We start from the raw sequence: 72089 nt of genomic DNA, 5'->3' as shown, positions 1-72089 counted from the left end.
CAGTTTCCAGGCTCTCAGCCTCACATAGAAAGGTGCTGGCTCAGGTAGTAAATGGCCATCAACTGTGATTGGATGGCCATCAGCTGTGGCTAGTTGGCCGTCAGCTGTAACCAGTGAGCCATTGGCCACTAATATAACTGCCGTGGCTACACTAGCAGCAAATGGGGCTAGCAAGAAGATGGTGGCTGGCAAGCGAAGGAGTTGGTCAGTTGGCAGAAAAGCGGACAGCAGGTCGCACGTCATGTGAACCCAGCCTCCAGTGAGACCATAGTGGTATGACTCCCCTACCTATGGCTCCGTGGGTGTTCCTTTTCGGTCTTACCACATCCTGCGTTCTTATATGGGGAGCGGGACCAGAGACTCCGCATGCCGCCCTGCATGACACTTGCCCTAGTTTTCCTCCCTCTTTCCATTTTTCTGTATTGATTCTATTTCTTGGTGTTGCTTTTCTTTGTTTTGTTTCTTTAGTTTTTTGGGGTATTTTTGATATTTTTGTTTGTGTTGAGTGTTGGTTATTGGTTGTTTTACATGTGAGTGTATTTGTTTTTTTCTTTCTTGTTGTTGTTGTTGTTGTTGTTGTACTGGTTGATTTGTTTTGTTCTGAAATCCCCTGACACCAGGGCCCAGACCAAGAGGCACAACATTCCACACACCCAGCAGTCAACTCCAGACCAAACCAGAGTATTACTGGGTTTAACCTACAAGTGACACACCCAGAGGGAATTCTCTACAGGCACAAGAGCCCATAGGGGCCAAGCCTTATCTGAGGGGTCAAATTCCGCACAGCAGCTCATCCACTGTGGGCATAGCCAACTCTCACAACTAATCAGCTGAGGAGTCGATCCCACCTACAGACAAGCCAAAAGCAATTAAAGCTCAACTTTAACAGGTGGATACACACAACACAAGGGTCACCTCTGGGGAACATGCAGAGGAGATAGGGAAGCAGTGTAATTCAAATATGAAGGACACATACTACATATGTCCACCCAGCAAAGACTGAGAACCCTAGGGGATTCGAAGCAAACACAGAGAGTCAGCCAGAATGGGGAAACAAAGAAACATGTCCCAAATAAAAGAACAGAAGAAACCTTCAGAATTAGAACTAAATGAAATAGAGGTGACCAACCTATCAGAGACAGAGTTTAGAACACTGATGATAAGAATGTTTAAGGAGCTTAGTGATGACATAAAGAAGGATAAAGAAATCATTAAAAAAACAACCAGTTAGAACTAAAGAATACAATAACTGAAATAAAAAACACACTTGAAGGAATTACCAGCAGGTTAGATGAGGCAGAGGATCGAATTAGTGATTTAGAAGCCAAATTAGCAGAGAATACCCAAGCAGAACAACAAAAAGAAAAAAGACTAAAAAAAAAAGAAAATAGTTTAAGAAACCTGTGGGACAACAAGCCCAACAACATTCACATCATAGGAATACCAGAAGGAGAAGAGAAGGAACAAGGGATTGAGAACATTTTTGAAGTAATAATGACTGAAAATTTCCCCACCCTGGTGAAGGAAAATGACATACAAGCCCAGGAAGTGCAGAAAGTTCCAAAAATGATGAACCCAAACAGGCCCAAACCAAGACACATTATAGTTAAAATGGCAAAGGTCAAAAACAAAGAGAGAATCCTAAAAGCAGCAAGAGAAAAACAGCAGGTTACATACAAGGGAACTCCTGTAAGACTATCAAATGACTTTTCTACAGAAACTTTGCAGGCCAGGAGGGAGTGGCAGGAGGTATTCAAAGTGATGAAAAACAAAGGCCTACAACCTAGATTGCTTTATCCAGCAAGGCTGTCATTTAAAATTGGAGGAGAGATAAAGAGCTTTCCAGAAAAGAATAAGCTAAAAGAATTAATTACCACCAAGCAAGAAATGCAGGAAATGTTACAAGGGCTTCTGTAAGCAGAAAAAAGATGAAAACAATCTAACTAATGAAGAACAGAAATACAAATAACAAAATGGCAATAGCTATGTATCTATCAATAGTCACTTTCAATGTAAATGGATTAAAAGCTCCAATCAAAAGACATAGGATGGCTGAGTGGATAACAAAGCAAGACCCTTGTATATGCTGTATACAAGAGACTCACCTCAGATCAAAAGACACACACAGGCTGAAAGTGAAGGGTTGAAGTAAGATGTTTCATGCAAATGGAAATGAGTAAAATGGAAAAGAAAATGACAAAATACAATTTAAAATGAAGAATATATTAAAAGCCAAAGATGGGCATTACATAATAATAAAGGGATTTATCCAACAAGAGGACATAACCCTAGTAAACATCTATGCACCCAACATAGGAGAACCTAAATATATAAAACAGATATTGACTGACGGAAAGACAGAGATCAATAGTAATACTCTCATAGTAAGGGACTTCAACACATCACTGACAGCAAGAGACAGGTCCTCCAGATGGAAAATCTATATGGAAACAGCAGCCTTAAATGACACATTAGACCAATTGGATTTAATTGATATTTTTAGAGTATTTCACCCCAAAGCTGCAGAATACAGTTTCTTCTCAAGTGCACATGGAGCATGTTCCAAGATAGATCACATGTTAGTTCACAAAACAAGTCTCAGTAAATTTAAGAAAATTGAAATCACATCAAGTGTCTTCTCTGATCACAGTGCTATGAAATTAGAAATCCATTACAAGAAAAAAACTGGAAGACACACAAATACATGGAGGCTGAATAACATGTTCCTAAATTATGAATGTGTCAACAATGAGATCAAGGAAGAAATAAAAAGATATCTCAAGACAAACAAAAATGAAAATACAACAACCAAAAATTTATGGGATGCTGTGAAAGGAGTCCTAAGAGGGAAATACTTCAAGGCATACTTCAAGATACAAGAAAAATCTCAAATCAACAGTTTATCTTTACACTTAAGGGATCTGGAAAAAAAAAACAGCAAAATGAGCCCAAAGGAGGTACAAGGAAGGAGATAATAAAGTTCACAGCAGAAATAAATGAAATAAAGACCAAAAAAAGACAATACAAAAGATCAATGAAACTAAGAGTGTTTTTTTGTGAAGATAAACAAAATCGACAAACTTTTAGTCATACCAAAGAAAAGAGAGGACCAAATTAATAAAATCAGAAATGAAAGAAGATAAGTGACAACAGACACCACAGAAATACAAACAATTTTAAGAAATTACTATGAGAAACTATATGCCAACAAATTAGACAATCCAGAAGAAATGGATAATTCTCCAGAAGCATACAAATTTCCAAGGCTAACTCAAGAAGAAACAGAAAACCTGAATAGACTGATTACTACCAGGGAAATTGACTCAGTAATCAACAAGCTCCCAACAAACAAAAGCCCTGGACCAGATAGCTTCACAGGAGAATTTTACAAAACATTCAAAAAACAAAAATTATTACGTATTCTCCTCAAACTATTCCAAAAAATCCAGAAGAAGGGAAGGCTCCCAAATTCATTTTTATGAGGCCACTATCACCCTGATCCCCAAATCAGACAAGGACATTACAAAAAGAGAAAACTCCAAGCCGATATCTCTAATGAACTTAGTCCAAAAGTCCTCCACAAAATATTATCAAACTGAATACAGCAATACCTTAAAAAGATCACACACAATGATCAAGTGGGATTCACCCCTGGTATGCAAGGTTGGTTCAATATCCACAAACCAATTAAACTGATACAACATTAACAAAATGAAAAGTAAAAATCATATGATCATATCAATAGATGCAGAAAAAGCATTTGACAAAATCCAGCAGCTGTTTATGATAAAAACTCTTAAGAAAGTGGGAATAGAAGGACCATATCTCAACATAATAAAGGCCATATGTGATAAACCCACAGCTAACATCACATTCAATGGGGAAAAGCTAAAACCACTCCCCGTAAGATCAGGAACAAGGCAAGGTTGCCCACTTTCTCCAGTTTTATTCAACATCTTTCTGAAAGTTCTAGCAACAGCAATAAGACAAGAAAAAGAAATAAAAGTCATGCAAATTGGTAAGGAGGAAGTAAGATTGTCATTATATGTAGATGACATGATACTATACCTAGAGAACCCCAAATACTCAACCAAAAATCTATTAGAGCTGATAAATGAATTTAGTAAATTAGCAGGATACAAAATTAGTATTGAGAAATTGTTTGCATTTGTATACACCAATAATAAACTATCAGAAGGAGGATTTAAGAAAACAGTCCCATTTAGAATTGCTTCAAAAACTATAAAATACTTACGAATAAATTTAACCAAAGAAGTGAAAGACCTGTACTCAGAAAATTATAGGACACTGAAGAGAGAAAGAAGATACAAATAGATGGAAACACATATAATGCTCATGGATAGGAAGAATTAATATAGTTAACATGACCATACTCCCTAAGGCAATATGCAGATTCAATGCAATTCCTATCAAACTACCAAGTTCATTTTCCACAGAAATAGAACATATAATCCTAAAATTTATATGGAACTATAAAAGACACCAGAAAACCTTGGCAATCTTGAGAAATAAAAACGAAGTGGGAGGTATCATGATACCTGATATCAAATTATACTTCAAGGCTATAGTAATCAAAACTATAGTAATCAAAACAGCATGGTACTGGCATAAAAACATAGATCAATGGAACAGAATAGAAAGCATGCCTATATAGTCATTTAATCTATGACAGTGGAGGCAAGAATTTACATTGGGGTAAAGACAGTCTATTCAATAAATGGTGCTGGGAAACCTGAAAATCACATGCAAAAAAAAATGAAGCTGGACCATGTCCTTACACCCTACACAAGAATAAATTCAAAATGGATTAGAGACTTAAATGTAAGATCTGAAAACTCCTAGAAAAAAATATAGCAAGAAAGTTTGCAGACATTACCCTTAGTAACATTTTTACTGATATATCCCCTCAAGCAAGGGAAGTAAGAGAAAAAATAAACATGTGGGATTACATCAAACTAAAAAGTTTTTTTCACAGCAAAGGAAACCACCAATAAACAAAAAGGCAACCTACTGAATGGAAGAAGATATTTATCAATGATAAGTCGGATAAGGGGTTAATATCCAAAATTAATAAAAAAAACTAATTGAACTCAACTCCAAAAAACCAAACAACCCAATTAAAAAAATGGGGAGAGGACATGAAGAGACATTTTTCTAACGAGAACATACAGATGGCAAGCAGACATATGAAAAAATGCTCAAACTCACTAATTATTAGAGAAATGCAAATAAAAACCACAATGAGATACTACCTCACTCAGGTCAGAATTGCTATCATCAATAAATCAACAAACAACAATGGCTGACAAGGATTTGGGGAAAAGGGATCCTTCATGCACTGCTTGCGGGATTGCAGATTGGTGCAGCCACTATGGAAATCAGTATGGGGTATCTCAAAAAACTGGAAATGGAATTACCTTATGACCCTGCAATTCCACTCTTAGATATCTATCCAGAGAAATCCAAAACACTAATTCGAAAGAATTTATGGACCCCTATATTCATTGCAGCACTATTCACAATAGCTAAGACATGGAAACAATGGAAATGCCCATTGGTAGATGACTGGATCAAGAAACTGTGGTACATTTATACAATGGAGTATTACTCAGTCATAAAGAAGAATGAAATCTTACCATTTGCAATGATATGGATGGACCTAGAGAACATACTATGTGAAATAAGTCAGATGGAGAAAGACAAATATCATATAATTTCACTTATATGTGGAATCTAAATAATACAATAAATGAACCATCTAATCAGAAACAGTCTCAGAGATATAGAGGAAAAACTGAGGGTTGATAGATGGGGGTGGGAGATGGGGATGAGGGAGAAGGTGAGGGGATTAGAAAGCACAATTGGTAACCACAAGATTGCCATGGCAATACGAAAGACAGTTTGGGGAATATAATCAATAATATTGTAAAAATTTTGTAGGGTATCCGATGGACACTTGTCTCATTAGGGAGACCACTTCATGGATGGTGTAGGTGCCTGACCACTGCAGTGTGCACCTGAAGCTGTAGCTGAATAATAATAAGTGTCAATGATAACTACATATATATATATATATATATATATATATATATATATATATATATAGTCACAGGAAGTGGAGTACAGCATAAGGAATAGAGACAGTGGAAATGCAATGGCTGTGTGTGATGTCAGAGGGGTAGTAGATTGGGGGAGGGGTGTTGTCACTTTTTGAGGGGTATAAATATCTATTACATTGTTTTTTACACCTGAAACTAATAATAATAATAATAAAAGAATTAAAAAAAAGAAGAACCCAGAGTCAGTTCTCTTTCCATCACCATATATTAGACCCCATTTACCCTCTTCTAGAGTCCCCCTCCCCCGTACCCTCTGGTAACCCCCAAACCATTGTCTATGTCTATGAGTTTTTGTTCCTTCATTTTTTTTTAAATTTATTGGTGTGACAATTGTTAGTAAAATTACATAGATTTCAGGTGTACACTTCTGTATTACATCATCTATAAATCCCATTGTGTGTTCACCACCCAGAGTCAGTTCTCCTTCCATCACCATGTATTTGATCCACTTTACCCTCATCTCCCACCCCCCACCCCCCTTACCCTCTGGTACCCACTAAACTATTGTGTGTGTCTATGAATTTTTGTTTCCCATTTGTTTGTCTTGTTCTTTTTTTGTTTACTAACAATTGTCACCCCAATAAACTTAAAAAAATAATAATACAAAAAAGAAGAAGCGATCTTTTCCCAAAGAGATGTATTTATGTACCAAATGGTTAAAGTAAGAACCCAGAATGCTTCCTATTGCTTTTACAAGGAGACTCTCTCAGAAGGAGAGAAGAGATAGCCATCTCCATTACTCTGTTTAAGTTGGAAAAATTAATATTTCTGGGTCTATTGCCAACAGAGTGATGCCACCATTTGTATGGCTTAAAGCTTCCTTGGTAGATATGTGAGCTGTGTAAATTGTTGTACTTCAGATTTGCTTAAAGGCTTTTGGGGAAAATAACAGAACCTCAACCTTAGAAATTCTGATTGAGCCTGATTCTATGATGTTTACAAATTTTCACAGATGAGTCTGATTTGTCATCAGTATTTTGGGAACCACTGAAAAACACTGGAAGAAATACCTACGGTAGTATATTCTAACAAAAATGCTTCTCATTGGAAGATAAGATAAATCCTTAGAGAATGTTACCTCTGACAATAATGTAAAAAAGTTTACAGATGTTACCAGTTTATTGTCTCTAAAAAATATATCAATGCAAATCTTGAACATTATTAGCACCTGAAATTCTTCTCTGTTGACCTTGGAATATAGTATAATAGTATACATTATAGTATAATGTCTGAGAGCATGGCTCTTAAACCAAACCGCCTGGTTATATACTAGCTCTGCCCCTTATTAGCTGTGCAAGTAATTTGAGAAAGTGATCTAACCACCCTGGGTCTCATTTACTCATTTGTTTGTCATTTGTAAAATTCGAGCAATAGTAACTACTTCATGAGATTGCTGTAAGGACTAGTTAATACATGTGAGTTCTTAGTACAGCATCTGACCCTTAAGTGTTTAATAAATGATCATTTTCCCTCTTAAAAGAGTAGACCTTATATATGTCACGTTGAATTGTAGATACAGTTAAATCATTTGCAGTGTAGAAAATATATACTCATTATGAATAATCTTTTAAAATTTCTAGATGCAGTTGAAATATGTTATATTCTCTCTTTGATGATTGTAGACTGAATCCACAGAATGTTTTCATATGTTGAGAGGATACAAAGGTTTATACTATGAGCATTGTCTTTCACCATAGATGCTAGAGGGAAAACATTACAAGTGTGTGAAAAGAACAGACCCTTAATATAATACTTATTTTGATTGTTTAAATATTAAAAACCATATAAACATTCAGTACTGTCTTAAATACAATAAGCTCATATCACTAGCAAATAGCTAGTTCATTTTAAGGATTCACAATCCAACAGACTTTTATAGAATAAAAGTGCTATGACCTATCTCTTTGTGGTAGCAAAATATATTCCAGGAAAATGGAAAGTTATTGATTTTTATTCATACAGAACTGTGTTATCTATTAGTCTAAATTTAAGATATTCTTAGCAAAGATAATGAAATAATTGTGTCTTCATTTTTGCTTCCCACAATTTACATTCCTACAAAAAACTTCACAGAGAACTGTTATCTATTAGTCTAAATTTAAGATATTATTAAAAAAGATAATGAAATAATTGTCTTTATTGTTGCTTTCCACAATTTGCATCCCTATAAAAAACTTCATGGACAAAATGACTTTCACTTGCATATAAACTGTGTGTCTGTATCAAGTTTAAGAAATATAGTGATGTTTACTTTCCTTGATATAGTATACAAAATATTTTTTAAAAGGAAAGGAATACATACAAATTAAAACTTAATTTATGATAGTTATCTCCTATATGGAGATAAATATCACAAATGTGGCAGAACAAAAAAAGCAGATTTTAAAGTGCTTACAGAGAAAAACAGATAAAGAAAATGGACAAACATCCAACATGTGGATAATTGTACATAAATAAAGGACATAACAAATGGAAAAATATTAAAAGATATAATAGAATAAAATATTCTTTAAATAAAAGATGGAGTTGATATGCAAATCTGAAAGAATATACTGTGTACTACTAGGAAATATGGCTATGTGATTGACTATATATATATATATATATATATATAATGATAAAGTTATTAAACTTCAAGGATGAAGAAAGAATTATGCAGGCATTCAAGCACAAAAATTCATCTAAAAAGAAGAGAAAAATCAGGCTGATTTTAGATTTCTGTACAGCATCAAACCAATTTAGGAGTAAATTGATTACTATCTATAAAGTTCTAAGGAAAGAAAAGAGTGATCTGATGATATTTTTTCCTAGCAAAGTTCTTATTCAACTGTAAAGTGAAAGTACAGACATTCTCATATACACAAGTGTTTAAGAAACAGTACACAAACATGTTGTAAAAAACAATACTGCATAAATATCCTATCAAGACTTCAGTACAAACATTATGGAAACAAGTACAAAACAAAACAATAAAACTTTGGAGGTGGTTAGTAAATCTATGACTCCATACTAGATAAAGGTAGAAATAGGACTACAGTCTCTAATTTTTAACAATAATTGTTTTAAATTTATTTTTTTTAAATGTATTGGTGTGACAATTGTTAGTAAAATTACATACATTTCAGGTGAACACTTCTGTATTACATCATCTATAAATCCCATTGTGTGTTCAACACCCAGAGTCAGGTCTCCTTCCATCACCATATATTTGATCCCCCTTACCCTCATCTCCCACCACCCTCCCCCTTACACTCTGGTAAGCACTAAACTGTTGTCTGTATCTATGAGTTTCTGTTTCTCATTTGTTTGTCTTGTTCTTTTGTTGTTTTTGGTTTATATACCACATATCAGTGAAATCACATGGTTCTCTGCTTTTTCTGTCTGATTTATTTCGCTCAGCATTACACTCTCAAGATCCATCCATGTTGTCAAAAATATTCCTATATCATCTTTTCTTACCGCCGAATTATATTCCATTGTGTATATATACCAAAACTTCTTTATCCATTCATCTATCGAAGGACATTTTGTTTGTTTCCATGTCTTGGCCATTGTAAACAAAGTTGCAATGAACATTGGAGCACACATGTCTTTATGGATAAATGTTTTCAGATTTTTTGGGTAGATACCCAGGAGAGGGATTGCTGGGTCGTATGGTAATTCTATTCGTAATTTTTTGAGGAACCTCCACACTGCCTTCCATAGCGGCTGCACCAGTCTGCATTCCCACCGACAGTGTATGAGGGTTCCTTTCTCTCCACAGCCTCTCCAACACTTGTTACTATTTGTCTTGTTGATGATAGCCATTCTGACTGGGGTGAGGTGATATCTCATTGTGGTTTTGATTTGCATTTCTCTGATGATTAGTGATGTTGAGCATTTTTTCATATGTCTATTTGCCATTTGTATGTCCTCTTTGGAGAAATGTCTCTTCAGGTACTCTGCCCATTTTTCAATTGGGTTGTTTGTTTTTTGTTGTTGAGTTTCATGAGTTCCTTGTATATTTTGGATATTAGCCCCTTATCAGAGGCACTGTTTGCAAAACTCTTTTCCCATTCAGTTGGTTGCTTCTTTATTTTGTCGATGATTTCTTTTGCTGTGCAGAAGCTTTTAAGTTTCATATAGTCCCATTCGTTTATTTTAGCTTTACTTCCATTGTCTTTGGAGTCAAATTTATAAAATGCTCTTTGAACCCAAGTCCATAAGTTTAGTACCTATGTTTTCTTCTATGCAGTTTATTGTGTCAGGTCTTATGCTTAAGTCTTTGATCCATTTTTGAATTAATTTTGGTACATGGTGACAAATCGCAGTCCAGTTTCATTCTTTTGCACGTGGTTATCCAATTCTCCCAGCACCATTTATTGAAGAGGCTGTCTTTGCTCCATTGTATGTTTTCAGTTTCTTTGTCAAAAATTATCTGTCCATATTTATGTGGTTTTATTCTGGGTTCTCAATTCTATTCCATTGGTCTATGTGTCTGTTTTTCTGCCAATACCATGCTATTTTGATTATTGTAGCACTGAAATACAAGCTAAAGTCAGGGAGTGTGATACCTCCAGTATTGTTCTTTTTTCTTAAGATTGCTTTGGCTATTCATGGTCTTTTGTGGTTCCAAAGAAATCTGATGATTTTTTGTTCTATTTCTTGAAAAAATGCCATTGGGGTTTTGATGGGGATTGCATTAAATCTGTATATTGCTTTGGGTAATATGGCCATTTTAACTATGTTGATTCTTCCAATCCATGAACACAGAATGTCTTTCTATTTCTTTGTGTCTTTTTCAATTAAAAAAAAAATAGTCTTATAGTTTTCAGCATATAGGTTTTTCACATCCTTGGTTAAGTTTATTCCTAGGTATTTTATTCTTTTTGCTGCAATTGCAAAAGGAATTTTTTTTTCTTAGATTTCATTGTTAATATATAGGCATGCAATGGACTTTTGTACATTGATTTTGTAGCCAGCAACTTTAATGTATAATTCATTGTTTCTAATAGCTTTTTGGTGGAATCTTTAGGATTTTCTATATATAGCATCATGTCATCTGCAAAGAGTGATAATTTAACTTCTTCATTCCCAATTTGGATGCCTTTTATTTCTTTCTCTTGCCTGATTGCTCTGGCAAGGACTTCCAACACTATGTTGAAAAGCAGAGGTGATAGGGGACAGCCCTGTCGTGTTCCTGAACTTAGAGCAAAGGGCTTCAGTTTTTCACCATTAATTATGAGATTAGCTGAGGGCTTGTCATATATGGCCTTTATTATGTTAAGGTATTTTCCTTCTATACCTATTTTACTAAGTGTTTTAATCATAAATGGATGTTGTATCTTGTCAAATGCTTTTTCTGCATCAATTGATATAATCATATGATTTTTGTCCTTTATTTTGTTTATGTGATGTATCACATTGATGGATTTGCGGATGTTGAACCATCCTTGTGCCCTGGGATGAACCCCACTTGGTCGTGATGAATAATCTTTTTAATGCATTGTTGTATTCGATTTGCTAGAATTTTGTTTAGGATTTTTGCATCTGTATTCATCAGAGATATTGGTCTGTAGTTTTCTTTTTTGTGTTGTCCTTACCAGGTTTTGGTATCAGGGTAATGTTGGCCTCATAAAATGAGTTAGGGAGTACTGTCTCTTCTTCAATTTTTTGGAAGAGTTTGAGCAGGATTGGTATTAGATCCTCTTTGAAGGTTTGGTAGAATTCACTAGTGAAGCCATCTGGTCCAGGACTTTTGCTTTTGGGAAGGTTTTGGATGACTGATTCAATTTCGTTACTGGTGATCGGTCTGTTTAGATTTTCCAGTTCTTCATGGTTCAGCCTTGGAAGGCTATATGTTTCTAAGAACTTGTCCATTTCTTCTAGGTTATTGAATTTGGTGGCATATAGTCCTTCATAGTATTCTTGGATGATCCTTTGTATTTCTGTGGTGTCCGTGATAACTTCCACTTTTTCATTTCTGATTTTGTTAATTAGTGTCCTCTCTCTTTTTATCTTAGTGAGTCTAGCCAAAGGTTTGTCAATTTTGTTAATCTTTTCAAAGAACCAGCTCTTTGTCACATTAATTTTTTCTATTGTCTTTTTGTTCTCTATTTCATTTAGCTCTGCTCTGATTTTTTGTTATTTCCTTTCTTCTGCTGACCTTGGGTTTCACTTGTTCTTCTTTTTATAGTTCTTTAAGGTGTGACATGAGGTTATTTTTTGGGGGATTTTTCTTGTTTCTTGAGATAGGCCTGTAATGATATAAATTTCCCTCTTAAAACTGCTTTCGCTGCATCCCAAAAATTTTGGTAGGATGTATTTTCATTGTCATTTGTTTCTATGTATCTTTTGATCTCTCCTCTAATTTCTTCTTTGACCCGGTTGTTCTTTAAAAGTATGTTGTTTAATCTCCATGTATTTGTGTTTTTTCCTGCTTTCTTTTTGCAGTTGATATCCAATTTCAAAGCCTTGTGATCAGAGAATATGCTTGGTACGATTTCAATCTTCTTAAATTTGGTGAGGCTGATTTTTATGTCCCAATATATGGTCTATCCTTGAGAATGTTCCATGTACACTAGAAAAGAATGTATAGTCTGATGTTTTAGGATGAAGTGCTCTATAAATGTCAATTATGTCCATTTCATCTAATGTGTCATTTAGGGCTGCTATTTTATTATTTATTTTCTTTTTAGATGATCTATCATAGCTGTCAATGATGTATTTACGTCCCATAGTATAATTGTGTTTTGGTCAATTTCTCCCTTTAGTTCTGTTAGTAGTTGCTTGGTATATTTTGGTGCTTCCTGATTGGGGGCATAAATATTGATGACTGTTATGTCTTCTTGTTGTATAGTCCCCTTTACCATTATGAAATGTCCATCTTTGTCTCTTGTTATCTTTTTCACCCTGAAGTCTGTTTCATCTGATATCATTATGGCTACACCTGATTTTCTCTTGATACCATTTGCTTGGAGTGTCAATTTCCACCCTTTCACTTTGAGTCTATGCTTGTCCTTGTAGCTGAGATGTGTCTCTTGGAGACAGCATATGGTTGGGTTAATTTTTTGATCCAATCTGGTACTCTGTGCCTTTTAATTGGTGAGTTCAGCCCATTTACATTTAGGGTGATTATTGATAGTTGAGGATTTCCTATCATTCTATCTTTAGTTTTCTGGTAAGACTGTGTCTCCATTGTTTTTTTGCCTTTTTGTTGTTGTCTATTATTCCTGTGGGGTGGTATTCTATGATGTTTCCCTCTGTTTGTTCTTTTATTACAGTATATATTTCAGTTCTCAATTTTTTTTGAGTGGTTACCATTAATTTTATGTAAAATAAAGTTTAGTATTTAGAGTATTCCATTTTCTTCAGCATGCCTACTTATCCATTCCCATGTTCCCTTTCAGGCCTTTACTCTCCCCTTTTTTATGTTTGGTTGCCACAAATTGTCCCTGTTGATGGTGGTCGAACAGCCTCCTTTAGTATTTCTTGTAGTGCAGGTCGTGTATTAGAAAAGTCCCTCAGCTTCTGTATGCCTGGAAAAGTCTTTATTCCTCCTTCATATGTAAAGGATATCTTTGCTGGGTATATCATTTTTGGTTCATAATTTTTCTCTTTCAATAGTTGGAATGTTTGTTTCCACTCCCTCCTGGCTTGTAGAGTTGCTCCTGAGAAATCTGATGATAATCTAATGGGCTTTTCTTTGTAGGTTACCGTCTTCTTTTCCCTGGCTGCCTTGAGGATTCTTTCTTTGTCATTGATTTTTGACAGCTTCAATACTATTTGCCTTGGAGAAGGCCTGTTGGGGTTGAGGTAATTAGGTGTTCTATTTGCTTCTTGGATTCGAGGATCCAGTCCTTTCCACAAGTTTGGGAAGTTCTCATTGACTACTTGTTTGAATATACTCTCTGTTCCCTTCTCTCTTTGTTCTCCTTCTGGTATGCCCATTATTCTTATATTGCTCTTTCTGATGGAGTCAGAATGTTCTTGTAGATTTCTTTCATTTCTTTTATGTCTCATATCTCTTTTTTCTTCCATCCGTGTCATTTCTAGGTTTCTATCTTCGATGTCACTGATTCTTTCCTCCATCTGGTCAACTCTACTACCTAAGCTGGCTATTTCATTCTTAATTTCTTCTATTGAGTTCTTAATTTCCAGAAATTCTATTTGGTTCATTTTTTAAATTTCAATCTCTTTCGTAAAATGCTCATGTTGTTCTTTGATTGTGTTTCTGAGTTCATTAAACTCAGAACTCAGTGTTTTCTTGCATCTCATTGAGTTTTTTCAGAACTGCAATCTTGAATTCTCAGTCATTTAAGTCACATATTTCCATATCTTTAAGTTACTTTTCTGGAGACTTTTCACTTTCTTTCTGAGCTGTCTTGTTGCCTTGGTTATTCATGGCAATTACTGATTCATCATTTCTCTTCCTAGATGTTTTCAGGAGTGGGTTCTGCCATAGGTTGGTAGGAAGAGGGCTTTCTGTTTTTTTCCAGTACATGTTGGTAGAATGTTTTATTTTCTCACCAACTGCAGCCATTTTTTTCTCTCTCACACTGTAGTGTTATGTTTTCTCTGCACTATTTCAGCTTCTGACACAATGGGGGGATTCCCTGGAAGTCGGGCTTCTCCTCTGTTAACAGTTTGCCTGGGTCATAGGGCTCCGCCTCCCTGTAGGTATGTGGAGAGCTTTTGAAGTTCCAAAGCTCTTCCTGTACCAGATTCATTTTTTGTATACATTTTTTGGCACGCTCTGTGTGTGTGTGTGTGTGTATTTCTTTATCCATTTGTCCATCAATGGACACAGGTGTTTTACATATCTCAACTATTGTAAGTAATTCTGCAATATACATGGAGGTACACATGTCTTTTTGAATTAGTGTTTTCATATTCCTTGGGTAACTACACAGAAGTGAAATTGCTGGATCATATGGCGGTCTATTTTTAATTTCTGAGGAACCTCCATACTGTTTTCCATAGTTTCTGCACCAACTTATGTTCCCACCAACAGTGCATGTTGGTTCCCTTTCTGCACATCCTTGCCAACATTTGTTATTTCTTGTCATTTTGATAATAGCCATTCTAACAGGTGTGAGGTGATATTTCATTATGATTTGATTTGTATTTCTCTGATGATTTGTGATGTTGAGCATCTTTTCATGTACACTTGAGCATCTTTTCATGTACATTTGTTACTTCTGAATGAAATATTCTGTATATATTTGTTAAGTTCATCTGATCTAATATGTCATTTAAGGTCTATGTTTTCATATTGATTTTCTATCTAGATTATCTATCCATTGATGTAATTGGAGTATTAAAGTCCCCTATATTATTGTATTGCTGTCTATTTCTCCTTTTAGATCTGTTAACATTTGTTTTATATATATTATTCTTCTATATTGGGTGCATAATATATATAAATGATGTATCTTCCTGTTGGATCAACCTCTTGATCATTATGTAATGATGTTCTTTGTCTCTTATTATAGTCTTTGTTTTAAAGTCTATTTTGTCTGAAATAAGTATACCTACCCCAGTTTTCTTTTGGTTTTCATTTGTATGGAATATCTTTTGCCATCCTTTCACTTTCAGTTTGTGTGTGTCCTCTTGTCTGAAATGAGCCTCTTGCAGCATATAGATAGGTCTTTTTCTTTTTTTCAATCCATTGAACCACTCTATATCCTTTGATTGGAGAATTTGCCTTTAAAGTCCATTTACCTTTAAAGGAATTATGGATAAATACGTACACATTATAAATTGTTTTCCTGCTGTTTTGTACTTCTTCTGTTCCTTTCTTCTTTCTCTTTTCCTTTGTGGTTTGATAACCTTCTTTAGAGGTATGCTTATAATTGTTTCTCATTATCTTTTGTGTATCTATTATAGGTTTTTGCTTTGCAGTTACCATGAGGCTTACATATAATGATATATTTATAACAGTCTATTTCAAATTGATAATAACTTAAGATTGAACACATTCTAAAGCTCTATATTTTTACTCTCCCCCTCCAGGTGTTGTGATTTTGATGTCACATTTTACATCTTTTTATATTTGTATCATTTTACTAATTAGAGTAATAACAATTATTTTAATACTTTTGTCTTTGAACCTTCATAGCAGCTTTATAGGTGATTAGTTTATTGCCTTTACTATATACTTACCTCAACAAGTTAGATTTTTACCTTCTTGTTTTCTTGTTACTAATTTGTGCTCTTTGTGTTCACCTTAATGAAATCCCTTTAACATTTTATGTAATGCCAATTTAGGGTGATGAATTCCTTTAGTTTTTTTCATGTCTAGAAAACTCTATCTCTTTTTCAACTCTAAATAACTTTGCTGGTTAGAATATTCTTGGTTGGAAGTTGTTGTTTTTTATCCCCCCAGCACTTGGCATATATTGTGCCACTCCCTTCTGGCCTTCAAGGTTTCTTCCAAAAAGATTCTGCTGTTAGTCTGAGTCCCTGTGCCCTGTCTTTGAGTTCACCAATCTTTTTTTTCCTGCATCATCTAGCCTGTTCATTAAACCCTCTATGTATTTTTCAGTTCAGTTATTGTATTCTTCTGCACTATGAGTTTTCTTAGTACTTTCTTATATTTTCTATTTGTTGAAGTTTTCACTGTCTTCCTCTATTCTTCTCCTGGTTTTGGTGAGCATTTTTATGACCATTACTTTGAACTCTTTTTCAGGTAAATAACTTATCTCCATTTCATCAAAGTGTTTTTCTAAAGTTTCATTTTATTTTTCATTTGGGACATATTCTTCTATTTCTTTATTTACTTGATTCTCTGTGTTGTTTTCTATGCATTTGGTAAAAGAGCCACCTATCCCAGTATTGAAGGGTTGGCCTTGTGTAGGAGATGAACCTTATCATTCAACCCTTATCATTTAACCCTTTCCTAGCCTTTGGCTTTTCTCTCAAATTTTTGTGATTGTCAAAGCAGCCTATTTTGTTTTAAAAAATATCCAGTAGTATTTTACCCAGTAGGGTATACCAAGACCATTCAGTGTCCCAAAGGAGAGGATCTCAGTCTACATTGAGGGGTATAGAAAGCCAAGCCCTCAGGTAGCAGCTTTTAAAGAATACAAATATACAAAGTCCTGTGGGATTGAAAGCATAAGCCCTGCTGGCCATGAATCTAGGCAATCTGGAGGTGTCCCCTGGGTGGCAGTTGCAAAAATTAATGCTCCAGATGAGTATATAAACTCCTTTCTGGGAGATACAGGTGAGCTGTAACTAGGCAGAGGGAGAGCACAAAGATGGCATCCCCAGCCTACATTCCCTGAGGCAGCTCTGTAGCCTCACCCCAAACCTGAAGCTTATCCCAAGGCCAAAGCTCCAGGACAAACAAGTAGGCCTCTTTCACATAAAGGCTAGGGGAGTGTTCTAACCTGCTCTCTGTGCATTGCCTTGGAAGTGGTATCCTGCCAAAACTGCCTCTCTGATTGTTATGGTCTTGTGGGAGCCAGGAATGCAAGACCCCCTAGCCACCTAAACCAGGTGAGGAAGTGGAATGCCTTCGGTGACAATAACAAAAACCAGATATAAAAACCAGGGCATGAGACACATATGAAAGCTCTTCTCCAATAGATGATGGTATTCTGGAGTGCAGCAGAGGAATAGCAGGAAGATAATGCCTACATTCTGAAGTTTCAAGAAATGTTTACAGCCAGCCCTTACATGTGTAATTGGAAGCCTGCGACTTAGGCTTCAACTATGATGATAAGCTAGTAAGACTCTTTCATAAAAAGATTGAGCTCCTGTGTCTGTTGCTTCTTGCTGTGCCCTGGGCATGGTAGCTGTTTAAAAACTCTTCCTCCTGTGAGACCCATGAGGATAAGCCCTACTGGCCACTAGAGCCAGGTGACGTAGAAGTGTTCCTTGGTAGCAGCAGCAACTATCTCAGCACTAGTCAAGGTATAAGCTCCTTTCTGGAAGATACTGGTGACCTGGAATGATGCAGAGAGAGAGCACAAAGATTGGGTTCCGTGGTCATCATTATCTCAGGATACCTCTGTAGACCCCTCAAGTGTGCCAGAGCAGAAGACTGCCCCTTAGGACAAAGCCCATGCCAAGCAAATAGGACTCTTTCTCAGAATGGGTGGGAGTGTCTTTCAGTCTTCTATCTATACAGTGCCTTGGGAGTGGTATTCTTCCAAAAACTCTCTCTCCAAATGTTATAGTCCCATAGGACCCAGGACTGCAAGCCCCCCTGGCCTCTAGAACTAGGTAATCAAGAGGAATCTCCTGGGTAGCAGCCACAAAATCTGGGTCACCAGATGTAAAATCAGAGGAACCAGATGTGTAAAGAGGATCCCTGCCAGGAAGTACTGAGGCTCTGGAGTGTGGCACAAGGAGAGCACAAAGATGGCATGTACTGGCTGGAGCAAGACAGAGGGCGCTTGCAAACATGACCCCTGTCAAAGAAAGAGAATGAAAATAAAAGAATTAAGAAAGAGAAAAAAAAAAGAAAGCAAGGGAAAAGATAGGGAAAAAATAGGTGGTGCCTACCAACTTTAGAAAGGCAGAGGGAGAGCAGGAAGATGGCACCTACCAGCCTTCATCCCTCAAGGGTATCCCAGCAGACCCCTGCTCCTCAGACCAACACTCTAAAATGAGCAAATCAGTCTCTCACATAAAGTCTGGGTGCTTTTAACAAGACTGCTTCTATGCTGGGCCCGGGGGCAGGTGAGTCTGTGTGTGAGCTCAGGGAGGAGCTACGGGTTTTGAGTTCCCTCTCAATTGACAGGGTTTGTGGTGAGGTTGTGTCTCAGTATTTCCTACCCACGTTGATGTGGTTTTCCTCTTGTTTGCCTAATGTGAAGGATTCACTCTGCCAGCTTTTAGGTTTTCTTCAGAGGCAATTGTTCTATGTGCAGTTGTAGATTCAGTGTGTGTGTGTGTGGTAAGAGGTGAGTTCAGGACCTTCCTACACCACTTTCTTGAACAGAAGCTCAGCTCTAGGTTTTTCACATGTTCCTACTAAGGCTGAGGAAGTCCCCTCTATTCCCACTTTGCTGAGAGTGCATGCTGACTGGCTACTATATGCCAACTGTGCACATGATTGTTATGCATCAGTGAACAAAGCAAAGATCCCTGCTTTAATACACCTTACATTCTAGCAGAGGTAGGCAGGGAAAAAAATAATGATATTTCATAAAAATAAGTGAATCATGCAGTTTGTTAGATGGTGATAGGAAAAAAAGTAGAACAGGGTAAATGGATTATGAATGCCAGGGTTGTGGATGTCATTTAAATACCAAGAATCGCAATGTTATATAAGGTGGTAATGTTAGAGCTCATTAGAGAGAAGACTTAAAAAAATGTGAAGTTAGCCAAGCAGATAGCATATAGAAAAGCTTTCCAGGTATAAGGTAGGAGAAACAGGTCCTCTTGATACACATCCTTGAGAAGAGCATAAATTGGGAAAGCTTTATAGGAAAGCAATTTGTCAATATTTAATAAAATAAAAAGTACATAACTTTTGATCCAATTTATTGTACTTCTAAAAAAATTATTTTGAAAGAAGTGAAAACAATATATATGTGAATCAATAGGGTTGAGTAAATAAATTATGATATATCTATAAAATAAACTACTATGCAATAATTAAAGAAAATAGGAAAAATCTCAATGTTCTCACTGAAACAGAAACATTATCAGAATATATTCTTGAATAAAAGTTAAAGTAAAATTTCCATGTATAAAAAGATTCTATTTGAGTAAAATAAAAAGGGTTTTATATATATATATATATATATATATATATATATATATATATATATATATGTGTGTGTGTGTGTGTGTGTGTGTGTGTGTGTGTGTGTATCATATAATATTTTATTGGAATGATAAACAAGAAAGTATTTATTTTTTTGGTAAATAACAATTGATACGGGGAAGTGCAGGGAGTAATTTGCCTTTAATTTGTTATTGTACATCTCTTCATTTTGCTTGAATTATATGGGCATACACTATATTTTAGGAATAAATATATAAAGTATCATGTCTATTATTTTATCTGTGTAATTATAAACCTGTACCTTAATAAAGTGTTGTTTTTATAAAATTGTTTTTTTTTTATGTTTAATGGACTACAAATTCTAAGAGCACTAAAATAGCTTTACTCTTTTATAAAACTTTAAGGTAAATATTATGCTTGCAAACTTCAGTTTGTGTGCGTGTACATAATAACAGAGTGATTTGCTTTTTTAGTATTAGACACTGCTTAAGCTAGCCGATGCTTTTGCTACTACATCAAAATAATGATTTCGACCGTTCATTAAAAAAAATCTATCTTCAATCAAAGCCTAAGCTGGAACCCCAATATAAAAACTGGAAAAAAAAGAAAAGAAATTGTTCAAGTTGAAGTGAATTTGAGGGACTAGAATTCCTGCACAATTCGCCTTTCTTATCTTCCCAGGGTTCAATTATAAAAATGACTAAAAAGATTTTCAGGTATTTTCTGGCTCAACCCTTGATTATTTAAATTGAATGAAAAGAAAAAAAATAAAACATTTCTTGGTCTCCTATAGCACTGGGCTAGGTGCCAAGACAGAGAACTAAATTTGAAAAAAAACCTGTAATAGCTATAAGAAGGGTATATAAAAAGTACTGTGGGAGCTTAGCAGAGGGTGGGATTAAGTCTTCTTTGGTAGAGCATATGAGGTTTGACAATTAAGTTCGTGAGCTCCTCCTAGAAAAAGTGCTACATCCCTCATTGCTGAATATCACTATGGTCACCTTTGAAGTACTCCCCTTGGGAAGCTATGCACTGATGCCAGCGCCTAGTCCACCTTTCAAAGCAATTTTGGAACTCTTTCGGGAATGGCCATCAGAGCTGTTGTCATATTATCCTTGATATCCTGAATGTCATCAAAATGTCTTTGTTTCCATATTTTCGTTATCTTTAGGTAAAGAAAGAAGCCATTGGGGGCCAGATCACGTGAGTAGGGAAGGTGTTCCAATACAGTTATTTGTTTATTGGCTAAAAAGTCCCTCACAGACAGTGCCGGGTGAGCTGGTGCATTGTCATGATGCAAGAGCCATGAATTGTTGGCGAAAAGTTCAGGTCGTGTAAATTTTCATGCAGCCTTTTCAGCACTTCCAAATAGTAAACTTGGTTAACTGTTTGTCCAGTTGGTACAAATTCATAATGAATAATCCCTCTGATATCAAAAAAGGTTAGCCACATCATTGCAACAAGTTCGCAAACTTAATTGTCAGCGCTTGTATTTTACCCTATAGATAAATGTACCTACTTGTTTTCTAAGTAAACATTATTTTCTTCAATATGATTTATAAAGTAGGATAATAGCTTAAGCTTGTTCTAAGTTGCATTTTTTCCTTGCTCTTATTATTTTGAGTCTTTCTACCATCAGCTTATTTATCACAAGTAAAAAATGTGTGCACATCATATCTCTTGATTTGCATTTTATCAAGTTGTGCATTAAAGAGACACGAGATGGAGTTACAGTGGCCTTTATTTCATGTTCTGCATATATTTTCTGTGCAGTTATCCTCTTCAAGCTCTTCAGGATATAATGAGGCAGCCATCCAAACCCAGAGATGGTTGAATTCTCTGTTTCAAGACAATACAACTATTTGACAGTAGTTTTAAGTTTCTGGAACAAATACTAATACAATGGACATAAGAAGCCCTGAAATTACGGGACATACCAAGAGCAATGTCTGTTTTCCATTTTACCAATACAAAAGTATATTAGGCTTGTGTTTGCCCCTTAGGTTAGTGATGTCATTGAAATACATAGGGATATGGATGCTTCCAACTTATAATAGTAAAGCTTGGAGAACATCAAACTATCCCACGCTCCAACCTCCTACCCCTGGCCTCTTCCCCAGGATATCATACACATTTCAGGTTTCTAATCCTTCTTACCCCTTCTCCTTCTCCTCTACTTTCTCCTTCTCTTTTCCCTCCTCCTCATCCTTTTTTATCTTTTCATCATCTCCCTGGAAGAGAGAATGTTTCCAATTTTCCGTTGACTTCATTATGCCTTAAATTAACATGCTATTGCTCACATGGGGAGACATAAACAATATAAACTAAGATCAATAAGTCCACTACTCTCTGCATATATTTCCTAAGTAACTTTAAAAATGGTTAATTCTCATTTGTTTGTCTTGTTCTTTTGTTCTTTTTGGTTTATATACCACATATCAGTGAAATCATATGGTTCGCTGCTTTTTTTTTTCTGACTTATTTCGCTTAACAAATGAGAAACAAAAATTCATAGACACAGACAATAGTTTAGTGGTTACCAGAGGGTAAGGGGAGTGGGGGATGGGAGACGGGGGTAAGAGGGATCAAATATAGGGTGATGGAAGGAGAACTGACTCTGGGTGGTGAACACACAGTGGGATTTATAGATGATGTAATACAGAATGCTACACCTGAAATCTATGTAATTTTACTAACAATTGTCACCCCAATAAATTAAAAAAAAAAGGTTGAAAATCCTGTGGAAATTACATTCTAACAGAAACCTGCCAGTGGCTTAAATGTCACTTTACTACATTATAATTATGGTACAACAATTTTTATAGCTTTATTATATAGAACTAAAATACTTATCATTAAAAGCATTTTTGCAGTATTATTTTGAATTCAACATTTTATATAGATAAGTAAATATGTGGGTGGAATCAGAGGATGTTTTAAGAAATGTAAATTTTATAATTGCCCTCATATATGCAGCAATAGTTATTCTGACTCTATCTTAATCCTATAATGTACGGGAAAGCATTTTCTACTTCCACCTGTGTGCTTTAAAAGGCTTTCCCCTCAGCTTTCAAAGAAAACGAACGTTATCACAGTAATTGGATAGTCCATGACAACATGTTATAATTTCTTTATTATGATTCTTAACGTAGAGAAAATTGAATCTCTGTGTGTTTGAATTCAGTTGCCCTGCCAAAGTTAATTGCTGCTCAAGAAATGCCAAACTTGGGATGTGGTCCTGTGAAAAGAAACAACTGCTGACTTTAGTCTTATTTTCCAGTGAGTTAACATTTTTCATATAATTAGCCCCAGTGTTCTTTTTAAATTAACAGATCAACTAATAATATGTTATGTTTTAAAAAAGGCAAACAACAGGAAAGTGGCAACATAACAGGAGCATATTTAAAGGGCATGGACTCCTTACAATAAACACATTTAAACAAAAGTGCCAGCTTAACCTTTGCAAAAGTACATTTGTCTTTATCTGTACAATCCAAAGTAAGTAGAGCATCAAGCTTAACATACAGAAGTTTTACATTTGTTTAAGAAACTTGTGTGGCTTATTAATAAGTATGATTTTGTATTGTCTTTCAGAATATGTTTTATGTATAACAGACCATCTCATAATAAATATAATTTTTGTAAAAACAAGTAAAATTGCCAGACATTTGGTGTCTACCTCTTGATACAAGAATGCTTGAGACAGCTGATATTCTAGATGGTGTATGGGACTGCCAAAATATTATTTCCTTTAGCCTGACTTCTCTAATATCTAACCCTATTATCAAGTAAATCACCAGAAATCTACATACTTGAACCTTATTGCTATAAACCCCCATAGAAATGATTATATTGATTTGCAATTTAATATTATTACCACAGTTTTTACTTACAGTCACTAAAAGATGTATCTATTTGACATTCCTTTCTACAGATTTTGAAAAACAGAGTTGATGACATGTCCATTATATTATTTAATGCTCCTATAATTGTATTATAATGTACTTATGCAATAAATATATTGTTATGGTCACTTGCAGAAAGAAAAAAATATTTATCTTAGTCTAGTGCTATGCTTCATTTAACGGGCTAATAAGAGGTATATAACCTGACACACTTCAAATTTTGTAAGTGAGCAGAGTAAGAATAATAGCAACAAAATATATATTGAAGATATTAAATATATCAACTATTTGAGGATAGATCAAATTTACATGTGGTGCATTTAATTCAGATTTGTATTTGGAGAAACAGAGTGTGACGGTTGGAGTGAAAGTTAAGGTAACCATTATTAAGTAATTAAATCAATGGTTGAAATAACCAGATCAAGCTCATCATTGTCAGTTTTCTGAATTATTTCAGTCTTTTCAATGAGACTTAAATCAACCAACTGTCCATGTAGTTAATTCTGTGATAACTGACCTCTGTTACACATAGAACCCATTCTACCCCCACAACTCTGTAATCTCTCCTCTACCCACTAAAATTATTTCACAAAATAGAACTGCCTGCACAGATTTTATGGTCAGATAATACAGACATACCCAGAGAATCATTGAACTGAGATAATTCCAAAGTTGCTTCAACCCAAAGCAGTGATATGCTGGCAAACAGTTAACTAAAATGACTTGCCAGAAATATAGTTCTGGTTTGTAGTATTTTCTGATTTCTATGGTTCAAATACTTTCTTCATGGCTAATTCCAAGCTACTAGTATACCACCAGTCATTGAACACAGAGTTGCAAAGATATGAGTGCAGTTGGCTCTCAAGAGCCAGTATTGTGGCTCCAGCACACCACTAGACCAAAGTGATCACCATTTAATCTAGGTAGTTTTTGAATAATGGCAGCCAGCAGATAGTGGTCACGTGGCAGCTTCTTAAACTATTGATCATCTTTGTAATTGTGTTCTTGCTATCTAACTGAGCTCTTATCACAGCCTATGCTAATTTCACTTTATGTTATTTGGAGATAAAATTTGACTGGTTCCTAGTATGTTTTTATATTCAGACTTCCTGCCTTTGAAGGTCATTAAGTGGCATTTTAGCATTCCCTTTTTTAATTAAATTTATTGGGGTGACATTGGTTAGTAAAATTATGTAAGTTTCAAGTGTACATTTCTATAATACATCATCTATATATTGCGTTGTGTGTTCACCATCCAAAGTCAATTATCCTTCCATCACCATATAATTGACTCCCTTTACCCTCTTCTACCACCCCCCTTACCCTCTGGGAACCACTAAACTGTTGTCTGTGTCTATGAGTTTTTATGTTCATTGCAGCACTATTCACAATGGCCAAGACATGGAAACAACCAAAGTGTCCTTCAATAGATGATTGGATAAAGAAGATGTGATATATATAATATACACAATGGAATATACTTGGCCATAAGAAAAGATGAAATACTGCTATTTGCAACAACATGATGGATCTTGAGATTATAATAATAAGCAAAATAAGTCAGACAGAAAAAGTCGAGAAACATAATTTCCCTTATATGTGGGATATAAAACTGAAAGCAACAAACAAGTAAATGCATTCCCTTTTGAAATACTCATCTGAACTTGCTTTTTTCTTCTTTAAAAGCTTGTGTAGTACTTTCTATCTGATGTCACAAATCATATCAAGCTATACAGTTTGGCTTGATTTTGGAAGTTTGTTCAAATGGTGCTGACTCTCACATTATTCACTAGCACTTTTATCAAGTGCATGAGCAGAAAACAAATATTTTCAGTTTATTTAAATTTTCTTGTCAATACTTGGCCACATTTTAGTTCATCCTATTTATTTGGTGCTTATTTTTATAAGCTCCAATTTTCTTCCTTTTTTTTTTTTCTTTTTACCTTCCTTTCCTTTATATGTACCTATCTCTATCATTGACTCTCTCTCTGAAAAACACTGATTATAATTTTTCTAATAATAAATGGTATCTCAACTTCACATACTAAGATGCCACTACTGACCCATTTCAGTAGCAGTGCTGAAGATAATATAATTCAAGATAGGAGAGACCTGACTTCAAATATCCTGGTAGCAGTGGGGTCTTGTGTAAATTGTTCAAGCTTTTTGAGCCCTATTTCTCTCATTTGTAAAATGCAGATAATATCTATTTTATGAGGTTGTTATAAGAATGACAGCGTGCATGTATTATTCCTGGCATAAGAGCTAAATAAATGGTAACTAGCAGAAGCAGTGGTAGTATTGTAGTAAGGTTCACAATATATTTTATTTAGGTAGTAGAAATAAATATATATTGCATTATCTTTCAAAATATGTTACATTCCTCTTAGTAAATTATATGACCTTTAGGGACCTGTTTGTTAGGATACTAGCAAGGGTTCACAGTATATTTTCTATGTAACCTCACTAGCAAAAATGTTTTTCTAATAGCACTGATGATGCTATACTAAAATTAAGCAGGCCATTATGGATACTATATTTGTCCTGTAAATTGTTTTGAGTGCCTGCCCAAATTAAGATCACTTAGCAAACTTTTATATTCCCAGAGAATGAATAAAATTTGAAAATGTTGTGTCTCATTGAAACCAATATCACTTGCCCATTCCATTGTTTCTTTTTAAATTTGCTTTTCAGTTACAGTTGACTTTCAATATTATTTTATATTAGTTTCAGGTGTACAGCATAGTGGTTAGACATTTATGTAATATATGCAGTGATCCCCCTGATCAGTCTAGTATCTATCTGGCACTATACAAAAATGTTTCAAAAATCCATGCCATTAATAAAATAATAAAGATACCTTTAAAGAGCTGATTTTCAGTTCAGGAATTGCTGAAGGCTTTCCTTGCTCTCCCAATTTCCTTTCCTTGATCCCAAACACTTCTTAACAGTTTTTTTACTGCCCACCAATCTCTACATTTGTATCAAGATTATATTTTGTGCAAACAGTTCCTACTGTTCAACCTTCAATTTAGTCACTCACTTTGAACCTGCTATTACATTTGTTCTTAGTTCAACTCTCTACATAAATTGGAGCACTTGGTGACTTAAATTTAGGAATGTTACCCAGATTAGCTCCAGCACCCTTAGGATTATATTCTTGACATTTGTTCTGATCATTAACATATACAGATTTTAAAGAGTTACAAAAAAATTTTTGAAAAAAGTTGCAAAATTAACTAACAATAAAAACATACCTAGCTATTTTTCTAAGTAAAATTTACAAGGAATGTAACAAGCATATTTTTATTAAAATTTCCAAGAAACCTGCATTTCGGCCATAAAAGTTAATATTTTATAGTTCAATACTAATATAATTACAAAAACTATTTGATGATTAATAAAGACTACCTCAAATTATAACATTTTAAAGACTTGCTTATATTGGATTCAAATACTAAAATATTTGAAATAACAAAGCATACGTTAAATTTGGAAATTCTTATCAATAGTAACCTCATCACAATTAACGCAGCTCTTATAAAAAAATAGTCCAATGCAATGTAATTTGTAATGAGTGGAGAGTGTGGTCACATAAAAAAAACACACATTTATTTAAAAAGTATTTAATTTATTCTTTTTAAATATTCTTTCCCAATGAAATTTCAAGTCTAATCAATATTTAGTTTATTCACATTTTTATAAACATCCCTGGAAGTCCAGCTTTATAGATAAAATCTCTTTACAGAACATGTTATCATATGCTGATAAATTCTTTATTGAGTTAGGTTACAGGGTGGACCTTGAAAAGTTTGGCAAAAAATGCAGAGAGATGAGATATTTTTCAGGCTTGGATGATTTACAAAGAATCCACCTCTCTCATTTGTTTTCCTGTGATGAGTTTTAATAACATCCACAGAAACTTAGCTACTCAACAGTCCTTATAAGATTTGGGTCTCAACATGCCAACAAAGATGATTTATTCATGTCACATGATTAGGGGATGGTTAGGAACAGTTGTAGTTTGGAACTAGTAGGAAGATTCAACAGGGTTTTTTGTTGTTGTTGTTGTATTTTTTTTTTTTTTTTTTTTTTTTTTTTATATCCCAAGCACCAAACATGGCTATTGCCATCATTACAGCCTTACACATCTCTCTCTAGAGACCTACCTACAATAAGATATTTTCTGGCACATATAACTTCCTGTTTTGCAAAATTTTAAGTTGAGCTCCTTAGTATTTGATATAGCTGGCAACACTTGAGAAGTTCTTATATTAACTCTACCCCATTTTGACTAATAGCATATTATCTATAGCAATATTATACATTTGTATAATGTGAGTATCTTTCAAAACGCTTTTACAATGTCATCCGACTTCTTTCATAACAACTCTAAATTTGGTTGACTGCATTACATTATTCCCATTTTATAGTCAAAAGTGTTACAGAAACCCAAACAAATAGAATAGTAACCAATTTTGTAAACTTTAAAACAAAAATGAGAGGGTAAGAATAGATTTCTAAGGTCTACAATAAAAAATGCATATTTCAGGCAGTTCACATTAATGCATAGGACACAATCTCATATAATTATTCTCAAGTGTTCAGGACAGGGACGTGAACAAGTACTAGATGAAATTTTAAATTTCCATGAGCATATAGAAAAACTGAACAGTAGTAATGATGTTGTAAAATAGAAGTTTGGTTATGCATATGATGGTAGATCCTTACAATGAAGTACCACACATCTATTAAGAATGTGAGTACTTTGATTTAAGTAAATCCTAATGGTACAATACAAAAAGATAAAGTCAGGATATATATGTATATATATTTATATATTTGAATATGTTCTACAAGGATGTACATAGAAGACGAATGGAAAAAAAGGTGTACAAATATAGATTATTACCAAAATAACTACAAGAAGGGATATTGCTTAAACCTTCATGGGATCACATCACAGAAATGGCAGTGTGAGGAGAGCCTCTTGAAATATCCCCTGGAATTTACAACAAATTGAACAGCTATAATTCCACAAAGGACTCCCTGCACAGCAGACAGGCAAGACTAAGAGGTGCACAACTGAAATCATCTAAAGGTGGGCAAATTGGGCGAGCAGGGGAGGAGGAAATGAGAAAGTGTGGAGATGCGGGCTGAGCAGGAGTAGGACACAGACCAGAGCTCGGAGCTCCAAGCTCCCTGCATTCTGAAGCTACTGCAGCCATGGGAGAGGGAAGAACTCGGACTGCTCGTGCTCCGCTTATGGCCCACAGTCCTGCCTGAGAAATCAGCATATAACACAGCTGAATCCAACACTTACGGCAGGGACCTCAGAGCAAAGGACTGAGGAAAGAAGGGTGAAAACGACAGTTTAAGCCCTCACTGCCAAGCAGAGAATGGAACGCTTAGGCACGGAGCCTGGCCGCCCCCTCCCAATCCTCCCAGAGCTCGCCTCACCTCCACCTGTCCAGTGCTAGAAGCAGAACAGTAGCAGTGTCAGATCAGAAGAACAGAATATTTTCAGTTCTGAGAACTGTGGCTCGCAGCCACGGACTTACAGCCCAACTACTCTGGCAAAGGGGAGGGAGCCCTGGGTGCAGGATTGGCTGGGCTGGTGGTTGCCGCCATTGTTCACAGCCACCTATCAAAATCCACCCTGCCCCCACCTATCTGGGTGGATCCCTACAGGGATAAACATAGCCACTGAAACACACAGGCTCTGAATCTGGTGCAGGAAGAGCTTTGGAACTTCAGAAGCTCTCCACATCATCCCACAAGGGTGGTGCCCTGAGACCCAGGAGACCGGCTCACAGAGGAGAAGCCCACCTTCCAGGGAACTCCCCCATTGTGTGAGAAGACAGAACAGTGCTGAGAAAATATAACATTACAGCATGACAGAGAATAAAAGGCTGCAGTCAGAGGTAAAAATAAAACATTTTACCAACACCTACTGAAAAGCAAAAGAAAGACCTCTTCCTATCAACCTGTTGCAGAAACCACTCCTGTAGATGCCTAGGAAGAGAAATAATAATTCATTAATTGTCATGAATAACTAAGGTAACAAGGGAGCTCAGAAAGAAAATGAAAGGTTTTCAGAAAATGAACTTAAGGACAGGGAAATATGTGACTTAAATGACAGAGAATTCAAGATTGCAGTTCTGAAAAAATTCAACCAGATATTAAAAAACACAGAAAGGAAGTTTAACAAACTCAGAAACACAATCAAATAACAAAATGAACATTTGACCAAAGAGATTGAAAGTTTAACAAAGAACCAAATAGAATTTGTGCAGATTAAGAACTCAATCAAAGAAATGAAGGATAGAATAGCCAGCTTAGACAACAGAGCTGACCAGATGAAGGAAAGAGTCAGTGAACTCACAGAAAAACAACCTGGAAATGATGCAAATGGAAGAAGAGACTTGAGAGTTAAAAGAAATGAAAGAACTCTACGAGAACTTTCTGACTCTATCACAAAGAGCAATATAAGAATAATGGGCATACCAGAAGGAGACAAAAGGGAGAAGGAAACAGAGAGTATATTCAAACAAATAATCGATAAGAAATTCCCAAACATGTGGAAAGAACTGGATCCTTGAATCTGAGAAGCAAATAGAACACCTAATTATCTCAATCCCAACAGGCCTTCTCTAAGGCACAGTGTATTGAAGCTATCTAAAATCAACGGCAAAGAAAGAATCCTCAAGGCAGCCAGGGAATAGAAGACGGTAACCTACAAAGGAAAGCCCATTAGATTATCAGATTTTTCAGCAGAAACTCTACAAGCCAGGAGGGAGTGGAATCAAATATTTAGACTATTGAAAGAGAGAAATTATGAGCAAAGAATAATATATCCAGGAAAGATATCCTTTCGATATGAAGGAGGAATAAAGACCTTTCCAGATATACAGAAGCTGGGGGAATTTTCTAATGCACAACCTGCACTACAAGAAATACCAAAGGAGGCTAGTCAATCTGACACAAAAAAGTAAAAAAATACAAAACATGAGAAGTATTACAAACAGACAGACAGAAGCAGGAAATGGCAACCCCTACACCAAATAGGACACTATACACTTAAACATAACATACAGGATAAAGAACAAAAAAAAAACAACACTTAAAAAAGAACAAACTGGAAAAAGACAACTTGTTACTGCAGTGCAGAAATCAAGTCACAGAATAAATAAGGATAATTTGTGACAACTTAAACATAAAAGGGGAGAGAGTAAAGGTCTAAACATGTAAAGGGGAGTGGAGAAAGGAAACATGCTGAAGAAAATGGAATACTCTAAATATGAAAATTTCTTTTGCATAAATTTAATGGTAAACACTAAAAAAAAATGCAGAACTAAAATATATAACATAAAAAGAGAAGAAACAGAGGGAAAAATCATAGAATACCACCACACTGAAATAATAGACAGCAACAAAAATGTAAAGAAACAATGGAGACACAAGCCTACAGAAAACAAATGATAGAATGATAGGAAATCCTCATGTTTCAATAATCACCCCAAATGTAAATGAACTGAACTCATCAACAAAATGGCACAGAGCAGCAGATTGGGTCAAAAAACTAAACCCAACCCTATGCTGCCTCCAAGAGACACATCACACCTTCAAGGACAAATATAGACTTAGAGTGAAAGGGTGGAAATTGACACTGCAAGTAAATGGTATTCAGAGAAAATCAGGTGTAGCTATACTGATATCAGATGAAACAGACTTCAGGATAAAAAAGGTAACAAGAGACAAAGATGGACATTTCATAATGATAAAGGGGACTATAAAACAAGAAGACATAACAGTCATCAATATTTATTCTCCCAATCAGGGAGCACCAAAATATACAAAACAACTACTAACAGAACTAAAGGGAGACATTGACCAAAACACAATTATACTAGGGGACCTAAATACATCATTGACAGCCTTGGGTAGATCACCCAAATAGAAAATAAATAAATAAATGTCAGCCTTAAATGACACATTAGATGAAATGGACATAATTGACATTTACAGAGCACCTCATCCTACAACAGCAAATAATACATTCTTTTTAGTGTACATGGAGTATTCTCAAGGATAGACCATATATTGGGACATATAACTAGCCTCAGCAAATTTAAGAGGACTGAAATCATATCCAGCCTATGCTCTGATCACAAGGCTTTGACATTGGATATCAACTGCAAAAAGAAAGCAGGAGAAAACCGCAAATATGTGGAGATTAAACGACATACTGTTAAAGAATGACTGGGTCAAAGAAGAAATAAGAGGTGAGATCAAAAGATAAATAGAAACAAATGATAATGAAAATACATCCTACCAAAATATTTGGGATGTACCAAAAGCAGTTTTAAGAAGGAAATTTATATCATTACAGGCCTATTTCAAAAAAGAAGAAAAATCCCAGATAAATAACCTCACATTACACCTTGAAGAACTAGAAAAACAGGAACAAATGAAACCCAAAGTCAGAAGAAGGAAGGAAAAATAAAAATCAGAGCAGAACTCAATGAAATAGAGAAGAAAAAGACAATAGAAAAGATTAATGCAATAGAGAGCTGGTTCTTTGAAAAGATTAATAAAATTGGCAAACCCTTGGCTAGACTCACTGAGACAAAAAGAGAAAAGACAAATAAACTAAATTAGAAATGAAAGAGGTGAACTTACCAGGGATGCCACAGAAATACAAAGAATCATCCAAGAATACTATGAAGGACTATATGCCACCAAATTCAATAACCTAGAAGAAATGGACATGTTCTTAGGAACATATCAGCTTTCTAGGCTGAATCATGAAGAATTGGAAAGTTTAAATAGACCAATCAACAGTAAGGAAATTGAATTAGTCATCTGCAACCTTCCCAAAAGAAAAAGTCCGGGACCAGATGCTCTCACTAGTGAATTCTAGCAGACATTCTAAGGGGATATAATACCTGTTGTACTCAAACTCTTCCAAAAAATTAAAGAAGAGACAATACTCCCTAACACATTTTATCAGGCCTACATTACCCTGATACCAAAACCTGGTAAGGATAACACACACAAAAATGAAACTACAGACCAATATCTCTGATGAATACAGATGCAAAAGTCCTAAACAAAATCATAGCAAAGTGAATGCACAATGCATTAAAGAGATTATTCATCACGACCAAGTGGGGTTCATCCCAGGGGCACAAGGATGGTTCAACATATGCAAATCCATCATTGTGATACACCACATCAACAAAATAAAGGACAAAAATCATATGATTTTATCAATTGATGCAGAAAAAGCATTTGACAAGATACAACATCCATTTATGATTAAAACACTTAATAAAATGGGTATAGAAGGAAAATACCTCAACATATTAAAGGTCATATATGACAAACCCTCAGCTAATATCATAATTAACGGTGAAAAACTGGAGCTCTTTGCTCTACATTTAGGAACACAAAGGGCTCTCCCGTATCATATATGCTTTTCAGCATAGTATTGGAAGTGCTAGCCAGAGCAATCAGGCAAGAGAAAGAAATAAAAAGCATCTGAATTGGGAAATGAAGAAGTTAAATTGTCATTTTCTGCAGATGACATGATGCTATATATAGAAAACCCTGAAGACTCCATCAAAAAGCTATTAGAAACAATCAACGAATATAGTAAAGTTGCCGGCTACAAAATCAACGTACTGTTTATTTCATTCCTATATACCAACAATGAAATCTCAGAAAAAAAATTCCTTTTGCAATTTGCAATAGGAATAAAACAAAAAGAATAAAATACTTAGAAATTGTAACATAAAGAATAAAATACCTAGGAATAAACTTAACAAAGGATGTGAAAGACCTGTATACTGAAAACCATAAGATAGTTTTAAAAGAAATTGAAGAAGACAAAAATAAATGGAAAGACGTTCCACATTCATGGATTGGAAGAATCAACATACAAGTTAAAATGGCTATGCTACCCAAAGCAATATACAGATTTAATGCAATCCCCATCAAAATCCCAATGGCATTTTTTAAAGAAATAGAACAAAAAATTATCAAATTTGTATGGAACCACAAAAAAAACCAAATAGCCAAAGCAATCCTAAAAAAAGAACAATGCTGGAGGTATCACACCCCCTGACTTCAGCTTGTACTACAGGGCAACAATAATCAAAACGGTATGGTACTGGTAGAAAAATACACACACAGACCAATGGAACAGAATTGAGAACCCACAAAGAAATCCACATAAACATGGACAGATAATTTTCGCAAAGAAGCCAAAAACATACAATGGAGAAAAGACAGCCCCTTCAACATATGGTCCTGGGAGAACTGGAAAGCTACATGTAAAAGAATGAAACAAGACTGCTGTCTGTCACCATGTACCAAAATTAACTCACAATGGATCAAAGACCTAGATGTAAGACCTTAAACAATAAACTGCGTAGAAGAAAACATACGTACTAAACTTATGGACCTTGGATTCAAAGAGGATTTTATGAATTTGACTTCAAAGACAAGGGAAGTAAAAGCTAAAATAAATGAATGGGACTATAGCAAAGTAAAAACCTTCTGCACAGCAAAAGAAACCATTGACAAAATAAAGAGGCAACTAACCGAATGGGAGATTTTTGCAAACACCTCCAGTAAGGGATAATATCCAAAATATATGAGGAACTCATATAACTCATCCCAAAAAAACCAAACAATCCAATTAAAAAATGGGCAGAGAACCTGAATAGACATTTCTCCAAAAAGGACAGATAGCCAATAGTCATGAAAAAATGCTCAACATCACTAATCATCAGAGAAATGCAAATAAAAACCACAATGAGATATCCGCTCACCCCAGTCAGAATGGCTATCATCAACAAGACAAACAGTAACAAGTGTTGGAGAGACTGTGGAGAAAAAGGAACCCTCGTACACTGCTGGTGGGAATGCAGATTGGTGCAGCCGTTATGGAAGGCAGTGTGGAGGTTCCTCAAAAAATTAAGAATAGAATTACCATATGACCCAGCAATCCCTCTCCTGGGTGTCTGCCCCCCAAAAATCTGAAAACATTTATCCGTGAAAATATATGTGCTCTGATGTTCATTGCAGCTTTGTTTATGGTGACCAAAGTGCACTTTCATGGATGAATGGATAAAGAAGTTGTGGTGTATATATACACAATGGAATATATTCTGCCATAAGAAAAGATGAAATAGTGTCATTTACGACAGCATGGATGGATCTTGACACTATTATGCTAAGCGAAATAAGTCAGACAGAAAAAGTTGAGAACCATATGATTTCACAGATATGAGTTATATTAAACTGAAAACAACAAAGGAACAAGACAAGCAAATGAAGAAAAAAACTCATAGACACAGACAATAGTTTGGTGGTTACTAGAGGGGAAGGGGGAAGGGGTGGTACATGAGGGTAAAAGGAATCAAATATATGGTGTTGGAAGGAGAACTGACGCTGGGTGGTGAACACACAATGTGATATATAGATGATATATTACAGAATTGTACACCTGAAACCTAAGTAACTTTACTAACAATTGTAACTCCAATAAACTTTAAACAAATAAATAAATAAACCCACATGACTAGGCTTACCCAGTTTTTCTAATACCTATATAGATACTAACAAAACTTTATATTCACTCTTTTTAAATTAATTAATTAATTAATTAAATTTATTGGGGTGACATTGGTTAGCAAAATTATAGACATTTCAAGTGTACATCTCCATAATATATCATCTATATATTGCATGTGTGCTCACCAACCAGAGTTAGTTCTTCTTCTATCACCATATATTTCACCCCCTTTACCTTTTTCTACCATTCGCCCCCTTGCAATTTGGTAACCACTAAATTTTTGTCTGTGTGTATGACTTTTTCTTTCTTTCTTTCTTTCTTTCTTTCTTTCTTTCTTTCTTTCTTTCTTTCTTTCTTTCTTTCTTTCTTTCTTTCTTTCTTTCTTTCTTCCTTCCTTCCTTCCTTCCTTCCTTCCTTCCTTCCTTCCTTCCTTTCTTCCTTCCTTCCTTCCTTCCTTCCTTTCTTCCCCTTGTTCATTTGCTCCTTTCAGCTTTATATCCCACATGTGAGTGAAGTGAAGTCTTATGGATCTTGACTTTTTCTGTCTGACTTATTTCATTTAATTAGCATGATTATCTCAAGATTCAACCATGCTGTCGCAAATGGCACTATTTCATCTTTTCTTATGGACCAGTAGTATTCCATTGTGTATATGCACCACATCTTCTTTATCCAATCATTTATCGACAGACATTTTTGTTTTTTCCATGTCTTGGCCACCATGAATAATGCTGCAGTGAATATAGGGTTATATATGTCTTTATGGATAAGTGTTTTCATATTTTCAGGTGGATACCAAAAAGAGGGATTTCTAGATCATATGGGAGTTCTATTCTTAATTTTTTGAGGAAACTCCATACTGTTTTTCATAGTGGCTGTACCAATTTATGTTCCCAATAACAGTGTATGAGGGTTTTCTTCAAAGTCTCTCCAACACTTGTCTTGTTGATGATAGCCATTCTAGCAGGTGAGAGGTGATATCTCATTGTGGTTTTGATTTGCATGTCCCAATAGCTAGTAAAATTGAGCATTTTTTCAAATATTTGTTGGCCATTTGTATGTCTTCTGGGGAGAAGTGTCTGTTCACATCCTCTGACCCTTTTAAAATTAGATTGCTTGTCTTTCTGTTGTTGAGTTGTACGAGTTGTTTATTAAGTTTGGATTATTAGCCCCTTATCGGAGGTTGAAAATATCTTCTCCCATTCAGTAGGCTGCCTCTTTATTTTGTCGATGGTTTCTTTTGCTGAGCAGAAGCGTTTACGTTTCATATAGTCCCATTCATTTATTTTAGCTTTTACTTCCCTTTCCTTAGGAGTCAAATTCATAAAATGCTCTTTGAACCCAAGGTCCATAAGATTAGTACCTATGTTTTCTTCTATGCAGTTTATTATTTCAGGTCTTATGCTTAAGTATTTGATCCATTTTGAATTAATTTTGGTACATGTTGACAGATAGCAGTCCAATTTAATTCTTTTGCACATGGTTTTCCAATTCTGCCAGTACCATTTATTGAAGAGGCTTTCTTTTCTCTATTGTATGTTTTTGGCTTCTTTGTCAAAAATTATCTGTCCATATTTATGTGGTTTTATTTCTGGGTTCTCAATTCTATTCCATTGGTCTATGTGTCTGTTTTTTTGCCAATACCATGCTGTTTTGATTATCGTAGCCCTGTTGTACAATCTAAAGTCAGCGAGTGTGATACCTCCAGTATTGTTCTTTTTTCTTAAGATTGCTTTGCCTATTCAGGGTCTTTTGTGGTTCCAAACAAATCTGATGATTTTTTGTTCTAATTCTTTAAAGAATGTCATTGGGATTTTGATGGGGATTGCATTAAATCTGTATATTACTTTGGGTAATATGGCCATTTTAACTATGTTGATTCTTCCAATCCATGAGCACGGAATGTCTTTCCATTTCTTTGTGTCTTCTTCAATTTCTTTTAAAAATGTCTTGTAGTTTTCAGCATATAGGTCTTTCACATCCTTGGTTAAGTTTATTCCTAGGTATTTTATTCTTTTTGCTGCAATTGCAAAAGGAATTGTTTTCTATTTCTTTTTCTGAGATTTCATTGTTAGTATATAGGAATGCAATGGACTTTTGTACATTGATTTTATAGCCTGCAAATTTACTGTATTCATTGAGTGTTTCTAATAGCTTTTTGGTGGAGTCTTTAGGATTTTCTATATATAGCATCATGTCATCTGCAAAGAGTGACAATTTAACTTCTTTGTTCCCAATTTGGATGCCTTTTATTTCTTTCTCTTGCCTGATTGCTCTGGAGAGGACTTCCAACACTATGTTGAAAAGCAGAGGTGATAAGGGACAGCCCTGTCGTGTTCCTGAACGTAGAGCAAAGGGATTCAGTTTTTCATCATTAATTATGAGATTAGCTGAGGGCTTGTCATATATGGCCTTTATTATGTGAAGGTATTTTCCTTCTATACCTATTTTATTAAGTGTTTTAATCATAAATGGAAGTTGTATTTTGTCAAATGCTTTTTCTGCATCAATTGATATAATCATATGATTTTTATCCTGTGTTTTGTTTATGTGATGTGTCACATTGATGGATTTTCGGATGTTGAACCATCCTTGTGCCCCTGAGATGAACCTCACTTGGTCGTAATGAATAATCTTTTAATGCATTGTTGCATTCGATTGGCTAGAATCTTGTTTAGGATTTTTGCATATGTATTCATCCGAGATATTGGCCTGTAGTTCCCTTTTTTTGTGTTGTTCTTGCCATGTTTTGGTATCAGAGCAATGTTGGCCTCATAAAATGAGTTGAGGGTACTGTCTCTTCTTCAATTTTGTGGAAGAGTTTGAGCAGGATTGGCATTAGATCCTCTTTGAAGGTTTGGTAGAATTCACTAGTGAAGCCATCTGGTCCTGGACTTTTGCTTTTTGGGAAGGTTTTGGATGACTGATACAATTTCCTTACTGGTGACAGGTCTGTTTAGATTTTCCAGTTCTTCATGATTCAGCCTAGGAAGGCTATATGTTTCTAACAACTTGTCCATTTCCTCTAGGTTATTAAATTTGGTGGCATATAGTCCTTCATAGTATTCTTGGGTGATCCTTTGTATTTCTGTGTCATCCCTGATAACTTCCCCTTTTTCATTTCTGATTTTGTTTATTAGTGCCTTCTGTCTTTTTAGCTTAGTGAGCCTAGCCAAGGTTTGTCAATTTTGTTAATCTTTTCAAAGAACCAGCTCTTTGTCTGATTAATTATTTCTATTGGTTTTTTTTTTTCTTTTCATTTTGTTCTCTATTTCATTTAGTTCTGCTCTGATTTTTATTATTTCCTCTCCTCTGCTGATCTCAGGTTTCATTTGTTCTTCCTTTTCTAGTTCTTTAAAGGTGTAACGTGAGGTTATTTATTTGGGATTTTTCTTGTTTCTTGAGATAGGCCTATAATGATATAAATTTATCTCTTAAAAGTGCTTTCGCTGCATCCCAAAAATTTTGGTAAGATGTATTTTCATTGTCATTTGTTACTATGTATCTTTTGATCTCTCCTCTAATTTATTCTTTGACCCAGTCATTCTTTAAAAGTATGTTGTTTACTATCCAGGTATTTGTGTTTTTTCCTGATTTCTTTTTGCAGTTGATATCCAGTTTCAAAGCCTTGTGATCAGAGAATATGTTTGGTATGATTTCAATAATCTTAAATTTGCTAAGCTTAGTTTTATGTTCCAACTTACGGTCTATCCTTGAGAACGTTCCCTGTACACTAGAAAAAAAAAAAAAAAACGTGTAGTCTGACGTTTTAGAATGAAGTGCTCTGTAAATGTCAATTAAGTCCATTTCATCTAATGTGTCATTTAGGGCTGCTATTTCATTATTTATTTTCTGTTTGGATGATCTATCCATAGCTGTCAATGATGTATTTAAGTCCCCTAGTATAATTGTGTTTTGGTCAATTTCTCCCTTTATTTCTGTTAGTAGTTGCTTGGTATATTTGGTGCTCCCTGATTGGGGGCATAAATATTGATGACTGTTATGTCTTCTTGTTGTATAGTCCCTTTACCATTATGAAATGTCCATCTTTGTCTCTTGTTATCTTTTTCACCCTGAAGTCTGTTTCATCTGATATCATTATGGCTACACCTGATTTTCTCTGGGTACCATTTGCTTGGAGTGTCAATTTCCACCCTTTCACTTTGAGTCTATGCTTGTCCTTGTAGCTGAGATGTGTCTCTTGGAGACAGCATATGGTTGGGTTTAGTTTTTTGATCCAATCTGCTACTCTGTGCCTTTTTATTGGTGAGTTCAGTCCATTTACATTTAGGGTGATTATTGATATGTGAGGATTTCCTATCATTCTATCTTTAGTTTTCTGGTAAGGTTGTGTCTCCATTGTTTCTTTGCCTATTTGGTGTTGTCTATTATTTCTGTGTGGTGGTATTCTATGATGTTTCCCTCTGTTTCTTCTTTTATTACAGTATATATTTCAGTTCTGAATTTTTTTTTGAGTGGTTACCCTTAAGTGTATGTAAAAGAAAGTTTGATATTTAGAGTATTCCATTTTCTTCAGCATTCTTACTTTCTCCATTCCCATATTCCAGTTCAGGCCTTTACTCCCCCTTTTTATGTTTTGGTTGCCACATATTGTCCTTATTGATGGGGGTCAAATAGCCTTCTTTAGTGTTTCTTGTAGTTCAGGTCTTGCATTAGAAAATTCCCTTAGCTTCTGTATGTCTGGAAAGGTCTTTATTCCTCCTTCGTATCTAAAGCATATCTTTGCTGGGTATATTATTCTTGGCCCATAATTTTCTCTCTTTCAATATTTTGAATATTTGGTGACACTCCCTCCTGACTTGTAGAGTTTCTGCTGAGAAATCTGATGATAGTCTAATGGGTTTTCCGTTGTAGGTTACAGTCTTCTTTTCCCTGGCTGCCTTGAGGATTCTTTCTTTGTTATTGATTTTTGATAGCTTCGATACAATGTGCCTTGGAGAAGGCCTGTTGGGATTGAGGTAATTAGGTGTTCTATTTCTTTCTTGGATTCGAGGATCCAGTCATTTCCACAAGTTTGGAAAGTTCTCATTCACTATTTGTTTGAATATGCTCTCTGTTCCCTTCTCTCTTTCTTCTACTTCTGGTATGCCTACTATTTTTATATTGCTCTTTCTAATGGAGTCAGAAAGTTCTTGTAGAGTTCTTTTCATTTCTTTAAGTCTCAAGTCTCTTTCTTCTTCCATCCGTGTCATTTCCAGGTTTCTATCTTCGATGTCACTGATTCTTTCCTCCATCTGGTCAACTCTACTACCTAAGCTGGCTATTTCATTCTTAATTTCTTCTATTGAGTTCTTAATCTCCAGAAATTCTATTTGGTTCTTTTTTAAAATTTCAATCTCTTTGGTAAAATGCTCATGTTGTTCTTTGATTGTGTTTCTGAGTTCATTAAACTGCCTGTCTGTGTTTTCTTGCATCTCGTTGAGTTTTTTCAGAACTACAATCTTGAATTGTCTGTCATCTAAGTCACATATTTCCATACTTTAAGTTCATTTTCTGTACACTTTTCACTTTCTTTCTGAGCTATCTCGTTGCCTTGGTTATTCATGGCAATTAATGATTTATTATTTATCTTCCTAGACATTTGCAGGAGTGGATTCTGCAGCAGGTTGATAGGAAGAGGACTTTCTGTTTTTTTCCAGTACGTGTTGGTAGAATGTTTCATTTTCTCTGCGACTGCAGCCCTTTTTTTTCTCTCACACTGTAGTGTTATGTTTTCTCTGCACTATTTCAGCTTCTCACACAATGGGGGGATTCCCTGGAAGGTGGGCTTCTCCTCTGTTAACAGTTTGCCTGGGTCTTAGGGCTCTGCCTCCCTGTGGGTATGTGGAGAGCTTTTGAAGTTCCATAGCTCTTCCTGCTCCAGATTCAGAGCCTGTGAGTTTCAGCAGTTCTGTTTACTCCTGCAGGGATGCACTCAGGTAGGTGGGGACAGGGGTGGGGTGAGTTGTGAGAATTGGCCCAGAGAAATTGTGGTGACCACCACCACATCCAGTCCTGCTTCCACAGCTCCCTCCCCTTGGTTGGAACTAGATGGGGTGCGGATCTGTGTCTGCGGACCACAGTTCTCAGAACTGCAAATATTCTGTTCTTTAGATCTGACACTGCTACTGTTCCGCTTCTAGCACTGGGCACTTGGGGGCGGGGCGGGCTCTCAGAGGGTAGGGAGCCTGCGGCTAGTCTCAGTGCCTAAGGCTTCTGTTGTCTGCTCGGCAGTGAGGGCTTAAACCACCGTTTTCAGCCTTCTTCCCTCAGTCTTTTCTCCAAGGTCTCTGTTGTGAGCGTTGGGTTCATCCGTGTTATATGCTGCCCCCTCAGTCCTGTGGGCCATAAGCGGAGCCCTAGCAGTCCTAGTTCTTCCCTCTCCCGCAGCTGTGGTAGTTCCGGGATGCAGCGAGCTCGGAGCACTGAGCTAGGTCTGCGTCCTGAGCCTGCGTGGCTCTGTCTCTGCACTTCTCCCTTCCCTCCACCCCTGCTCACGCAATTTGCCCACCTTTAGGTGAATTCACCAGTGAGCCTCTTCGTCTTGCCTGTCTGCTGTGCAGGAAGTCCTTTGTGGTGTTATAGCTGTTTTGTTGTAAATTCCAGAGGAGATTTCCAGAGCCTCACCTCACTCCACCATTTTCATGATGTCCTGCTGTGAATCTTAACTTCAGTTTTCCATGAACCATTATGTTTTGACTATTATGATGATTTCCTGTTCTCTGTACATTGCTGTAATGTACCAATAAATCTCCATTAATTTTGATTTGCAGGTTGTCGCAGGGTAAATCTCCCCACTAAGTTTAGTTCCTCCTGAAAAAAGAGGGTTTTTTTTCCTTTTCTTTCTACCCATGATGACAATAAGTGTGTCATGTCCATCAGGGCTGCTGCTAGCCCATTTGGAGCTGTGCAGAAATCAATTGAAAAATCACATGTTCCCTAGAACATAGAAAGTCCTGTACCAGGACACAAGGTTAAGTGAACAGATCACAGTTTGATTTTTCAGATCCCTTACCTCTTAACTGGATTACAGAACTCTTGTTCAGTGAACAAACTTTAAAACTGTCCTTACCATCTATTTGTACTCTAATACTATATTCTTCAGTAAGTATGCATGTTGTGCATGCATCTGTGTGTGTGAAAGTGTGTAGTGATTGAGAGTATTGTGAGGGAAGAAGGGAAGTACTTGCTAGTAAAGAGGGATGAAGTCCTCAGAGTGGTTGCTGCCTGACTTTTCCCCCACAATAATAGCATCACAGCAAAGATGCATTTTGTTCAGTGGCCTGCCTGCTTTTTTGTTTTTTCAGAGGTAACTTTTAAATTTTAATTTTCTCCTACTTATATTTATTTATTTCTAATTGTAGTTGACATACAATATTATATAGTTTTGAGTCTACAACATAGTGATTTAACATTTATACAACTTACAAAGTGATCACTACAATAAGTTTGGTTACCATCTGTCACTGTACGTAGATATGATATTGTTCACTATTCCCTATGCTGTATACATCACATCCCATGATGACTTATTTTATAATTACAAGTTTGTCCTTCTTAATCTGCATTTCCTTTCCACCTACCCCCCCACTGTCTTCCCCTCTATAAACCATCAGTTTGTTCTCTATATCTATGAGTTTGTTTTTGTTTCATTTTCTTTGTTCATTTGTTTCATTTTTTGGATCCCATATATAAGTGAAATCATATGGTGTTTGTCTTTTTCTGTCCAATATTTTTACTTAACATAATACTCTAAGGCCATCCATATTGTCACAAATGGCAATATTTTATTCTTTTTTATGTCTGAGTAATATTCCATTGTACACATGTACCACTTCTTTATCCATTCATCTATTGATGGTCACCTAGAGGGTTCCATATCTTGGCTATTGTGAACAATGCTGAAATGCACATAGGAATGTGTATATCTTTTCTAATTATTATTTTCATATTCTTTGTATAAATAGCCAGATTTGGAATTGCTGTGTTGTATGAACATCCTACTTCTAAGTTTTAGGATCCTCCGTACTGTTTTCCATAGTGGTTGCACTCATTTGCAATTCCACCAACAGTGCGCAAGAGTTCCCTTTTCTCCACATCCTTGCCAATACTTGTTTATTGATTTATGATGATAGCCATTCTTACAGGTGAGAGGTGATATCTCATTGTGGTTTTAGTTTGTATTTCTCTGATGAGTAGTGACATTGAGCATCTTTTCATATGTCTACTTGCCATGTGTATGTCCTTTTCAGAGAAATGTCTATTAAGATCCTCTGCCCATTCTTTAATTAGATTGTTTTTTGTTGTTGTTTTGTTTTGTTTTTTGGTGTTAAATTGTATGTGTCCTTTATAAATTTTGGGTATTAACCCATTATTGGATGTATCTTTGGCAAATATCTTTTCCCATTCAGTAGGTTGTCTTTTCATCTTGTTGACGGTTTCCTTCGCTTTGCAAAAACATTTAGTTTGTTGTATGATCTCACTTATATGTGGAATCCAAAGAACAAAAGAAACAAACAAAACAGAAACAGACTCATAGATACAGAGAACAAACTGATGGTTGCCAGATGGGGTGGAGCTGGGGAGCTGGGTGAAAAAAGGGGAAGGGATTAAGAAGTACAAATTGGTAGTTACAAAATAATCACAGGGATATAAAATACAGCATATGGAATATAGTCAATAATATTGTCATATATATGTATAGTGCCAGGTGTATACTGGACTAATGGAGGGAATCACTTTGTAAATTATATAGATGTCTAACCACTGTGCTGTACACCTAAAACTAATATAAAATAAGATTGAATATGAACTGTTATTGAAACAATAAAAAATTATAAAAACAATAAAATAAAAATTAAAAAGATAGTTCCCCACATATTGGTTACCATTATCCCAATGTAGAATCCAGAAAACCTACTTTCCTGGTCTACCTTAAAGCTAGGCTGCACTTATATGATTTTGCAGATTCACCAATTTGAGACTTCGGAATCAAGCAGTGTGAGGAAATAGGCCCTGAGTGGGCCATGCATTGTTCTGATGTAAGATATGGCAGACACATCTAGTTTTGTAAATGAGTTATAGCAGTCACAATAGACTTGAGTTCCTGGCAACTGGTGTGTGGGCAGAACAGTGGTGACAGCAGGAGCAGTTTCTTCATTTATCCAGTTCTACAGTGTAGTTCTCAATATTGTTATTGGAAGCTTATCTTCAAGTCCATTGATCTGGCACTTCTAACAATTCTATGAAGTACTTAATATCAATTAATAAATTTATTTTCTGCACCGAGTAGCCAGAGTGGAATTGATTAGTTGCAATTGAGAGCTCTAATATAACCATATTTTGTGGTACATGAATGTTTTTCAAAGACCATTTAATCTAAAAAAAAATTAACCTAAAACTTTTAAAATCTAGGAATAAAGCATTATAAAGAAACTTTATCTCATGATTAAGGGATGTTGCTTCTAAACTTCAACAAACTAGAGTGGGGACTGATTATTTAACTTAAGTTATTGTTTGTAAGTAAAGTGTCATAGTTAATTTTAGTATTTATCATTGTCATAAGGAATTGCTGGCAAACACATTCTAATATCACGGAAATATTGCATTCTTTAGCAGTAAACAAAAAAGAATTCTATGTTCATTTTGAAATAGCAAGCATTTAAAAGTGAGGCTCTAAATATATAAGGGAATAATTTATTATATTCTTTAAGACTAGAATTACTCTAAAACTAGGAAATGGTAGTCTCTGTTCTACCGCCCAAAAATGTCCAGAAAAATATTTAATCTCCATTTATTTATCAAAATACTATAAAATGTGTTTATTTTTAATTAATCCTCACAATGGAATCCTTATTAAGTCTAATAATTGGGACATGGGGTGAAAAAGCATCTTTGTTTCAAGGTAGTCAAAGTACTTCACAAATAGCTTCCTATGCTTGGCAAAAGGAAGGTAATAATTTTGATAATCATAATAAGCTTCACTGTAAAACATTATAGAAAAGACACAAAATGAGTTGGAATTCCAAACTCCATAAATCTAATTAATACATCAATGTTCTAGATAACCTCCACCTGGCTTATATGGATTATTTCTTTTCTTCCTAAGCAAGTGAAAATAATTGATCAGTTGACTAATCCACAGTAATCCAGTTAGGATGTGACATTTTAAAATAAAATATATAGAAAGCAAAACAGCAACAACAAAGAGAACTAGAACCTGAGTAGTGCTAACAAGCAAGTTGTAATGCGTGTTTGACATCACAAAAGTGGGGCCCATTACAATTTCTTGGCAATAATGACTTATTAAAAATAAAGCCAGTAGAATATCAACTGAGAAATGGAGAAGGATTGATAGAAACTTGTTATTTTTATAATCATATTAATAACTGATTCAGGAAATCTTATCCATAGATTCTATTTTTTTTTTTTTGAGAGTATGCTGTGGAGAAGGATACAGACTCCCAAAATATCTACCTATAAATTACTAATTAGTTAATTACAAAGGAGAAAAAATTATATCTATAGTGAAGAAAGCTCGCAGACATCACTGTATATGTGGTAAAGAAGTACTTTTAAGACCATAAGAAGAATCTTTTGCTGTTTGTGGTAATAAATAAATGTCAGTGTCTACTCAACTGAACCTGAAGACTATCCTTATCAAACAGCTAAAGTGTAATTGATGTGGTTGGAACAGCTAGTTATTCTGCTGTGACCCTTGTGTTTTTCAAAATACTTCTAGTTGTGTTTTTAGCTGATTTATTATATTTCATTGAACACACCACAGGAAGCTTTAGTTGACATTCATCAACCATAGAGTATGTAGTGTCAAAAACGTTTCAGTTGTAACATGTCTAAAAGCCTTAATTCTCCTTTTATAGTTAGGTTGACATTTGAAGAAAACACCATAAAATAAAGGGCCCTATTGAGATAAACACATGCTGTCTTCTGGAGTGTTAAACTGCTGGCAAGGATAACTTCAACTAAACCACAGCAGTTGGGCCCTACATCAAACATATGCGTAATGTCCCTCTTATATACCCACCATTGAAGATTGTTGTTTAATTGCTATGCTATTTTTTCCCCCTTTAGAGTAAAACTTGGGGTCAGGTTTATGGAGTTACTAGGAATATTGATACTGAAAAGCTATTTGAGATTTTACTTATTTGATGTCATTATTATTCCTCAGCAGGTTGAAGATCAGAGTTTCTCCTTATAAAAGTCACAATGAAAACACTATAACCCTTTTGCTGTATAAAAAGCCTTCATTATTTTTGAAAACTTGACAGTCTTACACTTGTATTTGGCAGGACATATGATGAGACAGACAATCTAATTTTCTTGCCCACTCTGTGAAAATTAGTTTCTCCAACATTCAAAGCAGTCTTATGGACTACTAGTGAAGACAGGAAAAGAGAAATTCAAAATTCAAAAGAGAATGCAAAAGAGAAATTCTTTATGCAAGGTGAACCAATGTCAGTACAGGAATTAGTGACTATAAAAATTTGTGGCTCAAAGTTATTTAACTCATTAATTTATCAAACATTCTCATTAATTTAAAAGATGGTCAAAATGTATGCTAACAATAAGTCTTAGCACTAAGCATTTATTGCTATATGACAGTTTGTAGGTATACTCACTCAATCCTAAAAACAACCCTGTGATATATGCTATCATTATGCTTATTTTACAGATGAGGAGTTGAAGGTTAGAGAGTTTTGTTGATTCTTTAGTAAGTGGTGGAGCAAGGCCTGAAATATACAGAGGGTGCCAAAAAAAGTATACACATTTTAACGAAAGATAACAATTAAAATTGTAATATTCAATATATACCAATAACAAAAGATGAGTAGAAGTCATGTGTATACATTTTCTTTGGCACCCCTGGTAGTCTCTAAATCCATACCCTGTCCTTTTTGCCTGTATATATTGTAGATTTTTGCAAGAATATTAAGACTCTAGCAGCTACTTTCTAAACATTATTCATTCAAGTATAGAAAGCAGATATTCAGAAGGATATAACTATGAAAACCTAATATCGATGTAAACTTAAACAACAGTAATATCAATAATAGCTAACAAGTGTTGAATAGTTTAAAATGCCAACTAAAATAGTCACCATTTTATCAACTAACTTCAACCAACTTCTTTTAAAAAGGTATATATTTAGAATAATAATAAACTAAGTTTACCACCCATGAATTTGATTTGTGTGTGAACACAAAGCAAGAAACGCACTAAGAATCAGTACAAGGAGACTAACATATTACTCTCAATATTTGATGGACAAAAGATACAGAAATTAAATAAGGTAAACAGCAGAACTGAAAAAATGAAATAAGGATCTCACCCAGCTTTTCTCTGAAGATGCCGGTGTATGTAGCTGCTGTAATAAAGAAAAAGAGCTTCGTGGTCAAATAAATTTGGGAAACATTATAAAGTTAAATAATTTCATAATTGCAGGAATTCAGAGGCCTTTAATGTACTAATATGTATTGTAAAACACCCCGAGGTAGGTTGAAGAAGCATTGTTACCCAGATATTTAGAAACCTTTTTTATATTTTTATGAACCATTTTGAGTACCACCGAATATATATTGAGTACCACTGAGCACACACTACATATATATATATATATATATATATATATATATATATATATATATATATATGACTACAACCAGAAAACAGAGAATATACCTTCTTTTCAAGTAAACATGGAATACATGTATGTAATATATATATATATATATATAACACATATAATATATTATGTTATATATAATATAATATTATATATATATGTACTAAGCAACAAAGAAAATCTTAGTAAATTACAAACAAAAACAGAAAAAGGAAAATATATTGTTGGACTTGCAGGTAGAGGTGTTGGATTGATTGCATGCAGCTACTTTTACTTTCTCCCAGCCCCCACTCTCCTCCACCTACTCACAAACTGTAAAGTATAATTTTCTAAGTCATAAACTCACAAAACTAGAAGGGAGATGGATGGGTGATAAAAGTGACAGTAAGCCAGAGAAAACTGAATTTAAACTTCCAGGTAAGAAAAGCCTAGAGCTGAACTTAACTAACACTGTAGAGCCCTAAAACATTCAGGAATTGGCAGCAGCAAATGTCTCTGGAAATGGAGAGGATGATGATTGTAAAATTAGGAGGATAATTCGAAAATTTGTTTAAGAAATAGAATCCAGAATTACATTCTCCAGCCTAGCACAAGAAAAGAAGTTTGTTTTTGGAATAGTTAAAACAGAGGTCTTCTGGACTGAAGAATACCAGGCACAGTTATGTGGTGTTAGCTTACTAACACTAAAAAAAAATAAAAAAATAAAAATATTGCTTCCTAGGTGCTGACACCCGCTCCCAGCCTCTTTAACCCCTGTTTGGCTTCCAGAGGTTGGACTCTATATTAATGTGCAGGGAGGAAATTTGAATGTCTTCTCTGGTGAAGTCAACTGGACCAAGAACAAAGACAAGATATTGACATCAGTAGTTCCAGGAAATCAGCCCAGGTAACTCTCAGTTGAGCTCAGAACTTCTAATTAGATTTTTTATTTTCCATTTTCAATAATGAACAACCAAGGATTACCAGACATTTGAGAAAAGCCAGGAAGTCCAATATCTGTAAGATAAGAATTCCACAATGAGGGAAGTGAGAAAATGCCAGGGAAATATTTATTAAGGAGTAAATTCAAAGTATTTTCTAGAAATGAAGGACGTAATCAAAAGGGGCTGCCAACTATGCCACGTGTTTAAGATAAAAACAGTAAGGCCCATCATTTAAAAATTTAAAAACACTCAGAGCAAAAAAAAAAATATATATATATATAAGCTTCCAGAAAGAAGAAAAAAAAAGTCATACACAAATTTTTAAGATTGAGAATGACATTTAATTTCTTAACAGTAACATCAGAAACTAGAAGACAATGTGGTTATCTGTCACTCAAACAAACCATCAGCTAAGATGAAGTTAGAAAATAAAAGTCATTTTCAGACATTCATCATCATGAATGACTATCCCCCCATAAGAAAGTAGATTTCTCAGGAATCTACTGGACAATATATTCCATCAAAATGAGGGAATTTTTCTTTTCAAAAAGAGGAAGATATAGCATGCAAGATGTAGGCGATCCAAAGCAAAAGAGAGAGATGAAGGAACACTCAAAGGTGGTGAAAGGTGATCCCAGGATGACTAGTTGGCAATAGTGGGGAGGGCAACCAGTCTAGACTGGGGTACATGAGAAGACTCGAGGAGAGAGTTCTCTGCAAAGATGAAAGAAATAAAACACCAGATGTCTCAATACCTTGAAAAGAGATTTTTTTTAATTGGCACAGAATATGAGTTTTTCAGGAAGAAAAAGTAGTCACAGTTTTCTATATGGCTTAGTTCTAGGGCTGGCAGAGCCTTGGTAAAACATGAACTGAATAATAATCAAACCCAAATTACAATGTAACTATACTTAGAATTTCTTCTAAGGTTTCCCAGCACTGGCAGAGTTGGACTATAACTATAAGAGTTGGACTATAAGGCTGAGTTAGGACTCAGACATATATCCAAAAAAAGGTCAGTGTACTTTTTACTATGCTGACATAATTGACATTTAGATGAATCTTGGCGAGTCCTTTTTAATATTCAGAAAATGTATATTATTGGGAAGATAAAGTCTAATATTTTATTAATGTTTCAATTTTCCTATGTGTGGCTTATATAAAAGGGGAACAGAATATTTATCAAAGCCATGAACTGAAAATTTTTAGTTCCTTCAAGTTTTACTTCAATTCAGGGGGCCTTTATAGGCATAAATATGCATATATTTATGCTGGAAGATTTCCTTGCAAGCTAATTAATATCTTAAGGGAAATTTATTTGCCATAACAGGTCCTCAGTGAAGAAAAGAAGTTCATTGAAAAAGTAATGTTGGTTTTTTTCAGGACTCAACTTAGGTTTCAGATTGACAGGTTAGAGCAAATATTTCCTGAACCACCTCAGGCTTCTCAGTTCTCAATAGCTTCAAAAAAACTTTCAAATATCTGTGCTGATGGAGAATACGTTGCACAACTAAAGTCCAAATCACATTTGCTCAGTTGTGGAATGTTGTAAGGAGGCAAAACTTCAGTTAGTCCATCTCAATGGTAAAGAAATACAGCCTGAGAGACACATTATTAAGAGAAATTCTGACTCAGAAACATAGAAAAACTGCGGTAACCCTAACACAATTATTACCTTGTAAAATGTTAGGTTTGGGATATTCGCTAAAAGTAAGTAACTGATGTTTCATTGGTGAATATGTTCTCCCATTTGGTAGGTTGCCTTTTTGTTTTGTTGATGGTTTCACTACTTTTTTTTTAAATTAAAGTTTATTGGGGTGACAATTTTTAGTAAAGTTACATAGATTTCAGGTGTACAATTCTGTATTACATCATCTATAAATCACATTTTGTGTTCACCACCCAGAGTCAGTTCTCCTTCCATCAGATGGTTTCACTTCTGGTGCAAAAACATTTTGGTTGGATATACTCCCATTTGTTTACTTTTTAAAATTTTATTTCCCTTTTCTGAGGAGATATATCTACCCCGCAAAACAATGTCAAAGACTTTACTGCCTATGATTTCTTCCAGGAGTTTTATGGTTTGGAGTCAGATATTTAAGTCTTTAATTCATTTGTGTGTGTGTGTGTGTTTGGATGAGAAGGAGGAAATTACAACATTCATATCAATATAGCTAAGAACATATTTCTTAAGCTTAAATTCAAACACTTATAGATATATTTTTTGAAAATCCTCTATAAATGAATTTTTAAAGTTTTCAAATGTTTTGAATATTATTGACTATATTCCCCATACTGTAATTTACGTCCTGTGACTATTTTGTAACTGCCAGTTGGTACTTAATCCCTTCACCTTTCTTACCAAGCCCCCCAACACTCCTTCCATTTAGTAACCATCATTTTATTCTCTGTATCTATGAGTCTGTTTCTAATATGTTTGTTCATTTCTTTTGTTCTTTAGATTCCACATATAAGTGAGACCATATGGTATTTGTCTCTTTCAATCTGACTTATTTCACTTAGCATAATACCCTCTAGGTCCATCCATGTTGTTGCAAATGGTAAGATTTCATTCTTTTTTATGACAGAGTAATATCCCATTGTATGTATGTACCACAATTTCTTATTTATTTATTTATTTATTTATTTATTTATTTATTTATTAAATTAAAGTTTATTGGGGTGACAATGGTTAGTAAAGGTATATAGGTTTCAGGTGTACAATTCTGTAATGCATAATCTATATATCACATTGTGTGTTCACCACCCAGAGTCAGTTCTCTTTCTATCACCACATATTTGACCCACTTTTCCCCCTTCTACAAGCCCACTCCCCCTTACCTCTGGTAACACAAACTGTTTCTGTCTGAGTTTTTGTTTGTTTGTCTGTCTTATATCTTGGCAATTATAAATAGAGCTGCAGTAAACATAGGTGTGCATATATAATTCCTAATTAGTGTTTTGGATTTCTTTGGATAAATACCTGGGGGAGGAATTCCTGGGACATAAGGTAGTTCTATTTTTAATTTTTGAGGAACCTCCATACTGTTTTTTATAGTGGCTGCACCATTTTGCAATTCCATCAACAGTGTCCAAGGGATCCCAGTTCTTCACATCCTTGTCAACATTTGTTTTTGTTGATTTATTTAGGTCCTCTGCCCATTTGTTAATTGGATGGTTTGTTTTTCTGGTGTCTGAGGGAGGTTTTTTTATATATAAATTTTGGACATTAACCACTTATCAGATGTATCACTGGCAAATATCTTCTCCCATTCAATAAGATGTCTTTTTGTTTTGTTGATGATTTTCTTCCTGTGCAAAAACTTTTTTGTTTGATGTATTCCAATTTATTTTAAAATTTTGTTTCCCTTACACGAGGAGATATATCAGACATAAAATATTACTAGGGGTAATGCCTGAGAGATATGGTTTCAGGTCTTACATTTAAGCCTTTAATCTTTTTTTAAATTTGTACTTGTATGTGGAGTAAGAAGGTGGTCCAGTTTCAGTTTTGGCATGTATCTGTCCAGTTTTCTGAACACTATTTATTGAATAGACTGTCTTTACTCCAATGTATTCTTGCTTCCATTATCATAGATTAAATTACCATATAGACATGATTTATTTCTGGGGTCTCCTTTCTGTTTCACTGATCTATGTGCCTGTTTTTATGCCAATACCATGCTGTTTTGATTACCATGACCTTGTAGTATAGTTTGATATCAGGTAGTGTGATACCTCCAGCTTTGTTCCTTTTTCTCAGGATTGCTGTGGCTGTTCTGATCTTCTAAGGTTCCATATAAATTTTAAGATAATTTTTTGTACTTTTGTGAAAAATGCCACTGGTAAATTGATAGGGATTTATTAAATCTATAGATTGCTTTGGGTAGTATGGACATTTTAGCTATATTAATTCTTCCTATCCTTGAGCATGGTACATGTTTCCATTCATTGGTATCTGCTTTAATTTCTGTCTTCAATGTCTTATAATTTTCTGTGAACAGGTCTTTTACTACCTTTGTTGAATGTTCCCAGATCTTTTTTTTAAATTAAAGTTTATTAGGGTGACAATTGTTAGTAAAGTTACAGGTTTCAAGTGTACAATTCTGTAATGCATCATCTACATATCACATTGTGTGTTCACCACCCAGAGTCAGTTCTCTTTCCATCATCATACATTTGATCCCGTTTACCTTCATGTACCAGCCCCCTCTTCACTTAACCTCTGGTAACCACTAAATTATTGTATGTATCTATGAGTTTTTGTTTCTGTTTGTTTTCTCATTTTGTTCCTTTGTTTCTTTCAGTTTTATATCCCACATATCAGTGAAATCACATGGTTCTCGACTTTTTCTTTCTTACTTAGTTTGCTTAGCATAATAATCTCAAGATCCATCCATGTTGTCGCAAATGGCACTATTTCATCTTCTCTTATGGCAGAATAGTATTCCATTGTGTATATATACCACATCTTCTTTATCCAATCGAAGGACACCTTGGTTGTTTCCATGTCTTGGCCACCATAAATAAAGCTGCAATAAACATTGGAGAACATATATCTTTACAGATAAATGTTTTCAGACTTTTTGGGTGGATCCCCAGGAGAGGGATTGCTGGGTCATATGGTGGTTCTAGTCTTAATTTTTTGAGGAACCTCCACACTGCTTTCCATAGTGAATCCACCAATCTGCATTGCCACCAACAGTGTATGAGAGTTCCTTTTTCTCCATAGCCTCGCCAACACTTGTCATTATTTGTCTTGTTGATGATAGCCATTCTAACAGGTGTTAAGTGATACCTCATTGTGGTTTTTTTTGCTCTGATGATTAGTGAAGTTGAGCATTTTTTCATATGTCTATTGGCCATTTGTATGTCCTCTTTAGAGAAATGTCTATTCAGATTCTCTGCCCATTTTTTAATTGGATTGTCATTTTTCTACTCCATTTTAAAGCAAAATTTCTCAAGAATTGTCTATATCTGTTGTCTACAAAATTCTCTTAACCCACTGATTTTCTATACTCACTTCAATCAGGCGTTTGTTCCCAACCACTCCACTGAAAGCAGCTCTCATCAAGAACACCTATAGCTCCATATTACTAAATATGATTTTTGTCCTACTATCAGCAGCACTCTTATTTTTTCACTTAGCTTTCAGGACACCACACGTTCCTTGTTTTCCTCTTCCCTCATTTGCTCTACCTTCTTAGTCTCCTTTGTTTTATCCTCCTTACTTACCTATGTGACCCAAGACCAAGGCTTTGAAATTCATTTTGATTTACTCATTCCCTAGGTGACCTCCTGTAGGCTCATGGCTTGAAAGACCACCTTTAAGATTATATCTATAGATTATGTCCTTCCTGATTCTTGCCTCTGAATTTCTGGCATGTGTATCCTAATTCTTTCTTTGTGTTTCCTTTTAGTTGTCTAATGGGCACCTCAAGTCTAACATACTTAAGATCAAACTACTGAAAGACAAATTCCTGAAAGACAAGACGACAAGAAACCATAATCTCAGTAAATGACAACTCCTTTCTTCTCACTCAAACCAAAAATCTTGGAGTCATCTTTAACACCTCCTTTTCATTCTCATTCCTTATCAAATCCTTCAACAAATTCTCTTGACTCTGTCTTTACTTTATATCCAGAATCTACCCACTTCTCATCACCCTTGCTGCTATTTTTCCAAGCTGCTGTCATCCATCACCTGGGTGATCGTAGTAGTCTTCTCTTAAATCTTCCTGGTTCTGCCCTTGATCCCTTCATTTTATCCTCAACATAGTAGCCTGGGTGATCCAGCTAAAATTCAAGTTAAATCGTGTTACAACATTGTGAATTATTCTGTATGAACTGGCTCCCAAATCCCTCTATGAACTCCTTTCCATACTGGCCTCATCACTATTCATTGTAAATGTCATGCCAGCCTTGGGGCTATTGTACTTGTGTGCTTTCTTCCTGAAATGCTCTTTCCCAGATAAGAACATGGTGTTCTCTTGCACTTTCTGCCAATGTATATTAAGTATTACTACACTACAGATGATTTCCCTAATCACCAAATATAAAATAGCACTCTCATTCACACCCATCTTACACATCTCTCATCCTTCTTATTCAGCTTTATTTTTTTTCTGTAGCACTTACCACCATCTAGCATATTTTGTATTTCCTTGTTTATTTGTTTACTCTCCTCTATCACCATTAGAATGTACATTTCCTAAGGACAGGGCCTTGGTTTTGATAACTGCTTTTTTCTCACTGTCTAGGACAGTACCTGACTCTTAGTAGAAGTATAATAAGTATTTATTGAATAAAATAATTAATTTAACTTAACTGTACAATAATTTTATGATGTAGATAATTTCCTTCTCCTTTAATAGATGAGAACACTGGGCCTAAGAGAGATTAAGTCATGCTATTGTCTGAATGTTTGTGTCCCTCCAAATTCATATGTTGAAATCCTAAGGCCCAATGTTATGGTATTAAGGAGGAAGGGATTTGGAGGTGATTAGGTTGTGAAGGTAGGGCCCTCATGAATGGGGTTAATGCTTTTATAAAAGATGCTGGAGGGAACGTCCTTGCCCCTTCCACAATGTGAGGGCATAGTGAGGATTCAATAGCCTACAACTTGAAGTAGGGTTTTCACCAAGACCTGACCATGTTGGCACCCTGATCTTGGACTTTCATCCTCCAGATCTGTGAGAAATAAATTGCTGTTGTTTATAAGCTACCCAACCTGTGATATTTTGTTACAACAGCCCAAAGGGTCTCAGACAAGTAACATGGCCAAAATCAGAGAGGTCGTAATTTGCTATACCTGGGTTTGAACCCAGATCTGTGTAACTGCAAACCCTAGGTTCATCACCACTATGTTTTTTTATATGTCCTTACTAAAAAACAAACATTACTTCACAAATAATTAACCATGTAATCATATTTATAAACAAAAACTACTTTTTCACTCCTTTCCATTTAAAAAATTTCAATCTTCTTTGATGACACTTGAGTTGCTCTTCTAGGCAAATCTTGACCCACCTACCTTGAAAGGAGTTTGGAAATTAAAGTGAGACAAATGATGCATAATGCCTGATAAATAATGCATACTCAATAAATATGAGTTTTTCTGTTTGTTTGTTTTTTATCTGTGTACCACATCAATGACTCTGTTGTTCCAAAGACTATATGTATTGTCTTTTTGTATAATACTTTTTGGTACTTAACAATACTCATTACAAGGCAGTATTACTCTTTTTCCAAGTGTGGGGAATGGTTGTAGTGGTACTATTTCCCCATGTGAATACCATGTATGTAATGCCTTTTACTTTGCATTCCAACATATATAAAATAAACAAGAAATATGTCAGGTATGTTTTCTTGCAGTTATCGCACAAAAGAGTTGAATCAGCCTTATTTTTTTTCTCTGTTCCTCTATAAAACTGAAAACTATTTCCTCCAAGTAAAACAATGCTCCATTTTGTGGGCATACATTTTAAGTTGTTTGAGAAAATATTCTCAGATCCACATTGTTGTTCCCGTTAAGAAGAGTTTTAAAAAGCTCATTTCCCAGTTAGAGGCTGAATTTTAGAGGTTAGAATCAGTCAAGATTCCAGGTGCTTAATTTTTTAGGTTTCTAAAAACAATATAACATACACCCATGCATAGAGATACACGCATATACCACCTCTCTCTCTCTCTCTGTCTCTCTGTCTCTCTCTCTCTTTCTCTCTCTCTCACACACACACACACCACACAGACACACACACACACACACACACACACACACACACACACACACACAGACTCAAACTAGGCTTGGAAAAGCTAACTGCACCACACTCATCCTTCCACACTGGTGCTGTTTGTGCCTGCTGGAGGGACCAATCTGAGTCTCCTGGGAATAATTAGACTAGGAAATTGCTAATCACATTAGCCTTGCGTTTTCTAATTTTTATCTCTCTGGTGAGTTTGAAAGATTCTTTTAAAGTGGGAAGAAATAAAATTCCATTGGTTTAAAAATGTCTTTGTTCCAACCGTTCCAATTCTAGGTAGCATCAGGTAACCAGGGATCAGAGAAAAGTCTGGGACTTCTCACAGTCTATTACTTTCTGTCGTCCGAAGATTATTTCCCAAGATTTCATCTCTTTGCCAATTTTTCCTTTCTAAATAATACTATGTGCTATATTCTGAGGAAGACACACCCATTCCCATAAAACATTTTTCTGCACAGATATTCTAATATCAAATTAAACTTGATATGTACAGATCTAAATGAATCATGGGTACTAACATCCCCAATCTGCCATGTAAAAGAGGTCTTCTTGTATGTCTGTAAATTAGCACAATCATTTATTCATTTATGCAGATTGGGACTCTTGACATCTTTATTTCATTCTTTCTTTCAGCTAATATCTACTGAGCACTTACTATATGGAAGACATTATGCCAAACCCTGGGAAGGCTTGTTTACCTAGTTCCGTCCTTCTTTTTAAACGTCCTCTATATTTGTACATACTCCCCACTGCTGCAATCTTGGTTCTGTTTATCAGTCCCTCATGCTTGGATTACTGTCTTAACCTCTGTAATATAATATTTCACAAGTGCTATCTTGATACAGTTTTTAAATCATGGCTAAATCTCGCAATTCCCCTTTGCTGGCAATTTACTAAGCTCCCACCCAAACTCTTCCTTTATCAGGCTTTCACTGTGTGGCCAGGTACTAAACAACTGAGAAAAGCCAGATAAATTATTCAAATAAAGTCAATCCCCAGGAAGCCAGTGAAATCTAGCTACCCCCACCTCTGTTTCCCATGCATAAGCCATGCAGCTCCTACAGCTAGGCTTGCCCTTTCCCTGTCCCCTGGTGTAATCCCCTAAGTATCCCTTCATGGTAGCCTGCCTTCCTATGAAGCTGTAAGTAACAAGGAGTTCTGTGTTTCATGTCCTTGTGTTGTATCCCTCCATCAGAAGAATCGTTAAATCTTATAAAACATATCTGAGCTGTTATTCCCCTTCTCCTACTCTTTTTTTCCCAAACTGATTTGCAGACTACTGTTAAGTAATTATCTCTCACTAGTTTCCTCACTGCATTCCTTAATTCTAATTACTAGTTTCTTACTACATCAAGTCTCACCATCATTGTCAAGGTTTGAAGGCACTCCATAATATGGCCCATTCTGCCTATGCAAATTCATGCAAATTCATGACGACCCACCTTGGAGAAGTGTATACAGTAGTATAAAGTGTGGTTAAAGACTACTACTGAAGTATTTTTAGTACCAATCTATGCATACCTGTCAGTCTCTGTTTTTATTCTTTTATATTTTTGCATGACCCCATTTATTTATACAGCCTTATGTTCTCTTCCCTTCTTATGTCTCCCACACTTTGGGTATATCATCAAATGTGCATTGCATACTAATAATTTTGTTGGTTTGTAGTCTAAGGATTAACTTTAAAGGCAGGAACTTTTGCATATCTTTTGCCATTCTAGTTACCCTCTACATAACCTTGCACAAGACATATTCTCTTTTTTAGTTAATTTCTATAGTTCCTTTAATACAGTAAGCAAATATATACTCCCATACTATTATTCTGTGCTTTAACTGATTTTAATAAATACTTGTAAGCCTTAAATTGAAAATCAACACACTATAATTTCCTTAAACTATCCCACTGTTTAATTAGGAAACATCAAACAGATAATCCTGCCATAGAAATTAATTTTGTAATTCCTCTTTTATTCAGCAGAGAGTTACAACTATTAACAGGCATATCACTATGATACACCTCTATTGAAATAAACCTGAGCTGTCACCTTTCAATATTGTGAGGTATGCCAGGTTATTTTTATATATATAGATTGAAAATATGTTTCTGAACAAAATTCCTTAGCTTAATCAAAACTGGGTAAGAAGAAAAAAGACAAAAGACAAGTGATTGGGAGTGAGGAAAGACAGTATTGAAGCAATGCCCTTGAAAGAATCTAACAGCAACTCCTTTAAACCTCATAAATAAGAAGTCCAGAATCAATACGGACTAGTCAACTCCATCAGTCATCTCAATCTTTGCCATTTGTTGGGGGGTGGGGATTCACAGACACATCGATGTTGCCAGCAGGTGGTGCAGCTGGTGATACGTAGGCAGAAAGATCAATCTGGTGCCTTCACAAAGAAAAGCTAAGGTTATGCAAGTTGAATCAGCACTTTAATCCAGAGTCTGTCACCTTATTAATCATTGTCATATAGAACACAGATAGTTAATCACAAAACATTCTGACCAGACATCCTTCACCACCACCTCAGACCCCTGCTTCTCCTCAAATACTGAAATGCAGGTTCTATATAAAAATATGAGAAGAAACAGAAAACTATACTTGTCAGAATCAGTTTTTTTCCCTCCCAAAATATGTAAAGGACATTGCAATGTTTTCAGTTTAAAAAAATACAAATTATACAATGAAGTTTTAGTAAGTTATTAATCTAAAAATATTTTTTAAGAAAAAAATGATTGTTCCTGATTAAAATTACATAGGTGATTGAATTGAAATGCTTTCTAAAAATGAAAGCACCAGTTTTTCTTCCATTTTTATGATGGTTTTTATCGGTAAAAAGGTAGATCATAATATCTAATTAGGCATTGTGAAAAAGAAAATAGTGACTAATAATTGGAGATGAATGTGAATTAGCCATTATTCCTGTACCTTATTCAGATGGCAAGGATGTATTGCATTTTTCCAGGTTCAAATATATTTTTAAAATATTACTTAAATAATATACAACTGCTTCTTTTTTAATAAATAGAGTTAACAATATTAAAACTGAATATTAAAACTAAATGATGTAAGCCATTAAATATTAATTAATCAAATTACTTTTCTGTTGTTTGCATCCTTATACTTGCCCTACTACTATTCCAAGTAATAATTTATACTTAATGGAATGCAGTGATATCAGAGTATTATTGATTTTGTGCTTGAAAGTTTTTCCCGGGTGTAATTTTTATGCATCACACTTATAGAGAAAGAAAATGGTTTAAATTCTATTTCATTATGTTGTACTAGAAAATCAATGCCTTACACATGTTGCAGAATATCTTTTCATAGCTCAACTCTTTTGTGAAAATGTCTTTGACTCATAGAAGTAAAATATTCTTGATCACCAAGGAAAATGTGCATTGTCATTTGCTTTCATCAATAGTACTTCTTAAATTTCTACAACATCTAATCATATTCAAATAAAGTTTTCAGCCAGTGCTCTTACAGATTGAAGTCAGAGATGAGAATAATTCTTTTTTAAAAAATAGATCTTCAACTAAATTCATTAAAATTTTAGGCTATTTACTAAATTATTCAAAAAGGTTTAAGTATGGAACTGAGGACAAAGAGTTATTTACATATGCTAGTATACCAAAATAAGACACTGCTTCCAACTGTCCCTATGTAGATAAAACATCGCTCATAATGCTGTGTCTTTTGGGTGTACATCCAATGAACAGAGAGGGAGTTGCCTACAAGTCGTTGTTTGGTCAACACTAAAATGACTTCTACTGCCTCTAAGTAAAAATGATTTCTCTTTCCACCTTAAAGTTGAGGTTTATTACTTTAAGTAAAACATTTATTTCCAATTCCTAACTTTTAAAATAAAAATACAGTATTTTGAATTGGTCATGGTATGGATCCTATCAATCACTCACAATTTGAGTGATTTTAATTAGTTTATATAATATATTTTTATAACTTTATATAATGCTTGCCTCTTTGATGTAATAAGATCAGAACTCTGCAGAAATGAGCCTCTTGAATATAACTTGAACAGTTCAGATTTCTTGTCTAACTCTTGATGATAAAAGACTAGATTATATTCCCTTGACCTTTGAAATAACCTTCATTACTGAAGGCAATATCATGTGTTTTTCTACCCTGCAATCTTTAAGATCCTGACAGAGGTGAACTTTTCATATACTTGAAGCTACAAATTCATGGTACAATTTTCTTTACTGTTCCGGTCATTTGAGACAGAGACCTGAAACTACAAAACTCCTAGAAGAAAATATAGGAAGAAAGTTTACAAACGTTACCCTTAGTAATATTTTTACTGATATATCCCCCGGGCAAGGGAAATAAGAGAAAAAAAAAACAAAAAAACATTTGGGATTACATAAAACTAAAAAAAAATTTCACAACAAAGGAAACCATCAATAAATAAAAAGGCATCCTACTGAATGGGAGAACATATTTGTCAATGATATATCTAATAAGGGGTTAATATCTAAAATTTATTAAAAAAACTCATTCAACTCCACACCAAAAAAATCAAACAACCCAATTAAAAAATGGGCAGAGGACGTGAAAAGACATTTTTCTAAAGAGGACATACAGATGGCAAACAGACATATGAAAAAATGCTCAACCTCAATAATCATTAGAGAAATATAATAAAAACACAATGTGATACTGCCTCACCCCAGTAAAATTGCTATCATCAATAACTCAACAAACAAGGGCTGGCGAGGATGTGGAGAAAAGGGAACAATTGTGCACTGTTGGTGGGATTGCAGATTGGTTCAGCCACTAAAGAAATCAGTATGGAGGCATCTCAAAAAACTGGAAATTGAATTACCTTATGACCCAACAATTCCACTCCTAGGTATCTATACAGAGAAATTCAAAACACGAATTTGAAAAAATTTATGGACTCCTATGTTTATTTCAACACTATTCACAATAGCTAAGACATGGAAACAACCGAAATGCTCTTTGGTAGATGACTGGATCAAAAAACTGTGGTACATTTATACAATGGAGTATTACGCAGCCATAAAGAAGAATGAAATCTTACCATTTGCAACGATATGGATGAACCTAGAGAACATTATGTTAAGTGAAATAAGTCAGTCAGAGAAAGACAAATATCATATGATCTCACTTATATGTGGAACCTAAAGAATAGAATAAATGAACAAACTAATTAGAAACAGTCTCAGAGATATAGAGGAAAAGCTGAGAGTTGCTAGATGGGAGGGGTGTGGGGATAAGGGGGAAGGTAAGGGGATTACAAAGCACAATCGGTAACCACAAGATTGCCACAGGGATATGAAAGACAGTTTAGGGAATATAATCAATAATATTGTAAAGATTTTGTAGGGTATCCGATGGACACTTGTCTTATTAGGGAGACAACTTCATGGACGGTGTAAATGCCTGCTCACTGCGCTGTACACCTGAAGCTGAAGCTGAATAATAATGAATGTCAGCTATAATATATATATATATATATATATATATATATATATATATATATATAATATACATATATATATTATATATATGTATATATATATATGTATATATGTTGTATATTCACAAGAAGTGGAGTGCAGCATAAGGAATAGAGGCAGTGGAAATGTAATGGTAGTGTGCGATGTCAGAAGGGTAGTACATTGGGAGGGGGGTTTATCACTTTGTGAGGGTTATAAATGTCTAACTATTACACTATTTTGTACACCTGAAACTAATAATAAAAAAATGCAGAGAAAAAAATAAAAATGCAAAATACCAAAAAAAAAAAAAAGGAGTGAAGAAACAAATGTTGGAAAAAATTACATAGTGTTGATGGTTTGCTATATATTTGAATGAAGCACTGGTGTTTCTAACACATTTCAGTTTATTGCATTCTTTGGATTGTGTTTCCAATAATAAAATACATAAAGAATTAAAAAAAGAAAGAAATCTGTATTTAGTGAATGGTAGAATTTCCTATCTCTTTTTAAATACAAGATGCTATAACTAAGTTCAGTCACCTACCACCTACTCATTTCCATAGTCAATTTTTTTGAATAATTTACTAAATTGCCTCATATTTTAATAAAATTGGTCAAAGTTAAAAAATAAATAAAACACAGAATAACCCCTACCCCAGCCTAGGAACCCAGGTGTGGACTAATACTGGCTGAAAACTTTCCTTCACTATAACTAGGTGTTGCTAAAGATGCAATATTACTGTTACCAAGATTATTTATTTTATTGCAAATATATTTATGGTATATTGAGATACATTGGTCCCTATATATACTATCTAATGCCACAGCCTATCTTGCTTACTTTTTTCTTCTTTGTGGTTTTGTTCTTTGATTGCTTAGCACATGTCAATTGAGAAAGTAATTCAATTAAATTTCATTAAAGTAAGTAAGTCATGGGGATGTAATATACAGCATGGGGAGTGTAATCAATAATGTTGTATCAACTTTGTATGGTGACAGACGGTAACCAGACTTATAGTGATAACATCACTTCATAATGTACATAAACATTGATCCACTATGTTGTACACCTGAAACTAACATAATGTTGTATGTTAATTGTACTTCAATTTGAAAAAGATCCTACAGGGCACAAAGAATGGCAGAAAAATAAAACAAGGTCCCCTTCCTGGAAGAAACTTACAGAAAGTTGGAGATTTAGCCTTTTCTTTTTTTGTATCAATTTTCCCTGTCACCTGTAATCACCAATACTTAAAAATGTGCACAAAGAAAAGTTCCTAGTTGAATTTTGAGTTACACAGGACAATAGGGAGGAGAAACTAGTGTCCACAAAACAAACAATCCACAAAACAAAATACTCTGTTGTCCATATAATCTTTTTTCTGTTTTCTCCTTATTTTCAACTACCATATTTTATTATTGTCAGAATGATTGCCTTTAGCAGCTTCCTCCTTATTCTCACACAATTCCAATGTTCCAAAACATTGCTGTGAAATTCGGTAGCTAGGGTTGCTGGGATTCTGTATAAAATAAACTCAAAGTAAGGATGTGAGATGATCCCTTACTGGATCTTTTCCATGAGCTTTATGGTAGACGATTTCCACTCATTTCAACCTATTTTTGCTTAGGATCTGGTTTTTCAACCATATGGCAGAAAATATGGAATCTAGAAGTCTGACTTGTTAATAAGTGCGGTATTTGTCTTTATTAGTTCATGGAGTGTGAGGTTTCATTCAACACGTTTTGAACATCTATTATATGACAGGCATTATGTTAGTACTGTGGTATGCATTGGACCCTGCTGTCAGGAGTTTATATTAGTACAGTGTGACACTCTCGAATAACTTGGAAATAGGTTTGCCTTCTAACACTCAATGTATTAAAATCCATTCACAATAGATATAGTCAACCATGCTCAGCAAAAACCAAGAAACTGCAAATATGTGATAAAATAGTATAGAAAAAACAACATTGCAATCAAGAAAACTTGGGAGTATTCTTAGGAAGGGAAAACTAAAACATGACTATAATTTTGGAAGTAAAGGTTTAATAATCATGTCATACAAATTTTGGGGGGAAATTTTGAACCAGAAGAAGTTGAGTGAGCTATAGGATATAAAAATGAAGATTCACAAAAGCAACCATTAGGCAGAACCTTCCACTCACTATCCAAAAGAGAGATTCTTGGCTAAGAGTACTGGAGCATTCACGTTCCCTTGGCAATGTGTCCCTATAGTGGGTGAGAGTATCACAAGTCAACTTATCTGGTATTTCCAAGGATTTACAAATTCCCATTGTTTTGTGCTCATGAAGCAAATTTCTGATGATAATTTGGCATCCTCTATTACTTTCGCACAGGTACAGAATGCTAAAGTAAGCTAATAGGCACATTAACTTTACCTGACAGTTTAGTTCTCATTGTAAATTAATAAATTGGAATTCTGGTATGTGTGTGAACTTGACCAATATAGGTATGCTTCTGAGAGTTTGATCTCCCTCTCAGAGTTACTACCAAATCATTTGTCTAGGTCTGCAAAGTTGAAACCAGCGAGCCTTCTCCCAGAAGCTACCCCCATCTGTCTAATTGTATGCCTACTTTGAAGTGTAACAATTGATGCTTTGTAAATAAATAGAAGTTATTTGTGAATAATATCTATTCTCCTCAAATTAGTTCTCCAAGTTACACTGGCATAGAAAAAAGAAAAGAAAACTGTAAAAGCTCACATATAACCAAGAAAACGCACTGGAACTACATTCTGTACGTTTTAAGACAGGAATCTTAACTCGGGTACCTATATTGAATCCCTTGTATCTATCTTCTGTGTAGGGAGATAGTGAAGACAGATGATATAGTATATTTTATCTTCTAATATGAATCATCACACTCCATTCTCATGTATCACATAGAACTAAGTGTGTTCCTAAGTATTACTGGAAATCTTTAACACTTTTGTTTTAAGGATACACAACTCCAATTTGCTGAACTACTCTGAGAGAAAAATGAGAAAAAAAGTGTTAGAGGTAAAAGCTAGCCATAGAAGCTCAGTTCAGGGAAGCCAGTTCCTATCCAAAGCTAATCATAAACCTACACTATTGAGAGAGTTGGAGAGAAAGAGGCAAGTGAATGCAACTCACTCATCTATCTCACCCCCACTTGCTATCGTTTGTTCCTTGGTATAAATGACAGTATTGAGCCAATTTGTTTCAAATACTGACTTTTGGTAACTGCCTAATTATGCTTAAATTTCTATTCTCTATAAGTTGATACCTTTTTTATCCTTTTGGTATTCATAAGACTTTCCAGTGAGAATTGTACAATTTCAACTTTCTCATATGCCATACAGAATATTGAAATTTGCCAACGTGGTTTACATGGTATATATAATGTTGAAATTCAACAATTTATTCTTCGACCCTTCAGCCAAGGCCTTCTCACTTGGAATGAACTAATTCAGAACATAAAATACTGCTACACAAAACAGTCAATATAATAAGGTGATATGAGTATGTGCACAGATGTACAATTAAATGGATTTGAGCAATGGACTTTACATATGATTTAAGTTTTTTAAATGTGAAGTTTTCAAAGATTCATGAAGATAAACTTTAACGAAATGAAATCATTACAGCTCTGATTTTAAAAAAAGAAGAAAAAAATCAAAATCTCTGTAAATCTCCCCTGGAATTTACAACAAATGGAACAACTATTACTTCACAAAGGACTCCCTGCACAGCAGACAGGCAAGACAAAGAGGCTCACTACTGAATTCACCTAAAGGTGGGCGAATCGTGCAAGCGGGGGAGGAGGGAAGGTAGAAGTGCAGAGACGGAGCCGCGCGGGGGCAGGACGCATACCTAGCTCAGGGCTCCGAACTCGCTGCATCCCGGAACTACCGCAGCTGCGGGAGAGGGAAGAACTCGGACTGCTAGGGCTCCGCTTATGGCCCACAGGGCTGAGGGGACAGCATATAACACGGCTGAACCCAACGCTCATGGCAGAGACCTCGGAGAAAAGACTGAGGGAAGAAAGCTGAAAATGGTGGTTTAAGCCCTCACTGCTGAGTAGAGAACGAAAGCCTTAGGCACTGAGACTAGCCACCCCCACCCTACCCTACCAGAGCTCGCACCGCCCCAACCTGCCCGGTGCTAGAAGCAGAAGAGTAGCAGTGTCAGATCAAAAGAACAGAATATTTGCTGTTCTGAGAACTATGGACTGCAGACATTCGCAGCCCAACTACTTCCGGCAAAGGGGAGAGAGCTGTGGAAGCAGAACCAGCTGTGGCGGTGGTCGCCACCATTGCTCTGGGCAACCTCTCACAACTGATCCGGCCCCTGGCCCCATAGACTTGGGCGGATCCCTGCAGGAGTGAACAGAACTGCTGAAACATACAGGCTCTGAATCTGGTGCAGGAAGAGCTTTGGAACGTCAAAAGCTCTAGGCATACCCACAAGAACACTGTGTTCTGTGACCCAGGCGACCTATTAACAGAGAAGCCCATCTCCCAGGTAATCCCCCCATTGTGTGAGAAGCTGAAATAGTGCAGAGAAAACATAGCACTACCATGTGAGAGAGAGAAAAAGGATGCAGTCAGAGAGAAAAAACATTCTACCAACAAGTACTGGAAAACAAAAGAAAGACCTCTTCTTATCAACCTGTTGCAGAAGCCTTTCCTGCAGATGTCTAGGAAGAGAAATAATAAATCAGTAATTGCCATGAATAACCAAGGCAACAAGATAGCTCAGAAAGAAAGTGAAAAGTCTCCAGAAAAGGAACTTAAAGATATGGAAATATGTGACTTAAATGACAGAGAATTCAACACTGCAGTTCTGAAAAAACTCAAAGAGATGCAAGAAAACATAGAAAGGCAATTTCATGAACTCACAAACACAATCAAAGAACAACTTGAGCTTTTACGAAAGAGATTGAAATTTTAGAAAAGAACCAAATAGATTTTATGGAAATTAAGAACTCAATAGAATAAATTAAGAATGAAATAGCCAGCTTAGGTAATAGAGTTGACCAGATGGAGGAAAGAATCAGTGACATCAAAGATGGAAACCTGAAAATGACACGGATGGAAGAAGAAAGAGACTTCGGACTTAAATGACTTAAATGAAAGAACTCTACAAGAACTTTCTGACGCCATCAGAAAGAGCAATATAAGAATAATGGGCATACCAGAAGGAGAAGAAAGAGAGTAGGGAACAGAGACTATATCCAAACAAATTGTCGATGAGAACTCCCCAAACTTGTGGACAGAACTGGATCCTCGAATCCAAGAAGCAAATAGAACACCTAATTACGTCAATCCCAACAGGCCTTCTCCAAGGCACATTGTATTGAAGCTGTCTAAAATCAATGACAAAGAAAGAATCCTCAAGGCAGCCAGGGAAAAGAAGACGGTAACCTACAAAGGAAAACCCATTCGATCATCATCAGATTTTTCAGCAGAAACTCTACAAGCCAGGAGAGAGTGGAACCAAATATTCAAAGTATTGAAAGAGAGAAATTATGAGCCAAGAATAATATATCCAGCAAAGATATCCTTTAGATATGAAGGAGGAATAAAGACCTTTCCAGACATACAGAAGCTGAGGGAATTTTCTAATACGTGACCTGCACTACAAGAAATACTAAAGGAGGCTATTCGACCACCATCAACAGGGACAATTTGTGGCAACCAAAACATAAAAAGGGGAAGAGTAAAGGCCTGAACCGGAATATGGGAATGGAGAAAGTAAGCGTGCTGAAGAAAATGGAATACTCTAAATATCAAACTGTCTTTTATATAAACTTAAGGGTAACCACTCAAAAAAAATCCAGAACTGAAATATATACTGTAATAAAAGAAGAAACAGAGGGAAACATCATAGAATACCACCACACAGAAATAATAGACAACAACAAAAAGGCAAAGAAACAATGGAGACACAGCCTTACCAGAAAACTAAAGATAGAATGACAGGAAATCCTCACATATTAAAAATCACCCTAAATGTAAATGGACTGAACTCACCAATAAAAAGGCACAGAGTAGCAGATTGGATCAAAAAACTAAACCCAACTATATGCTGTCTCCAAGAGACACATCTCAGCTACAAGGACAAGCATAGACTCAAAGTGAAAAGGTGGAAATTGACACTCCAAGCAAATGGTACCAGAGAAAATCAGGTGTAGCCATAATGATATCAGATGAAACAGACTTCAGGGTGAAAAAGATAATAAGAGACAAAGATGGACATTTCATAATGGTGAAGGGGACTATACAACAAGAAGACATAACAGTCATCAATATTTATACCCCCAATCAGTGAACAGCGAAATATTCCAAGCAACTACTAACAGAACTAAAGGGAGAAATTGGCCAAAACACAATTGTACTAGGGGACTTAAATACATCATTGACAGCTATGGATAGATCATCCATATAGAAAACAAATAAAGAAATAACAACCCTAAATGACACATTAGATGAAATACACATAATTGACATATATAGAGCACTGCATCCTAAAACATCAGACTATACATTTTTTTTCTAGTGTACATGGAACATTCTCAAGGATAGACCATATATTGGGATATAAAATCAGCCTCAGCAAATTTAAGAAGATTGAAATCATACTAAGCATATTCTCTGATCAAAAGGCTTTGAAATTGGATAACAACTGCAAAAGGAAAGCAGGAAAAAACAGAAATACGTGGACAGTAAAAAACATACTTTTAAAGAACAACCGGGCCAAAGAAGAAATTAGAGGAGAGATCAAAAGATACATACAAACAAATGACAATGAAAATACAACCTACCAAAATTTTTGGGATGCAGCGAAAGCAATTTGAAGAGGGACATTTATATCATTACAAGCCTATCGCAAGAAACACGAAAAATCTCAACTGAACAACCTCATGTTACACCTTAAAAAAATAGAAAACGAAGAACAAACGAAAACCAAGGTCAGCAGAAGAAAGGAAATAACAAAAATCAGAGCAGAACTAAATGAAATAGAGAACAAAAAGACAATAGAAAAAATTAATGTGACAAAGAGCTGGTTCTTTGAAAAGATTAACAAAATTGACAAACCCTTGGCTAGACTCACTAAGATAAAAAGAGAGAAGACACTAATTAACAAAATCAGAAATGAAAAAGGGGAAGTTATCACGGACACCACAGAAATACAAAGGATCATCCAAGAATACTATGAAGGACTATATGCCACCAAATTCAATAACCTAGAAGAAATGGACAAGTTCTTAGAAACATATAGCCTTCCAAGGCTGAATCATGAAGAACTGGAAAATCTAAACAGACCAATCACCACTAAGGAAATTGAATCAGTCATCCAAAACCTTCCCAAAAGCAAAAGTCCGGGATCAGATGGCTTCACTAGTGAATTCTACCAAACCTTGAAAGAAGATCTAATACCAATCCTGCTCAAACTCTTCCAAAAAATTGAAGAAAAGACAGTAATCCCCAACTCATTTTATGAGGCCAACAATACCCTGATATCAAAACCTGGTAAGGACAACAACAAAAAAGAAAACTACAGACCAATATCACTGATGAATAAGATGAAAATATCCTAAACAAAATTCTAGCAAATCGAATACAAAAATGCATTTAAAAGATTATTCATCACGACCAAATGGGGTTCATACCCGGAGCACAAGGATGTTTCATCATACGCAAATCTATCAATGTGACACATCACATAAACAAAATAAAGGACAAAAATCATATGGTTATATCAATTGATGTAGAAAAAGCATTTGACAAGATACAACATCCATGTATGATTAAAACACTTAACAATATAGGTATAGAAGGAAAATACCTTAACATGATAAAAGCCATATATGACAAACCCTCAGCTAATCTCATAATTAACGGTGAAAAACTGAAGCCCTTTGCTCTACGTTCAGGAACACGACAGGGCTGTCCCCTATCACCTCTGCTTTTCAACATAGTGTTGGAAGTCCTTGCCAGAGCAATCAGGCAAGAGAAAGAAATAAAAGGCATCCAAATTGGGAATGAAGAAGTTAAATTGTCACTCTTTGCAGATGACATGATGCTATATATAGAAAACCCTAAAGACTCCACCAAAAAGCTATTAGAAACAATCAATGAATACAGTAAAGTTGCTGGCTACAAAATCAACGTACAAAAGTCCATTGCATTCCTATACTAACAATGAAATTTCAGAAAAAGAAATACAAAAACAATTCCTTTTGCAATTGCAGCAAGAAGAATAAAATACCTAGGAATAAACTTAACCAAGGATGTGAAAGACCTATATGCTGAAAACTATAAGACATTTTTGAAAGAAATTGAAGAAGACACAAAGAAATGGAAAGACATTCCGTGCTCATGGATTGGAAGAATCAACATAGTTAAAATGGCCATATTACCCAAAGCAATATACAGATTTAATGCAATCCCCATCAAAATCCCAATGGCATTTTTTAAAGAAATAGAACAAAAAATCATCAGATTTGTTTGGAACCACAAAAGACCCCAAATAGCCAAAGCAATCTTAAGAAAAAAGAACAATACTGAGGTATCACACTCCCTGACTTTAGCTTGTACTACAGGGCTACAATAATCAAAACAGCATGGTATTGGCAGAAAAACAGACACATAGACCAATGGAATAGAATTGAGAACCCAGAAATAAAACCACATAAATATGGACAGATAATTTTTGACAAAGAAGCAAAAAACATACAATGGAGAAAAGACAGCCTCTTCAATAAATGGTGCTGGGAGAATTGGAAAGCCATGTGCAAAAGAATGAAACTGGAGTGCTATCTGTCACTATGTGCCAAAATTAATTCGAAACGGATCAAAGACTTAAGCATAAGACCTGCAACAATAAACTGCATAGAATAAAACATAGGTACTGATCTATGGACCTTGGGTTCAAAGAGCATTTTATGAATTTGACTCCAAAGGCAAGGGAAGTAAAAGCTAAAATAAATGAATGGGATTATATGAAAGTTAAAAGTTTCTGCACAGCAAAAGAAAAATAAAGAGGCAACCAACTGAGTGGGAGAAGATTTTTGCAAACAGTGCCTCCGATAAAGGACTAATATCCAAAGTATACAAGGAACTCACGCAACTCAACACCAAAAAAACAAACGACCCAATTGAAAAATGGCAGACAACCTGAAGAGACATTCCTCCAAAGAGGACATACAAATGGCAAATAGACATATGATAAATTGCTCAACATCACTAATCATCAGAGAAATGTAAATAAAAACCACAATGAGGTATCACCTCACCCCAGTTAGAATGGCTACCATCAACATCACAAATAGTAACAAGTGTTGGAGAGGCTGTGGAGAAAATGGAATCCTCATACACTGTTGGTGGGAATGCAGATTGGTGCAGACGCTATGGAAGGCAGTGTGGAGGTTCCTCAAAAAATTATGAATAGAATTACCATATGACCCAGCAATCCCTCTCCTGGGTATCTACCCAAAAAATCTGAAAACATTTATCCATAAAGACACGTGTGCTCCAATGTTCATTGCAGCTTTATTTACTGTGGCCAAGACATGGAAACAACCAAAATGTCCTTCGATAGATGAATGGATAAAGAAGTTGTGGTATATATACACAATGGAATACTATTCGGCGGTAAGAAAAGATGATATAGGAACATTTGTGACAACATGGATGGATCTTGAGAGTATAATGCTAAGCGAAATAAGTCAGACAGAAAAAGCAGAGAACCATATGATTTCACTGATATGTGGTATATAAACCCAAAACAACAAAAGAACAAGACAAACAAATGAGAAACAAAAACTCAGACACAGACAATAGTTTAGTGGTTACCAGAGGGTAAGGGGTGTGGGGGGTGGGAGATGAGGGTAAGGGGTATCGAATATATGGTGATGGAAGGAGAACTGACTC

Source organism: Rhinolophus sinicus, chromosome X (assembly GCF_036562045.2).
Source record: "Rhinolophus sinicus isolate RSC01 chromosome X, ASM3656204v1, whole genome shotgun sequence".
In the NCBI taxonomy this organism is placed as follows: Eukaryota; Metazoa; Chordata; class Mammalia; order Chiroptera; family Rhinolophidae; genus Rhinolophus; species Rhinolophus sinicus.
The sequence above is the reverse complement of the archived record's forward strand: the minus strand, read 5'-3'. Positions refer to the sequence as shown.